Source organism: Sorex araneus, chromosome X, assembly GCF_027595985.1.
Source record: "Sorex araneus isolate mSorAra2 chromosome X, mSorAra2.pri, whole genome shotgun sequence".
NCBI classification, from domain to species: Eukaryota; Metazoa; Chordata; class Mammalia; order Eulipotyphla; family Soricidae; genus Sorex; species Sorex araneus.
Window position 1 is genome coordinate 78568101 of NC_073313.1, and position 71918 is coordinate 78640018.

The 71918-nt window shown below is 43.7% G+C and overlaps 3 protein-coding genes across 3 annotated transcripts; all 3 read right to left on the minus strand.

Moving 5' to 3' along the window:
- Window positions 1-4397: 4397 nt before the first annotated feature.
- On the minus strand, window positions 4398-37696 carry HTATSF1 (HIV-1 Tat specific factor 1). Its single transcript, XM_004606656.2, has 10 exons — window positions 37415-37696; window positions 37009-37246; window positions 34239-34419; window positions 32258-32305; window positions 31779-31933; window positions 27665-27828; window positions 23758-23857; window positions 10380-10469; window positions 7953-8090; window positions 4398-7017 (listed from the first exon to the last, which is right to left on the minus strand). The coding sequence occupies exons 2-10, from the start codon at window positions 37189-37191 to the stop codon at window positions 5911-5913; spliced, it is 2166 nt and encodes a 721-aa protein (XP_004606713.2). The 5' UTR covers window positions 37192-37246; window positions 37415-37696; the 3' UTR covers window positions 4398-5910.
- A 4758-nt stretch (window positions 37697-42454) lies between these two features.
- On the minus strand, window positions 42455-42739 carry LOC101546965 (40S ribosomal protein S20-like). The gene has a single exon (XM_012932280.1). The coding sequence runs from the start codon at window positions 42737-42739 to the stop codon at window positions 42455-42457; it is 285 nt and encodes a 94-aa protein (XP_012787734.1).
- An 8539-nt stretch (window positions 42740-51278) lies between these two features.
- BRS3 (bombesin receptor subtype 3) lies at window positions 51279-55769 on the minus strand. The gene is made up of 3 exons (XM_004606548.2): window positions 55333-55769; window positions 53364-53715; window positions 51279-51692 (listed from the first exon to the last, which is right to left on the minus strand). Exons 1-3 carry the CDS (start codon window positions 55767-55769, stop codon window positions 51279-51281), a joined length of 1203 nt encoding a protein of 400 aa, XP_004606605.2.
- Window positions 55770-71918: the final 16149 nt, after the last annotated feature.

Genomic DNA, 71918 nt, shown 5'->3' on the forward strand with positions numbered 1-71918 from the left:
CTGACCTAGGTTCGATTCCTCTGTCCCTCTCTGAGAGCCCGGCAAGCTACCGACAGTATCTCGCCCGCACGGCAGAGTCTGGCAAGCTACCTACCCGTGGCGTATTCTATATGCCAAAAACAGTAACAAAAGTCTCACTTGGTGCCCACTCGAGCAAATCGATGAACAAAGGGATAACAGTGACAGTGACAGAGATGGCTGACCCAAACCTTCTTGCTGGCTGACCCAAATCTCTACTCTCCTGCAGTATTACTGGCATCTGCATTAGAATCTTCATCATTTGTTCATTTTCTTTTCTTTCTTCTTATTTTTTGAATAATTTGGGTTTTTAATGTATTTTTTAAATTGAGTCACCGTGAGAAACACAGTAACAAAGCTGCTCATGATCAGGTTTCAGTCATACAATGTTCCAAAACCCATCCCTCCACCAGTGTCCATTTCCCATCACCAATGACTCCAGTTTCCCTCAGCCACCCTCCCCCAGCCTGCCTCTATGGCTCTCTGGAAAGGACTTTCATTCTCTGACTCTCCACCCCCTCATTCGTTCATTTTCATCAAAGATGAAGACACTGGGCCAGAGAGATAATACAGGGGTTAAGGTGCTTGCCTTGCACATGACTGACTTTGGTTTGATCCCTGGCACAGTCTATGGTCCCTTGAGCACAGAGCCAGGAGTAAGTCCTGAGGACAGCCTGGCGTGGCCCTCAAAATAAAACTGTCACTATCACTGTCACTGTCATCCTGTTGCTCATCAATTTGCTCGAGCGGTCACCAGTAACGTCTCCATTGTGAGACTTGTTGTTACTATTTTTGGCATATCGAATACACCAGAGGTAGCTTGCCAGGCTCTGCCGAGCGGGCGAGACACTCTCGGTAGCTTGCCGGGCTCTCCGAGAGGAGTGGAGGACTCGAACCCGGGTCGGCTGAATGGAAGGCAAACACCCTACCGCTGTGCTATCACTCCAGCCCCCAAAATGAAAAAAGAAGAAAAAAAGAAATTACTTGAAAAGGGACAGGAGTGCCAATTTGGTGCTTTTGAGTGATGATGGTAGAACCACAAAGTATCAGTATGGGGGTGTGGACATAGTGAAATGGATTCAGATTCTACGCAGAATATTTGGATTTAGAGCCATTAGGTTTAGATGTTGCCGGTGGAGGAGAGAGAAATCAAAGGTGACTGCTAGAATTCTGGTTTGGACATTTGAGCTGTGGAGAGAGGAAGACTGGGGAAGAGTAGGCTTGTTAAGTTAGATGCTCCAGTCTCCAGAAAAAGGAGTGCGTATATGTATCCAGAGAAAAAAGTCATTCAAAAACTATTCAGCTCTGGGTAAGAGTGATAGTGCAATGGGCAGGGTGCTTGCTTTGCAAGTGGCTAACTCGGGTTCAATCCCAGTCATCTTCTATGCTTCCGTGAGTCTGCCAGGAGTCATCTCTGAGCCCTGAGAATTACTCGGTGTGGCCCCAAAACCAAAATTAAAAAAAAAACAACCTCCAAAACGATCCAGTTTCTATTATAGGTCAGGTGCTGTACTAGGCTCTAGACATGGGACTGTTGAAACAATTTCAGATCTGGGTGCCGGGGGTGTGTGTGTGCCCTATCTTAAGAGATATTATAGTGTCCTTTTGAGGTGGTCCTTTTCTAATGATAGCTAGTTCAGCCCCACTGCCCTAACTCATATTATTGGATACCCATTAAAGTGATCTCTGCTTGCTGAATCTAATCATTATTAAATAGACACTATAGTGAGTGTAAATACATCCAAGCATCTTTTTTGTTTGGGGGGCGACACCCAGCTCTGCTTAGGCTTTTTTTCTGGCTCTGGGCTCAGGACAGGGGACCATATGTGGTGCTGGGGTTTGAACCATGGTCAGCCACGTGTGAGTGCTTTACCCACTGTATTATCTCTCCAGCCGCCTAAGAGCATACTGGATAACATGAAATTTGTTGTTTGTGGTGCCAGGGATCAAACCATGGGACTCACACATGTAAGGCAGGTGTTAATCAGCGAATTACATTCCCAGCCCTAAATCATGGAGTTTTTTCTCTCCCCCTATAATAAGTGGAGAACTTGGGCCATTTGCAACTTTGATTTATGATTTTTATTTTTTGAACCAGGAACTGTTGTTGGGAAGGTTGGGCCACAAATGGCAGTGCTTAGGGCTTCCTCCTAGCTCTGTGCTCAGGGAATGAACTCGGGTCAGCAGCACAAAACGCCAAGTGCCGTAACCTATATACTGTCTCTTTGGCCTCCAGGTACTGTTTTTATTCCCATTTTGTAATAAAGGCAATGAAATGCACAGAGACATCAAGTAACTTAGCTAAGGTCACACAGTTGTTGCACAGTGAGCAACGGAATTGGTTTTAAAGCTTTTCTGTTTATGGGGCCTGAATGATAGCACAGCAGGTAAGGCTCTTGCCTTGCATGCAGTCATCCCGTATGGTCCCCTGGGCCTGCCAAAGTCTGCCCCTGAGTGCAGAGCCAGGAGTTACCTCTGCGCACCACTAAGTGTGCCTGTTCCGCCCCCCCAAAAAAAATTCCCACAAAAATTTGTTATGAAAACAAAACTGATTTTTATTTTTTTTTGCTTTTTGGGTCACACCCAGTGATGCACAGGGGTTACTCCTGGCTTTGCCCTCAGGAATCACCCCCTGGCAGTGCTCAAGGGACCATATGGGATGCTGGGAATTGAACCCGGGTTGGCCGCGTGCAAAGCAAACGCCCTACCCACTGTGCTATTGCTCAAGTCTCGAAAACAAAACTGATTTTTTTTTTTTTGTTTTTTGGATCATACCCGGCGATGCACAGGGGTTACTCCAGGGGACCATATGGGATGCTGGGAATTGAACCTGGGACAAAAATGATTTTTAAAGAACACTTTTAGTATTTGTCCCTATGTCATTAATATTTCACTTAGAGATATGAATAAAGTCAGGCATGTGATTAGGTGTGTTGAAGCAGGACCTGGACAAAGTGAGTAAAATAATTTGCAGGGGGCCATTCCTAGTGGTGTTCAGGTTCTCTCTGCTCCGTGCCTGGGGGAAACTGGTACCGTTACCTGGACTCCAGCCTTGGCCACCTGCGGGGGAACCGCATGGTACTGGTACTGGAACTTCAGCGTTGGCCTCCTGCATGGAGTCTGCCCTCTCAGCTTCTGCCTTCTCTTCCCAGCCTGTGGAGCTGGCGGAAGGGGCCTGGTTTGTGCTCCGGAAACATTGGTGCAGAAGCAAGAAGGGCTCCAGAGCCTTGGGGGAATAGTAACCTGCTGTGCAACCCCCATCATCACAACAGTGCAGGTGTGGGTGAAAATAAATGCTTTGATTTTGCCTCACGACAAATTGTTTTCAGGACTAATGAAGTCTCATTACTTGACTAATGGGGGCTTGTTTGCTTTGGTGCCTCTTTCATTTGGGCCACACCTAATGGTGCTCAGTGATCACTCCTGGCAGGCTCTGGGAACCATCTGTGATGCCAGGAACTGAACCCGAGCCAGCCACATGCAAGGCACACATCCTACCTGAGGAACTACTGCTCCAGCCCACCTTTGTGCATCTGGACTCATAATTTGTATTTTGCAGTAATTACTCTTGGGTGCGTGCTCAGGGCTTACTCCTGTTTCAGTGTTCACTCAAGGAAACCCATGTAATACAGAGGATTGAACCTGAGTCAGCCCTGTACAAGGCATGCAACACCTTCCTCGAGGTGCTATCTCTCTGGCCCTACATTTGTTAATCAATGACAAACCTCAAGTTAGTTGTCATTTTAGAACAGTTTGTTACTTTTGCTTCCAGGGTACTTCTTGACAAGAGATAAGCACTGGGTAAGAACTAAACTAAGTTTAAATGAGAACAATCACTGCGAATAACCTAAGTCAGAGATTCCTCCCAACTTATCTGGCATATGACCTTTTCTTTTTATATGATAAAATGACTCAGTCTAAAAATTACAACACTCTACCTACTGTACTCTCTCTCTGGCCCCCTTTGACCAAACAGAAAACAGCCCAAATTGCTCCCGAGAATACCACTGCCCCTCTGAATTGTTCCAGCAGCCCCCAGGGAGCACAATCCCCCACTCGGAGCAACATCGATCCCTGAGCTGACTTATGTTGTAATTCTGCATTCCAACCTTTGTGTAGGGAAGACACAGCATTTTTCACTTAGAAAACCAAATTCTCCAATAAATACTGTTCAAATGCTTCTAGTTTGTCTTCAAAGGGAATACTATTTTGCTTTACATTTTTTTCTATATTTTCTTTATGTCCTTTAACACTGATAATTGGTAAAAGTCTGAAGATTTAAAATATTTCAGATGTCAATTAAAAAATTCTCAGAAAACTAGTTTAAAGAATAAGAACTCACCCCTAAAACAGTATAATGATTACAATTACAGACGGTATAATGAAAAACAATCAATGGTTTATTTTATCACTTTTACATTATGAGAATAACTTCATTACACAAAGTTCAACTCGTTAATACATCAACACTGAATTTAGAAAGAAAAACCAATACAGACCCCAGATTTTACTGGAACTACAGAACCAAACACAGTACTAGACATATTTCTAGAACAGAAACTGAAAAAACAAATTTGAAAACATTTTTGGGCCACACCCAGCCAGCAGTACTCAGGGGTCACTCCTTGATGGTGCTTAGTGGGTACTGAATGCGGGTTGGTTGCATGTAAGGTAAGCACCCTACCTGCTTTACTTTTTATCTCTCTGGCCCCCAAACTGAAAACTTTTAAGTCTGCGTGAAAAAAGGAATTCTGAAACTCCAGGGTGTTCACAAGTTGTGTATACGCAAAGTTGAGTACTATATGCAAACATTTTTCTGGGGCATGGTGCTTTTACTTAAGAAATCCCCAAATTCACAGTATGATCTGAATCACCTCCGTATTTTAATGGAGGCTGTGGATGTCTGGAAGTTCACTTCTGCACATAAAGGGTCAATTTCCTTGTTTTAAAAATTTTTAGTTTTTTTTTCTTTTGTACATATATATAAATATATATATATTTTGGAGGGAGCAGCTGGGGGATGCTCTGGGGTTACTCCTGGCTCTTCACTAAGGAATCACTCCTGGTGGTGCTCAGGAAACCATCTGGGATGTCAGGGATCGAATCTGGATCAGCTGTGTGCACGGCAAGCACCCAGTCTTCTCTACTATTGCTCTGGCCCCTCGAGAATCATTTTTTTCCATGAAAAAGAGGTAGAAAAAAATCCCTGCAAGGATCCTACAAAGAAAGATTCTGAAGTGATATTTATTTCTTAATTAAAAATTATTTTTCGTTTTGGGGCCACGTCTGGCAATGCTCAGGGCTTCTGGCTCTGTGCTTAGAGGACCATAGGTGGTGCCAGGGATTTAAACAGGGTCAGAAGTGAGCAGGGAAAATGCCTTACCTCCTGAACTGTCTTTCTGTCCCGTATTTAATTTTACTAAGATGTTGTGATTTAGAAAGGGACGTGAGAGTTATAATAATCTGGAAGCAAAGAGACTCCTGGGGGATTTTTTTAAGTGCTTAGAAATAACAAACATTAGTATGAATAGAGCAACAAGAGCAATTTAAAATGCAATTTAACTCAAGGCCAATGTTTGGTTTCTGCATATTCACAACTTGTTTTAATTTCTGACTATCACAGATGTCAATCAAAGCTTTAAAAATATTACTCTGCATGCACTTAGCAACTCTGACAAAGAACAAGTATCCAGTTTATCTGCATTGTTATAACTATGAAGTTGAACTCAACAGCCACGGAACGTTATGTTTAAAATCATTAAGTACAGGTAATGAAGAAAACATCAACACACTAATCTCATGGCATCCTACCACTATGCACATGTTCGTGTGACACTACTGGTGATTACCCTGACACGTGGGCAAAGTGGAGAGAACAGCACATTTAAAGGGTTACATATTGTGGCCTTCAGTGGCATCGTTGTCATCTTCTTCATTGAAACTGAGGACAAAGCTGCTGCCTGAGGAGAGGGGTCCCTCTTCCTGAACGCTCTTCTTACTACCCCGACACATGGTCCCCCATTCGCCAGAATCTTCCAACAACTTAACAATGGAATTCTGGTCATCCAACGACTTGTCATCTCTGAACAACCCATCTTTTTCTTCTGGTGCGTTCTCTTCCTTTTTGTCTGATTCTTCCAACAGCTTCTCACTTGCATCTTCTTCCTCCTGCTCATCTGTATTTTCTTTGTCTTCCTTTTCATCCAACAATTTCTTGTAGATCTCTTCCTGTTCCTCCTCTTCCTTTTCTTCTGACTCGTCGTCAGACTCCCTCGCAGAGCCTTCTTTGTTTAAGGCTTTTCTAGAGTTGACATCACCTAATTCAGGTCTTTCTCCTCCCCCTTTCTGGAGAACGGTTTCCTGAAACTCGCGGTCGAACTCATCCTCATCAAACTCTTTTCTGACACTATTCTCTTCAGATTGTTTGTCAGTGCCATCTGGGAACTGCTTTCCAAAGCCCTTTCCCGAGTCTTCTCCAGACTCCTTGTTGGGGCCACCTTCTTTGGATCTCTGTTGAAGATTTTTCTCTACATGATCATGCTTAAGTCTCTTCTTGGGTTCTCTTTCAGGGCCATTTTTCTTAGCCTCTTTTTTAGTGTTATCCTCGTCGAACACATTTTTGGCACTGCCTTCTCCAGATTCTCCTTCCAGGTAGCCTTCTCGCTTCCTCTTGAGGCAGCTATCGTCAGCTTTGCTTTGGGGGCCACCTTCCTTAGCATCTTTCCCGGAGGTACCTTCTTCTAATTTGCCCCCATCTTCTGCTGTCTCGAACTTCTTTTCATCAATGGGTTCCTCAAATGCCATTTCTGGTGTACCTTCTGGAACATTCACTTTAGACATGGTAGAGCACTCGGAAATGTGCCGTGCTCTGGAAGGACCGGCGTTCTCTGGAACACTGATGGAATTTGTACGCTGAAGACCTTTGTTGGCCTCAGAAGAATTAAGGAAAGCCTCCCATCCTTTCAGCCTTTCCTCCCGTTCTCTGGAGGTCTCTTCCACCTGTGTGTGAATGGACACTGTCATTAAAATCATTTTTGGGAAAAGTGGACAATAATATCCCAACAAAAGCATCCTGAGATTTTCTTAGGAATCTCTTTTTGGTGGTACTGGCACCAAACTCAGGGCCTTACGTGTGTAAGACAGGTGCTCTGCCTAAGTCATATCCCTGGCCCAAGGTATCTCTTTTTCTGGGCTTTTGGGTCACATTCAGGTGGTCAGAGCTTATTCCTGTATCTGCACTCGGTGATCAATCCTGGTGGGGTTTGGGGGAACCATATAGGTGTTGGGAATCAAAGTCAGGTGAGCCATATGCAAGTCAAGCACCCTACCCACTGGACTATCACTCTGGCCCCAAGATATCTCTTCTTATGGGACCAAAGCAATCCCTTATCTTCATTTTTCAAAACACTGATGTATTAGCACACGTTAAAACTACATGTATTGCATCAGCTAACCATAAATGAGATAACCTAAATGGAGGCCAAATACATTACCACAGAAAGTTTTTGTTAATTATAAAGTTCGAATTTGAGCGCTTGACTTTGCTACATAGCATGGAAGAGCACTGGATCAGTCAATATGTTTTTTCTAACTATTTTGAGCAAACCTAGAACTTTCAGAAGTATAAATGGAAAGACTGAAACATTTGCTTTCTATCCTCTGAATGTATAGAGTAATACAAAAATGTTGCTAAACTAGAAATATTTAAAGCACACCCAATGCTTATCTGAAGGGTTCCAGGATAGGTATTTGTTCATAAAAGAACAACCTGACAATTCCTATCTATCTGATAATGTTTTTGGGCCACATCCAGCCATGCTCAGGGCTGACTCCTAGTGGGTTTGGGAGACTATCTGGGGTACTGGGGATAGAACCCAGGCAAGCGGCATGCAAGGCAAAGGCCCTACTACTACATTCTCTCTCCAGCCCCTTACCTGGTAATCTGTAGTTCCATCCCATGCTTCGGCAGTGATCTGACGGCCACCAAACCACCTTCCATTAAGGGTCTGAATACAGTAATCAGCTTCCTCTGGTTCTCGAAAGGACACAGAGGCCACACCATCGGGGTGTCTCTACCAAGGCACAGAAGAAACGGGTAAATAGCAACTCTCTATCATGAAGGATCGTGCAGATGGAATCAGATCACATGAGTTTAGAGAACCCAATCAATAAATGGTGTCTTTTTGGATCTGTTGTTTTCAGAAGCGAAAAAATGTGAAGGGGTATACACATTCTTTTTTCCCTTTTTGGGGGGCCATACCTGACAGTGTTCAGGGTTTACACCTGGCTCTGCATTTAGGGATCACTCCTGGCATACTTGGGGGACCATACTGGGGTGCTGGGGATCAAACTTGCGCTGGCTGTGTGTGAGTCAAATACCCATGGTACTACTGCTCCTGTCACACAGAATCCTTTTTGGGCTACACCCAGAGATATTCAGAGGCTACTCCGGCTCTGCACTCAGTAATTACCCCTGGTGGTGCTTGGGGGACCATTATGGGGTGCCAGAGACTGAACCAGCTTTGGCTGCATGCTAGGCAAATGCCCTACCCGCTGTACTTTCTCTCTAGCCCCCACACAGAATTCTTTTTTTTTTGGCTTTTTGGGTCATACCGGGCGATGCACAGGGGTACTCCTGGCTCTGCACTCAGGAATTACTCCTGGCAGTGCTCGGGGGACCATATGGGATGCCGAAAATTGAACCTGGGTCAGCTCGTGCAAGGCAAATGCCCTACCTGCTGTACTATTGCTCCCAGCACCCCCCACAGAATTCTTTGTCAGTCTTCACATATGCAGAAGTGGGGGGCCAGGCAGACAGTACAGAGTGTAGGGCGCTTGCCTTGCACTAAGCTGATTTGAGTCTGATCCCTGGCACCATATGGTCCCCTGAGCCTAGCAGGAGTGATTCCTGAGCACAGAGCTAGGAGCAACCAGTGAACACAGCTGCAGGTGGCTCCAAATCGTCTCTCCAAAAATATGGAGGAAGAATTCACAAAGAGGAGAAAAAATGGGCAAACAGAGAGCCATAAAGTCTCAGACATTTTTCCTGTACTATTCTCCACCTGACCACTTCCTCTTTTAGAGTTCTCATATTTATCTGGACTAGCACCTCTTTTCAGGAACAGCAACAAAAACCTCCCTGCAAATCTTCCTTATTTTATTTTAGTCTTAATGGTGTTATAGTTTTTAAAACTGTGATAAACACGCAATTTGCCATGTTCTGTTCATCTGACACTGTAGTCATTGATGTATTTCGGGGGACTTGGGAGAACAGCTTCACCCAGTGGTGCTCAGGGGCTCTCAGGAGTGAGGCCTGGCTGTGCACGCTAGGGAGGCACTGGGTGGTACTGGGACCCACACCAGGGGCAGCCCAAGTGGCTGCATGCAAGGCCTTCCCACCTGTACTACCTCTCCAGTCCAATGTTAAAGCTTCTAGCCATCAAAAACAAGGTACCTCGTGGATCCTCAAGTATGTGACTGCATTGCAATCACAGCAGAAGTAGAATTCTGTTCGTATTAATTACTGTCTCCTCGACGCCGCCCCAGCCCTTTACTTGCTATTTCCCCTCTAAAGACCAAGTGCCTCTTGAGAGGGATCCCAGGGACCAGGGATTCCAAGGACTGTTCATTTTGCACCTTTTTTGGATTCTGGGCCCCCCCTGGCAGGCTCAGGGGCCATGTCCTGTGCTGGGGATCAAACCTAGGTCAGTGGCATGCAAGGCCCAGGGCCCTACCTGCTGAACAATGGCTCCAGTCCTCTCCTTCCTTTTTAATGCTGAGGGCCATCTTAGTGTGTGGACGGACCTGACCCTGTTTTCTATCGTCCTGTAAAGGACATCCAGATACCTGGGATGTGACCGTTTGGCTGCTGGGGTCTCAGCCGCCCCTGCATCAGGACACGGTCTCCTTGGCCAGCAACGTGCCCCTCAGCGTGCACAACCCAGTCGTGGCCACGGCCCCCACATGTGCCATTTACTGTGCTCCAAGCAAAGGAACCTACAGTGAGTAGCACTGAAATCTATCTTCCTTAAACAAAGCACGCCCCCAATTACACCCGAGGCTACTAGGGGGTCACCTAGATCGTTCGCTAAACCCCACATGGGGCAGGTGTGGAGAGGCATTGCATATCACCTACTTGGAGAAATACAGCTCTAGCATAATGATGGACAGTTAAGGAAATCTATGTCTAGTACCGCCTGAACTTGGAATTTACATTCATGTATTTAAGGCAAATAGAGGACTAACATTAGCAAACGGAACTGTGGTACAAACACAGCCATCTAATATTTGGGGACAGATCAATCACTGGCTCTAACTTCTTCAAGAGACAGAGAAATAACTGATCTCAGTCTGGAACTTACATCGAAGAGCAGGAGCTTCCGAATTTGACCAAACTTAGAACACTCTACACGAAGGTCTTCTCTGATCTCATTCAGTACCAACGGGTCATCCTGTAAAAATACACAGTATTAGGCCAGGTTTGCCCCGCTTCTGAATCCTGAGGCTCAAATGTCAGTCCTGTTACTCGGACAAATCCACAAATCCACCCTCCCCTAAACAAAGTTTCACTTAAGTTACTTAAGATTTCTTGGCAGCCTAGAAAGCATTTCTTTCAAAAGAAGTCAGACACAAGTGAAGTCACTTTGCCACAGCTCTGCTACGGCTATAGGCCCGCCCTGCTTCCAGAGGGAGGGAATGGAGTAATACATTACAGTCCAGGAGACAAGCGACCGTATGGTGCCAATGGAGAGGGAAGGGAACTGGGAACGGAAATTCCAAATAACAGTAGGTGGAAGGAGAGGAGGAATCCCGTAAGTGGGAGACTACTAATGAGAGAGAAACAGAGACAGAGAGACAGGGGGAGACAGAGAGATGAAGAGAGAGAGAGAATCTCCCTTGTGTTTAAATCTCCTTTGTGGTTATCAGATTTTGAGAAATGTAATGGAGACAGAGAGCGCTCCCTTTCACTGAGTAAAGTGTTTCTAAAATTTTCCTTTGTGCTTGCAAGATCCCATTTGAACCCACAGGGTAAACCTCCTTGGGAAAGCGGCTGTTTTTGTCTCCTCGCACTCTGAAATAGACCCATACAAATAAAGTATTATTAAGCATACAATAAGACACACTCTTAGCAGCTGTGTTCTTGCAACTGCAGGTCTATTCCAAACACTCAAGCAGTTTAACCGAGGCTTCCACTTAACACCCAAGGGAGTTCAGATTGCCTGCGGGGAATTAACAAATATTCTCCACGTCCGAGGTCTGGCTCAATAAAAAGTTACATGATCAACTGAATTTCAAGTACCCACAAATATTTGTGAGACCTTAACTCCAAATTTCTACTGAAGTCGATTTCTACTTTGTAGGGCATATTTAAATTCATTGATCCCACGGGTTTTCCACTTTTCTTACAGATTAAAGAGAATCTACCAAAAATTACTTCTGGCTCACTCAAGGGCTGATGCATGTGCTTCAATGCCTGGGGCTCAATCCCCCACACCGTCTGGTCCCAGCCACGGGGCACCCCAGCACTGAGCTGGAAGGAGCCTCCATGCTGGCTTTGGGCTGTGCTAGATGTGGCCCCCAAACCAAAACTAAACCACCCAAACACAAAATCCCATTTGGAGAAAATCACCGCAATCAAATTTAACGTCATAAAATAGGAAATCCTACAAATCTGAAGCTTAAAAGGTAGTGAGGCAGGATTCATGGTTTACTGAGTTTTGGGCACCTCCCAGAATACAAAATGGACTTTTACATTCTGGAAATGAAAGCTTTGTCGGCACTTGGTCACCTGCTCCTAATGCCTTTATGTTATCCAACAAAGCAAATCAGAATTATATTAAAAAAAAAAAACAACAAGCAAATGTTGTTTCAAAATACTTGAAACAAAAATTCTACATTGAAAGGTGATCCCTGGGCTGGATTGATAGCACAGCGGGTAGGGCGTTTGCCTTGGATGAGGCCGACCTGGGTTCGATTCCCAGCATCCAATATGGTCCCCCGAGTACCGAGAGGAGTAATTCCTGAGTGCAGAGCCAGGAGTAACCCCTGTGCATCGCTGGGTGTGACCCAAAAAGCAAAAAAAAAAAAAAAGAAAGAAAGAAAGAAAGGTAATCCCACGGAGGAGAGCATTCCTCTATTTCTGCATCTAAGCCTTTGTGGTTTCCTTATAAAGATAGCATATCTTAGCCTGAGTCTCCCCAGATCTCTATTATTATTATTATTGTTGTTGTTGTTATTATTATGCTACCTGTGGCGTAGTCAATATGCCGAAAACAGTACAACAAGTCTCATAATGGAGATCTTACTGGTGCCCGCTCGAGCAAATCGATGAGCAATGGGATGACAGTGATTTTTAATGTGGAAGTACTGCTATTTATTCAGCCACTGATGAAGCTGACTGAAGCGGGCATTTTAATCTGTGGTTGCCTGGAAACCTAATGGAGCTTCACAGTTCAATAGCACCTTGAAGCTTAAAGATGACACTTTCCTCCTCGATGAAAATCCTGAAACTATGTTAAAACACGGATATTTGTTCTAAGGACAAAACTTCTCAAGGAACAGGCTTGACACTCAATCAGACGGATGCAGTGAAACCTGCGGTCCATGTCCAAAGCGTCTGTCCAGGGTTCGGCTTTCTCCTAACGCTCGAAAGCACATTTTGGATTTCTTTCTGATCTAAATTAACACTGCCCCAGACAGTGGCCACAAAGCAGATATAGCTGTTAGGCACCTTCGATGTACCGAGTTCACATGGACTTACGTTGGAGGTGTGAATGACACACTAAATTGAAGATGTAGTAGTGAAGGGGAAAATAAAAGCTGATTATGACTCTGTTTGGGGTGGGGGTGTCACTCCCTGCGGTACTCAAGAGCTACTCCTGGCAACGCTCTACAGAACACATGGTACCAAGGATCAACCTTGGGCCCCTCCTGTATGACTCAGACTGTTGAACTATTCCTCTGGCCCCATCATTAATATTTTTATGTTACACGTTGAAAGGATAAGTTTGTATTTATTGGACTAAATAAAATTCATAATTAATTTTCCATTTCATGCTATATTGTTTTTGTGGTTCCTAGAAAAACTTCAGACATCTGGGAAAATTGAAGACACATTTGGCTCACATTCTATTTCGACTGGACAGCACTAGAATGTGCAGTGAGAAATCTACAGCTGGGGGGCTACAGTGACCATACAGTGGGTAGGGCACTTGCCTTGCATGCAGCCCACCCTGGTCTGCTTGCTGGCACCACTCCTGAGGCCCCATTAAACCAAAGAACAACAAAAAGAGATCGACACTTACGTTTTTGTTGTTGTTATTGGTTTTTTGTTTTGAATTTGGGTCACATCTGAGGTGCTCAGGGGTTATTCCTGGCTCTGTGCTCAGGAGTGCCCCCTGGTGGTGCTCAGGGAATCAGACGCAAGCCAGAGATTAAACCAGGGTTCAGTCCAAATGGCGAAATACAAGGCAAGTGCCTTACCTCCAATACTATCTCTCTAGTCCTTGTACCTGGGTTTTAAAATTTTTGGTGGAGTTTTTTTTTTGGTCTTCAGGCTACACCGGGCTTATTTACTCCTGCTCAGGGATCACTACTGGCAGGGCTGGAAGGGCCCTATGAGGTGCCAGGGATAGAACCCAGGTCAGCTGTATGCCTGACAAGGAAACAATTCACAGTACTATTTCTCTAGCCCTGGTAAAATCATTTAAAAATTGAGATATTAGTTTACATGTCTGTGTATGTTTTAGGGGTACCATTTTTTGCCTTTTTAAAATCAAAGTTACCAGACCACAACAAGAACCACAGGACTGATACCCCTTCTCCACAGTCCTCTAGGTGGTGTTTCATTTTTTAATTAGGAATCTACATGCATGAAACACTGGCCCTGAAAAATATCCACTGGAGGGCCAGGAGACAGGACCCAGAGATAAAGTGCGGTACGCAGCAGGTATAAAGTTGCAAGGTCACAATCCCTAGCAGCACCCCACATGTACATGCAATATGGGTTAGGTCCCAGCACTGCAAGTGTGCAAGCACGCCACACAAGATGGTGCAAACTCTTGCTCTTGTAACAAAGACCACAGCTGGAGGGAATTTGTAGGAATCAAGGTAGAATAAATGTGGCTTTTGGAGGAAAATTATTTGTTAAGCTAGGAAACACTAAGTCTGCCCAGGAGAATCACGGCAGCACTGTCATCCCGCTGTTCATCAATATGCTTGAGCGAACACCAGTAATGTCTCCATTTGTCCCAGCGCTGAGATTTTAGCACCCTCTCCTTACTCATCTTTCCCAATGATTGGAGGCTCTTTCATGGGTCGAGGGAATGAGAGCTGTTATTGTTACTGTATTTGGCATATCGAATACGCCATGAGGAGCTTGCCAGGCTCTTCCGTGCAGGAGGGATACTCTAGGTAGCCTTGTGGGCTCTCCAATAGGGAACGAAAAAATGTATATCAGAGAATACAAGCAAGTATGTTAAAACCAAACACATGTGTGCCCAGGAGAATAGCTATACTCAAATTAGGTGCTTCTATTACCAAAGCAGAAGGCAGAGAACTAAAACCAAAACAAAAATAAAAACAAAAACAGATGTGATTACACCAAAAGACCTCTGCCTGTCAAATCTTCTGAAACTTGAAGTTTCCCTTTATATTAACTTTAAGCATTTAGGAGTATGAAAATAGATGAAGGAATTTCTTCTACAAAAACTAATATATTGGGCTCAAGTGGTAGTAGAGCAGGTAGGGTATTTGCCTTGCATGTGGCCGACCTGCATCCCATATGGTTCCCTAGCACTGCCAGGAGTAATTCCTGAGTGCAGAGCCAGGAGTAACCACTGAGCATTGCTGGGTGTGACCCAAAAAGCAAAAAAAAAAAACCCTTATAGATCACTACACAGAAGGATTAACTTGTAGTAACATCCTAGTAATCTCTCTTTTTGTTTTTGTTTTTGCTTCTTGGGTCACACCTGGTGATGCACAAGGGTTAGTTCTGGCTCATGCAGTCAGGAACTACTGCTGGTGGTGCTGGGGGATCATATGGGATACTGGGAATTGAACCTGGGTCAGCTGCGTGCAAGACAAACACCCTACCCGCTGTGCCCCCTAGTAATCTCTCTTAAAAGGACTCAATGTCTCCATGGTGAGATAAAACAACTTACACTAATTTTCTTCTTCTTCTTCTTTTTTTTTTTGCTTTTTGGGTCACACCTGGCAATGCACAGGGGTCATTCCTGGCTCATGCACTTAGGAATTACCCCTGGCGGTGCTCAGGGGACCATATGGGATGCTGGGATTCGAACCCGGGTCAGCCGCGTGCAAGGCAAACGCCCTACCGGCTGTGCTATCACTCCAGCCCCCACTAATTTTCTTCTAAGAAAATATTCTTTGATCATTCCACTAGCAATATATTGGTAACAAACAATATGAAATAAATTATTGTGGGCCTGCTACCGGGGCAGGTTGAGAGAAGGTGGGGGAAATTGTAGACAATGGTGGAGGGAAGATGAGAGATTGACACTGGATTACTGAACGCCTGTAACAAATCAGCATGAACAGCTTTGTAAACCAGTGTTTATTTAAAGTGTACGGGGAGAAATATTTTTACATATGTAGGCCTTACCCTTACCCTTACCCATGCAAACTCCAAAATATACTGCACAGAACATTTAAAAAAGTTTACTAGTGACAGGTAAGACATGATTATTACCATAATGAGATCTAAGTACAAAATAAAATTGAATGCAATATATTTTAGATTTCAGAGTTGAAAGCCTACTACTTATCTAAACGAGAACAGGCATTTGTTATACTGTATTAAATGCTTTTAATTTCTTTATTTACATAGGTGAAAGGGCTGGAGCGATAGCACAGCGGTTGGCTTTCGCCTTTCACACAGCCAACCCGTGTTCGATTCCTCCGCCCCTCTCAGATAGCCCGGCAAGCTACCGAGTATGGAGCCCGCACGGCAGAGCCTGGCAAGCTACCCGTGCATACTGTAAAAACAGTAACAATAAGTCTCTCAATGAGAGATGTTACTGGTGCCCGCTTGAACAAATCGATGAGCAACGGGATGACAGTGACAGTGACATAGGTGAAAATCATATAACAATCGCAAATTGGCTTTTACTGATTTATATTCTGAGCATTCTATTTGCCATTTCTTTAAGTTTCGTTGAAGCAAGCAATATAAACTAAATTTGATATGCAACCTAAGGGTTGGGTGTTGGGAGGGGCTTGCCTGGCATGCAGCTGGGAGGGAAACTGGGGACACTGGTGGAGGGAAGGTCACACTGCGGGTATTACAATACTAACTGCCTGACAGAGGGGGTGGGTGCGAACCCTCCCTGCCCCAAGGAACCTAACCCCAGCAGCCAAACACCTCCAGAACTCAACCACCACCATGCTCAAGGGCACTCCCTTCATGCTCGGAATGAGCCTTATGCATGACTGAATATATTCTTGGACCCTTCCTACTCAAGAGACCAGAGTCTCTTGCCCGCAAGCCTGGCTGTCTTTCCCGAGGCCCCTCAGAGGGGATGGGCTCCAGCTTCCCTCCCCACCCCGAGCAGAGCTCCCGGCGGCCGAAGACCACTGGAAACTAGCTACAGCCATGCTTGAGGCCCCTCTCCACACTTTCGGACAGGCCTCACGCATGAAGGTACCGGCAGAGGAACCCAGGTGTGTGTAATTTCATCAACGGTCAGCACCCAGAGACTTAAAAGCAAGCTCCCAGAATCGTGTAGCCGCTTTGCGACCACGCGATATCTTGTAGCCTACTTCTCCCTCTGGAAGAAACTGGCAAGCTTCTGAGAGTTTCCTGCCCACACTGGACAGCCTTGCAAGCTTCCCATGGTGCATTCATATGCTAAATCCAGTAACAAGCTGGATCTCATTCCCCTGACCCTGAAAGAGCCTCCAGTGCGACATCGTTGAGAGGGCCGCGCCGAGAGAGAGACTTCTAAGATCTCAGGGAAAGGACAAATGGAGAGGTTACTGAGCCCGCTTGAGAAATCAATGATTAACGGGGATTTCGTGATTCCTACCCATTCTCCATAAGTACCACACTACATTTGATGGGGCTCAGATAGTAGGCAACAAATCATAGCACTGCACTATAGCAAGGTCGTCCCGTTGTTCATCGATTTGCTCGAGCGGGCACCAGTAACATCTCCATTGTGAGACTTGCTGTTACTGTTTTTGGCATATAGAATACGCCACGGGTAGCTTGCCGGGCTCTGCTGTGTGGGCGGGATACTCTCAGTAGCTTGCTGGGCTCTCCGAGAGGGATGGAGGAATCAAACCTGGGTCAGCCGTGTGCAAGGCAAACGTCCTACCCACTATGGTATTGCTCCAGTCCAGGCAACAAATCATAGAGGGAAATATGTATATGCATATACACATATTCTCATATATATATATATCACATCACTCAATCTTTAACAACATGTTAGTGATATCCTAAAGAATGCCTTAATGGCCCCTGCCAAAATAGAACAATCTTCACACTGTTTCCTATATGAATACTTTTTTGTAAGCATTTCCAGCGGTTCTTCATAACAGACAATACAAAATGTATTCTTTTGGTTATGCTTTAGTACAGAGATCGGGGCTTGAGATGGAAACATTCCAAATTTGGTGGTGGGATTGGTGTTTGAATATTAAATGTAATCAAATATTGTGATCTACCTTATAAAATAAATTTTTTTTAAAAAAAAAGAATACTAACTGCCTGAAACAACTATAATATGAACAAATTTATAAATCATGGAGTTTAATAAAATACACTAATAGAAGGGTCTGTAGCGACAGTACAACAGATGGGGCACTTGACTTGCAAGCAGTTAACTCAGGTCTGATCCCTGTCACCCCACATGGTCCCCCAAGCCTTCCAGGAGTCATGTCTGAGCACTGAGTCAAGAGTAAGCCGTGAGCAACACCAGGTGTTGCCCCAAACAAACAAAAGGCAAAATGGGAAAAAAAAAACCCAAAGCTAATAGGTCAGCTAATGAAAAAAAAAAAAACAACAACTAAAAATAGTTATTGATAAGGGTGATAACGTGATGAATTGTTGGGAGATTTTATTTGTCCCTGGAAGACTAGATATCATGACTCATCTATAAACTCCTTTCCAAACCCCACCTGGCATGAACAAACATTAACTTCTAAAAGCAATTAAACGGCAAGTGTCCATGTGCATTATTCAAACACAGTTCTTTATCTATCTCTGCAAGCTGAAAGCAGCTAGTAGAGTTCAAGATTTAAACCTAAAGGATTCTAAAGCATAAGAGACATCAAACATTAGAAACAGGGGCTAGAGTGACAGTACAGCGGGTAGAGCGTTTGCCTTGCACGCAGCCATCCTGGGTTCGATTCCCAGCATCACATATGGCCACCTGAGCACTGCCAGGAGTAATTCCTGAGTGCAGAGCCAGGAGTAACAACCCCTGAGCATCACCAGTGTGAACCTCCCCCCAAAAAAGGAAAGAAAAAAACCATTCCTTTCCGAGGGCCACAAATCAAGCACAGACTCCGTGGCTGCACATCAGGGTTTCTTGGGGTGAAGCTCAACTGACCATTCTTAAGCCTTCTCCAGGGGGGCTGAAATACCACTAGGGCCGGAGCCAAGGCACAGCGGGTAGGGGCTCACCTGGAATGCAGCTGATCTGGGTTCAATCCCCAGCACCCCATATGGTGCCCTGAGCCCCGCCAGGAGTGATTTCTGAGCACAGAGCCAGGAGTTACCCCTGAGTATGGACAACGGGGGGCTAGTCCCTTCCCCCTAAATGCTCTTTGCTTCACAGATGATCTATTTTTCTCAAGGTATTCTAAAAAATTGGAAAGGGCTGGGGGAAAGTATGGTGAGCAGGGTGGGTAGGGCGTTTGCCTTGCACTGGGCTGACCCAGGTTTGATCCCCGGCATCCCATACAGTTCATTGAGCACTGACAGGAGTTAATTCCTGAGTAACCTTCAGTAACCCCTGAGCACTGCCTGGTGTGACCCTAAAAGCCAAAAAAAAAAAAAAGAAAACTATACACCAATATCCCTGATGCATATAAATGAAAAAGTTGATCAATAAAATCTTAGTGAGTCGAATTCAACATTATGTTAAAAAAGAAAGCATTATCATGGAGCTTGAGAGACCACACAGAGGGAGAGCTAGGTAGGCCGCTTGCTTTGCACATTGCTGACCAGGATCCAATCCCTGGCACCCCATAGGGTCCCCTGGGTGCCACCAGGATTGATCCATGAGTACAAACCAAGGAATAAGCCCTGAGGACTGCTGGATCTGGCAAAAAAACAAAAGAAAAAAAAAGTACATCACGACCAGCTAGGGTTTAGTCCAGCTAATGAGTCACAATATATGTAAGTCATATCTTGATGATTTAAGATCTGCCAATCAATCTATATGAAAACATGCACCACACTGACAAAAGATAAAGATTAATAGACATAGACAAAATTAGAAAAAAATTCAGCATCCATTTAAGACAACAACTCTAGATAAAAGGAACACGTCTCAGTGCAGCAAAGGCCATACACAATAAACTTACTGCTAACATCATCTTCAGTGGCAAAAACCTGAAACAGGTTCGGGAAAACCCTAACAGCAGGCTTAAGATAAGGCACTCTCACCATTATTCAACGTGGGATTGGGAAACCGATCCAGGACAACAGGATAAGGAAAGAACATAAAGGAGAATCTGTAAAAGAATCACTATTTGCCAATGGCATGCTAATATCTAGAGAAAACCCTAAAGATTCCACTAAAAATGAGAAACAACAGACTAATATGATGGAGTGGCTGGCTAAAAATTCTATATACAAAAAATTATTTTATTTGTGTATGTGAACAACAGAAGGAAAGAAATTCCATATACAATTTCATCCAAGACTCGAAAGCCCACTTTTTTTTTCTTTTTTGGTCACACCCAGCAATGCTCCAACCCAGGTTCTATCCCCAGCATTCTGCCAAGAGGGATCCCTGAGCCCTGGGCCAGGAGAAAGCTCCAAGCAGTGCCAAGTGTGACCCAAAAGCAAGTACACAAAACCAAATGAAAAATGAAATAAAATAAGCATTCCACTCATAGCATTCCACAAATGCAATATAAATCCTATCAAATTCCAAGGGCATCCTTTCAGGAAATCAAGTATTCTTAAAAATCATGTGAAGGGACCTGAAGCAATAGCACAGCGGGAATGTAGGGAGTTTGCCTTGCACACGACTGACTCAGGTTTGATTCCCAGCATCCCATATGGTCCTTCAAGCACCATTAAGAGTAATTCCTGAGTACATGAGCCAGGAGTAACCCCTGTGCATTGCCAGGTGTGACACAAAAAAAGAAAAAAAAAGAAGAGACTGAGGAATAGTTAACCAAATGCCATTAAAAAAATGTGGAACCTGGGGCTGGAGCAATAGCACAGCGGGAATGTAGGGAGTTTGCCTTGCACACGACTGACTCAGGTTTGATTCCCAGCATCCCATATGGTCCTTCAAGCACCATTAAGAGTAATTCCTGAGTACACGAGCCAGGAGTAACCCCTGTGCATCGCCGGTTGTGACCCAAAAACGAAAAAAAAAAAAGAAAGAAAAAAAATGTGGAACCACACACACACACACACACACACACATACACACACGCACACACACACACACATACACACACACGCACACACACACACACACAGAACTCAAATATCCAAAACAATTCTGAGCAATTCCAGATGGGAGGAGCATTATATCCCCAACTTTATACTATACTATAAAACCATGGTGATCAGGGACTCAAGGATGGTGAGTGGCAGAAGCACCTGCCTTGCGAGCACCAAGGCCACAAGCGGCTCCCTGATGCCACCCATCTGCTCCCAGCATCGGCCAGGAAGCTGGGACCCTAAGCACTGCAATGGAGCATGCAGCAGCCCCTTGCCTCCCCACAGTGAACATGGCACCTCAAAGCTCTGTGAGTGATGTCTCCTACCCTCACGAGCATGCATGCATGCACCTGCCCAGCAGCCCAGCCTTGTGAGCACTGCTGCTAGAGGCGTGAGCCGCAGCCACGGCAGCAACGAAAGGGAAAGCTCTAGGAGTCTCGACAGCGGGTGGCCCCAAGACCAGTGGACATTCCATCCAGTGGAAGAGAACTGATGCCTCAAGTCTCAGGATGGGAGGAAGGAGTGAACCAAGGCACAAGCAGGTAGGGCAGTGAGTCTCCACAAACGGTGCTGGGAAACCTGGCTGGCCACGAGGGACAGGAGGAGAACGGCCCACCGTCTCGCACGATGCACAGCAACTCAAAACCGGAAAGGTGCCGTGTTAGGCCCCGAACTGCAAACTGTAAGGAGGTACACCGAGGAGAAACACTGTATAATCCTGGCTTTGGTGGGACTTCAGGGATTAGACTCCAGTAGCCAGGAAAAGTGAGTCGCCACCTTAATGGGAAAATAGTCTCTGAACACAGAAGGGAGGCCTGAGAACAGAAGCAATGGGGCTGGGGAGATAGTAAAGTGGGTAAAAGCATTCCCTTGCACGTGTTTGACTTGGATCGATCCCAAGCATTCTACATGGTCCCCCAAGCCCCGCCGGAAGTGATCCCTGAGCACAGAGCATGAAGTAAGCCCTGAGTGGATCACTCAAAGTGCTGGAACACATGCTTTCCATGTAGGAAGCCAGGGCTTCAGCTAAGCACTGCTAAGCACAGACAGGTATGGCTCCAAAAGACACCTAGTGACTGGGACACTAAATTTGCACACCACACATCTGACAGAGAACTAATATCCACAATCTATAAAGTACCCAACAACGAAAACATCAAAAATGTAGAGAAAACAGATACCAGATGGCCAAGAGGCACAAGGAAAATACTAAGTGACCATTGAGAATGGACCACTAAGTGAATGACTTAGAAGGGACCACTAAGTGAATGATGCTTGGAGGGCTTGCTCGGGATGGGAGATGCACGCTGAAAATAGACTATAGACCAAACATGTTGGCCACTTACTAACTGCATTGCAAATCATAACACCCAAAAGGAGAGAGAGTAAAAGGGGATTTGTCTGCCACTGAGGCACGTGGGGGGGATGAGGTAGGGGTGGCAGAAGAGATACTGGGAACATTGGTGGTGGAAAATGTGTACTGATGGAGGGATGGGTACTCCATCATTGTATGACTGAAACGTAATCATGAATGTTTGTAAGTTTGTAACTGCACATTATGGTGATTCATTAAAAACATATGCTCACTGCTGTTAATTATCAGATAACTGCAAATGACAGGTACTTCTCTCTCTCTCTCCTCTCTCCCTCTTTCTCTCTCTTTCTCCCTCCTTCCACCCCCCACCCCACCTTTGGGTGCCATAGTTTGCCATACAGGTACTTAAAGGTTATCAAGCGTATACCTTTACCTACTTTCAGCACTCATCCTGAGTGATCATTTCAAACTAATATTGTCACAGTGTTCCCTTATCTACCCTAACTACCCTCCATTTCTACACACACAAACATCTAACCATGGGTCAGTCCTCCTGACCTTATGGCATTTTGAATACAGCCAATCTGAGCTTGATGGCCAGAACCACATAGGGAGCCCTGAGTATCACCAGGAGTGATCCCTGTTGTAAGCCCTTGAGCATCGCACGGGTGTGCCCAAACCATTCCTGACTGCCCCCTCCCCCTAAAATACAGATGTGAGGTATATGAAGAATGGAAAACTACTTAGCTACAAGAAAGATGAAATCTCCCCTACTACTACAACATGAATGAACTGGCAGGTGAGCTAAGCAAAGAGCAAAAGGGAAGGACAAACATCAGTGATCTCACCCGTTAAGTGGCAAATAAAGAAATGAATCAAGGAGACAGACAAAAATTGATTGCAGACAAACTGTAGACACATATCACAAAATATAGGCTATGGAGGTGGTACAGGTCAGAGATGAGAGAAGGAGCAATGAACTACAGTGGAGAGATAAGGTTAGTGGCTAACAGTATATGGGGAAACGCAAACACTTCTCGTCTTGTAACAGAATGCAATCTCAATGAAAAATGAAAAAGTCACCATTTGACTCATTTAAAAGCTACAAAAATTCACAGAAGAAACAAAATGGGTAAGACTGCATAAACCAATGCATAAATCACAGGCCCTCTGACAGAGACGAATATTCCTTCATTCCTTAAATCCCTTAAGTAGCTTTGCTTCCTCTGGTTGCTTTTATTTGCTGCTCTATAAAGTACTCAATTAGCAAGCAACTCTAGAGCTTTATAAAAACTAGGTCCTCAAAACCAATCACTACTATGGAGCAAGATATCAGAAGCCGCATCTTATTAAGCAGGGTTTTTTAATTAAGGAGCACACCTTTGGCACCAGAGAGCAAATTTTAGTTAGAAGTGTAAAACTGGTATGCTGCACTAAAATTGGCCCATGTTTGTTTACTAAAGTGCATTCAAAACTCCAAGAAGGCTCCCATAGAACTTTTAGTAGTTATATTCCAATGATCTGCCATAGAAATAGCATCCCTTTGAGGGGACAGAATGTCTATCAGTTCTCCCTGAGATATGGTTAAAAAAAAGGGTTAAACATGGAATGAGCTGAAACTACCATTTTTGCGTCCACTTACCAACCTTAACCAGGACATGAAAGTGTAAGGCATGACATAAGAGATGAGATAGGGCATGCTTTGGATGAAAGAGAGGAAGCATCATTTCAGAGAAAATATTGCTATCACTATTAGGACAATCACTCCTACCTCAAAATCCGTAGGATGAAACATATTTTTGATGATGACAACTCGCTCGTGGCGCATACGGGATGGCCCAGTTCTTCTCTCAGGTCTCCAATCCAACTGCCTAGTGCAATAAAGCAGTAACAAGAAATTGATTTTTATTTTCTACTTGCTGAAGAGAGCACAAAAGAAATAAGCAGGTGATAGATGGATCAAGCATCTGAAAGCACCCGGAATAGGAATATTTCTAGAATTGGCCCATTACAAATACTCCAATGAAACTTATAAAAAATTGCTAACTAACATTTCTGATTATTTAGGAAGTTCTAATTTGAGGGCAATTAAACCCTGGTATGTTTAAATGGTATTGGATATTTTCCATTTTATGATAGCACTGAAGCGCTGTCGTCCCATTGTTCAATTTGCTCGAATGGGCACCAGTAACATCTCCATTGTGAGACTTATTGTTACTGTTTTTGGCATATCAAATATGCCACGGATAGCTTGCCAGGCTCTGCCATGCGGGTGGGATACTCTTGGTAGCTTGCTGGGCTCTCCGAGAGGGACGGAGGAATCGAACCTGGGTCAGCTGCGTGCAAAGCAAATACCCTACCTGCTGTGCTATCGCTCCAGTCCAGTATTTTATGATCATAAGAAAAAAAAGTGTCAAATTGGTATATGTTGTGGGGTCACAGAGATAGTACAGCAGGTAAGGCTCTTGCCTTACACATGGCCACAACTTGGGTTTGATCCCCAGCACCCTGTACGGTCCCCCGAACATAGCCAGGACTGACCTCTGAGTGCAGAGCCAGGAGTAAGCTCACAGCACAGCTGGGTGTAGCCAAAATCCAAGCCCCCACCCTCAAACCACAATACCCCAACAAACTGGTACATGTAAAACTATACTGCTGCAATATTAAATTTTACTCATGTTGCTCATATAATTTGTGTTTTGGTTTTTGAGCCGTATCCAGCAGTGTTAAGGGATCACGCCAGGTGAGGCTTGGGGGAACCATATGGGCTGCTGGGGATCAAACCTGGGTCTGACTTACACACAGCAAGAGTCTGTGTCTGGGCCTGCCTTATGCACCCATAGTACCCTTGGCCATAAAATTTGTATCTGGGGGCTGGAACAATAGCACAGCGGGTAGGGCATTTGCCTTGCACGCGGCCGACCCGGGTTCCATTTCCAGCATCCCATATAGTCCCCTGAGCAAGGCCAGGAGTAATTCCTGAGTGCATGAGCCAGGAGTAACCCCTGTGCATTGCTGGGTCACTGTCACTGTCATCCCATTGCTCATCAATCTGCTCGAGCGGGCACCAGTAACGTCTCCATGTGAGATGTGTTGTTACTATTTCGGGCATATGGAATATGCCATGGGAAGCCTGCCAGGCTCTGCCGTGTGTGCGGGCAAGATACTCTCGGTAGCTTGCCGGGCTCTCTGAGAAGGGCGGAGGAATCAAACCCGGATCGGCTGGTGCAAGGCAAACGCCCTACCGCCCTACCTGTTGTGCTATCGCTCCAGCGCTGAGTGTGACCCAAAAAGCAAAAATATATATATATATATATATATATATATCTGTTTTACCTATTTTTGTAAAAACCATAGGACACCACAACCAAATACTTTTATGATCATTTTATCACTTAAGCATATGTAAAAGTGCCATTAGAAATCATGCCAGCAAAAATTCTTTGGGGGGGGGGCGGAGTTGAGTGATAGTACAGCAGGTAGTGCAATTTGCCTTGAATGCAGCTGACCCAGGTTCGATCTCCAGCACCCAATATGGTCCCCTAAGCCTGCCAGAAGTAAGCCCTGAACACCACTGGGTGTGCCCCTGCCCCACCACAAACTAAACGATAGAAGTTACCACAAAAGTATTTAAAAATTTCTTAAAATGAGTCTGTTTCAGAAAGAAAACCAAACACATAATAGAAACTTAATGACATGGGTACTTACAAATACATAGGAAATATGTTAAGTTTAATTTCTAATTTCTACTAACAAACCCATATATAAAAATCAAAATTCATAGTATAGTTTATTTCAATGCACATCAAAAATGAAATCAGGGTTGGTGTGATAACATGTAAGGCAGGATATATGTGGCACCCATATTGTCCCCCAATCATGCCAGGAGTATTTCTTGAACACAGAGCCAGGAGTGTTCCCTGAACACCATTGGATATGGCACCCCCAAAACCACACCAAACAAAAATGAACTCAAGGGGGGAGTAATAGATCAAAGGGCTGGACATGCAGGAATATGAAGTTCAATTCCCGGCACGGCATGGTCCAAGGAGCAGCCCTTGAATATTACTGGATACGATGCCAACACAAAACAAAACTGTCATTGTCATCCCGTTACACATTGATTTGCTCAAATGGGCACCAGTAATGTCTCCATTGTGAGACTTATTGTTACTGTTTTTGGCATATTGACTATGCCATGGGTAGCTTGCCAGGCTCTGCCTTGTGGGTAGGATACTCCCGGTAGCTTGCCGGGCTCTCCGAGAGGGGCTGAGGAATCGAACCCAGGTCGGCCGCCTGCAAGGCAAATGCCCTACCCACTGTACTATCGCTCCAGCCCAACAAAACAAAAACCAAAAAAAGGGAAACTCAGTTGTTTACAAAATGAAAAATACATTCTGGTAAACAAATCTAAAAGATCTAAGTCAGGTGGTTGGCCATTCCCTAACAGATGGCTCTGATCTTGCCTATATCCCATTATGTTACAAATGAACATCACAGAAAACATCACAACCAAATCATTCAGTTACTGCAGTTCACCAAAGACTCCTCATGTCATAGGAAATGCTTTTAAAAAGAATCTGTAGAGGTGCCGGAGTGTTAGTACAGTGGGTAAGGCACTTTCCTTGCACACAGCCAACCCAGGTTCAATCTCCGGTGCCCCATATTGTCCCCTGATCCTGGCCAGGAGCGATCCCTGAACCCAGAGTAAGAGTAAGTCCCGAGCTGCAGGGTATGACCACCCCCCAACAAACAAACAAAAGAATTTGTGGATACAGAACAGAGTTAACAATTTTGTGGGGAGATGGAGGCAAGGCACATTTTTCACAGGGTGACACTGCAGCGGAGGGTGTAGTGTTTGGTTGTTGTATGCATGGAACCCTATCCCTGACAATACTGCAAATCCTGGTATTTACAATTTTATTTTTATTTATTTATTTATTTTTTTTTTGCTTTTTGGGTCACATCTGGCAATGCACAGCGGTTATTCCTGGCTCTGCACTCAGGAATCACCCCTGGCGATGCTCAGAGGACCATATGGGATGCTGGGAATCGAACCCGGGTTGGCCGCGTGCAAGGCAAACTCCCTACCCGCTGTGCTATCACTCCAGTCCCCGGTATTTACAATTTTAAATTTCTAGAAATACGAATAAAAATAGAACAAAGTTACACAGTCTTCAGTTCTTTTTCCTGCTCAAAAGCACGAAGGCTCATCCCCTTTGGGACTTACAGAAGCTTTAGCCTGAATGACACTGTAGCAGCCTGAAAAGGCTGGACTCCCTCAGGAAATGAGAAATTTCAGCAGGAACAAAATGCCATGATAAGACTCAAGAAAGACAAACACAATACTCAATTCCTCTCCCTTTGACAGCCCTAGCAAAGGACTCTTAGGTGCATAGAAAACCCGAAGCTGGAGATGTTGGAAAAGAAAACTTTAAAACTAATATTGCCAAAGCAAGCACCTTGCATTTCAATTCTAAAATCATCTGCATACCAACTGGGGGGGTCATTAAAAAATAATTATTCTCCCTTCTCTCTCAAATTTCCTAAGACTGTGACTGCTTTAAAAAAAACTGTAGACATAGCTGATAGGGGGGGTGTCTAAGTCATTATTATCAAGACCACACTCTTGGGATGTTTACAGAAAATCTAAGAAAAGGGGGAGGGAAACCACAAACTTTTGCTGCAGAGACAGTTTCTTCTTATAGTCTTTGCATTTCTTCTTCTTCTTTGAGGCATCATATGTCCCCTTCAGTTGAAACTTAGCCACTTCCACATGTAACCGGTAGCCACGAATTTCATCTTCATCCAACAGTTTCAAAGCGAGTTCCACAGATTCCCTCTTTATAAGGGCAAACAAGGTAGAGTTAGGGATTTACACAATGAAACTTGAGGAATTCTTTTTTCCCAAAAGAATGATGACCGTACCCAAAGATGTAAATACTACTACCTAATCTGGGATCAAGAACTAGAGAATGTGTATCAAGAAATTTCTTTGCATGTGCAAACCAGAAATGCTAACGTTACTGTAACCACGTTAGGTAAACTACAATTGAAAAAAATGAAAAAAAAGGGGAAAAAGCTCTTGCATTCAGAACATGGATGCCCCCAACCATGGGAAGCCGGGCCCATAATTCAAGCTACCCAAGCCCTGATTTCTTCATGTATCAAAAGGGAAGCCATTGCCTTCACCATGGGTCCTTGATAAATGAAACATTTATCAAGGAAAGTGACTGGCCTATGGCCAGTGGCCAATAAATTAAATCACCATAAGAAATTGGATGCAGGGGCTGGAGAGATAGCACAGCGGGTAGGGCATCAGCCTTGCACGCGGCTGACCCGGGTTCAAATCCCAGCATCCCATATGGTCCCCTGAGCACAGCCAGGGGTAATTCCTGAGTGCAGAGCCAGGAGTAACCCCTGTGCATCGCTGGGTGTGACCCAAAAAGCAAAAAAAAAAAAGAAAGAAATTGGATGCAATAAGTGGATCAACATGGAGAGTATCATGCTAAGTGAAATGAGTCAAAAAGAGAGGGACAGGCATAAAAGGACTGCAGTCATTTGTGGAATATTAAGTAACATAATAGGAGACTAACACCTAAGGACAGTTAAATAAGGGTCAGGAGGACTGCCTCACGGCTTGATAGCTGATCTCACGCGCTGGGGGGAAAGGTAGCTGGGATGGAGAGAGGAACACTAAATAAATGATGGTTGGAGGGATCGCTCGGGATAGCAGATATATGATGAACGTAGACTATGGACCAACATGATGGCTGCTTGTTTCCTGTACTGCAAACCACAACACCCGAAGGGACAGAGAGAGTGAGAGGGACTGTGCCTGCCACAGAGGCAGGAGGTGGGAAGGGTTGGGGGTGGGGGGAGGGATACTGGGAACATTGTGGGTGGGGAAGGGGCGCTGGTGTAGGGGTGGGTACTGAACACTGTTTGACTAAAATGCAATCATGAAAGTCTCTAAGTCTGTAAATATATCTCACAATGATTCATTAAAATAAAAAATTTTTAAAAATTGGATGCAACGGGAGGGTCTCATGCTGCGTGAAGTCAGCCAGGAGAGGGCAGGCACAGAGTAATCTCTCTCATAAAGAGGCAGAGTTAGGGAGCAAAAAGTGGCCAAAGGCAATAGAACTGGTCTACGGAACTGAGCCGACAGCAGGGAGACAGGCGTTAGTAATTGGGTTGGGCCGAGGGCCCTGAGACAATGGTGGAGGGAGTGATCACTCATGGGGAGGGGAGGGCATTGAAGCGTTGTATGCAAGGAACCCTAAGGTGACGGGTATTGTCAATCATAGTGACGAAAATAAAAATTACTTCGTGGTGTTTGGACCACACATGACGATGCTCAGGGCTTACTCCTGGTTGGCTCAGGGGAATATATGGGATGCCAGGGATTGAACCCGTGTCAGACGCATGCAAGGCAAGCGCCCTACCTGCTGTACTACGGCTCTGGTCCAATTTGTTTAAAGTTTTGCCTCTTGGCATCTCACTTCCTTATCTGTAGAGTCAGGCAAGAGGACTCGTAAGATTTATAAGATGTAGGGGGCGGAGAGATAGTACAGTGTGTAAGGTGTCTGCCTGCCTTGTACGAGGCCGACTCAGGTTCAATTCCTGGCACCACATATGTTTCCCAGTCCCATCAGGAGTGATACCTGAGTGCAGAGTCAGGAGTAACTAACCCCTGAACACCACCAGGTGTGATCCAAAGAACAAACAAACAAAAAAATAAAACAAAGGTTTCTCAGCTACATTCCAGTTTTTAAATTCTGGAATACCTGAACAAATTTGACTTTAGGGAACTGGGAATGGCATATACAGCCTTTAATATTTTGTTCACCAACAAAAATGTAGGTGTTATCATATACTGAGGAACAAAAAGACAATTATCTGATGGCCTCAATATGAAACACTCATGTATTCTGCATGCTATAAAAGGGGCCAATGTCAGCACTATAGTCAAAGATACGTGGAACCAAGAACACATAAAGATAACTATATTCCATTACAGGCATTAAATACAGGTCTGGCACAATTAATCATATTCTTTTTTGGGGGGGTGGGGAGCCACACCCAGCAATGCTCAGGGGTTATTCCTGGCCCTGCACTCAGGAATTACTTCTGGTTGTGCTCGAGAGCATATCAGATGCTGGGGATCGAAGCCAGGTTGGCTGCATGCAAGGCAAACGCCCTCCCGGCTGTACTACCGCTCTGGCCCCAGTTAATCACATTCTATCTCATACTTTTTATGGGTGTTACACGTGAAGTTTCTTAAAACTTAAAAAATCATTTTCTGGGGCTGGAGTGACAGCACAGTGGACATTTGCCTTGGACATGGCCGACCCGGGTTCGATCTCCGACATCCCAAATGGTCCACCCGAGCAGCGCAGGGAGTAAATCCTGAGTGCAGAGGCAGGAGTAACCCCTAAGCATCGCCAGGTGTAACCCGAGAATAAATAAAATTAAATAAAACTTGGATTTTTTAAAAAAATCATTTCCTTTAAAATTGTTTGTCTGTGGGCCACACCTGGTTTGGCATGTAGTGCAGATTATAGAACCCGAGCATTCTGCTTGCAATGCATACCTTGGTCCAATTACTTGTCTGGCCCTCACTAAGAACTGTTTTTTGAGCCACACCTGCCTGTACTCTGGGCTCACTCCTGATGGGGCTTAGAGGTACCCTATGAGGTACTGGGGATCCAACCTGATTCAACGGCATGCAAAGCAGAGGTGTCTTACCCATTGTACTTTCTCTCTGCTCCCTCCAATTTTTTAAAAAAAATTCAATCACCTTCACACAGAATGTATTGCCAGACTTTTAGTAGTCTTTGTAGAACCTGTAAAACTTTAAATCTCGTTCCATTTAAACATTATTTAACTGTCTTTCACAGTCATACTCATATCCCACTGCCATTAAGCTCAAGACCAGGTCAAACACTCATCTCCCACCAACAGTCAGGTTACTCCCACCTGGTTGGCATTCCAGGGGAACACTAAATACTCTCCACATACCGCAGTGCTCAGGGTGCTCTAATTGATTTGACTTCGAAATGACAAAGACAAGGAGCTCACTGAGGTCTGCTGAACTCTGGTCCATTCACTTCAATGGGCAGATAAAATGGGGCTGTTTTCTTTCTATAGTTTCTATTTTTGGTGCTGGGGATCGAACCCCGGGACCTCCTATATAAACAGCACAAACTCTAAAGGTTGGAGAGTTAGTACCGTTGGATGGGGTGTTTGCCTTGCATGTAGTTATCCTGGGTTCGATCCCCGGCTTCCCATATGGTCCACCCATCCCGAACACTGCCAGGAGTAATTCCTGAACGCAGAGCCAGAACTAACCCTTGAGCATCGTGGTCCAAAAGCCAAAAAACAAAAAAAACCAAACAAAATAAATAAAATAATGATGCAGGAGCAGCACAGGATTTACTTCTGAGCTACATTCCTAGCTTTCTTGGTCCTTCTGAAAATGTGTTCAGAACTGATTACATTCCAACACCCCTTATGAGGCCCTTTCAGTTATGAAAGTATCTTCTTGTCTTTCTTCTCCAACAAAACAAGCACTTTAGCCATGCAGCTTGGACAATACTTTGGCTTGAGTAACCTGTTCCCTTAGACCAACCAAATACCTTAACACAACAGACACAGGTACCATCTCATGCTTCAGTTTTCTTTCTCTCGCTTTGAATAGTACACAGTCTTGTTTATCTAAATAGAATGACAGCCCTGGTTCCTGGGTTCCAAAGAGACATTCAGAATCTTACTGATCACAAAACTAACCTTCAAATAACAACAGAGTCCATCTCCTTTAAGATTTCCTTGGTTATCTTTGTAAAGCTTGACCTTAAATTCTTCTGTTTGAGGATCTCGCATAATAATGCCAAACTTGGACATGAGCTGTATAAATTCATCTACTGTAATGTCTGGAGGCAAACCTATAAGGCATTATAATCAAAATATAGGTAAGATTTCAAATAAACATGGAAATAGTTTTGGTCATATGTCACTGTTAATAAATGGCAAACTACTAAAAGTTACCTGAAGTAGACAAAAATGATGGCATGTGAAGTTACGTTTCTCTACTGTTTTAAATTAGTTTCATAATAAGCAACATATTTACTTGAATCAGGCAAAAAGGATGGAATGCAAAGTTGCAGTTCTTTAATCTTTATTAGTTTCATAAGAAACATTTTCACTAACATAAACTAAACAAAGTGACACAATAATTAAAAAGGCTATATTTTATAAGATACACCTACCAGACACATACACATTTGTATTTCTGTCTTCTTCAACATGAAACCATCCTAAAAGTTAAAATGAATCAATCAGTAAAGCACATGCTCTTGCACATTATGAAATCTTGACAATGTAGTGGTTTCTCAAAACTTCTAAAAATTACCCTCAGAATAAGGATTAAGACTGATTTAATTCATAATTGGCTCTCTTGACAGATAATTAGTTTCAGAGTCCTGTCTGAAAATTTGTTTTGGTCATTGATGATTCTTAGAATGTCTTTAAAACCTTGATCCTCCAACAACTTTTGACTCTGGGCTAAACTGCTTCTAAGTTCAATCTTTGGTGTGAGATACACCCAAGCCAATCCAAAACTCACTTGAGCTCAATTTAACTAAATTTGTATAAAACAAAACCAAACCCTTTCTAACAGTGCGTGGTTTTTGTTTTTTGTTTGTTTTAGGCACCCAGGGCCTCATGCATGCAAGGCAAGTACTCTATCACTGAAGCTACATACCAAGCCCCACGCAAAACTGTTTTTTTTATTCCCACCCCACCCCCGCAAAACTGTTTTATTTAATTTTTTATTAGTGAATCACTGTGAGGTACAGTTAGACTTAGAAACTTTCGTGCTTGTTTCAGTTATACAATGGTCGAGTGCCCATCCCTCCATCAGTGCCCATTTTCCACCACCATGGTCCCAGCATCCCTCCCCCCTCCCCCCGTCCCTCCCCCACCCCACCCCACCCCGCCTCTGTGGCAGGGCATTCCCTTTCCCATGCAAAACTTTTCATAATCCCCTAATAACAGATCTATCTGAACAAGGAAGAAACTGAGGCAGAGACCTGAAAGCACCTACCCAATGGCCAACAGAAAGTTAGTGCAAGAGCTAGTATATGGAGTCTCGGGCCGGGGCCGATACCGGCTCATGCTCCACCGAGATTCGACTTTGCTACTGAACGACCAAGATCCAGAGCCAGCTACATTACTTCTGGTCCCAGCAAGTGCTTGCAGCCATGTCTCCAGCCTGTGAACTACGCTTTTGCCCCACACCAGCTAAGGGGGTAAATATCCTTCTTCCTTGGTTTTTCTTCCCTCTGGGAAGAAGCGGGGTGGCATCCGCCATATTCTGGGACTTTTAAACAGGTATGAACTTGGTGGTGCAGGAAAAAAAATGTGTTTTGAATTTGAAACAGCGGGATGCTTGGGCAGTCTCGGGCCAGGGCCGATACCAGCTCACGCTCTGCCGAGATTTGACCCAGGTGGCCATGCCTTAGCACGGCTGTTCTGCTGCTGAACGACCAGGATCCAGAGCCTGCTACATTACTTCTGGTCCCAGCAAGTACTTGCAGCCTTGTCTCCAGACTGTGAACTAAGCTTTTGCTCCATGCTGCCCCAGGAAGGGAAATGATGCAATTTCCAACTTAAACCTCCCTGGACTTAATTACTAAAATACTGAAATCTTAAACCACGCGGCCGCTACTGCGGCAGCACGATTTAATATGTCTTCATTCTCATCAGTGGAAAACTAATTATCAAATGTTTCCTTGGCAATAGAAACATATTTTTGAGGGATAAACTCCAACAAGAATAGTGAGTTCTTTGTTGAAACTACAACAACAATAGTGAGTTTTGTGTTGAAATATGGAATGTAATCAAGGTAAAGAAAAAATGAAGTGAAATTTATCAGTTATGCAGGTGGGGGTGGGAGGTATACTTTTTTTTTGGTGGTGGAATATGGGCACTGGTGAAAGGACGGGTGTTTGAGCATTGTGTAACTGAGACATAAGCCTGATAACTTTGTAACTTTCCACATGGTGATTCAATAAAATAAAAAAGAGCTAGTATATGAAGCCAAATAAAAGTTTTTTTTTAAAAATCACAGTACCTCAAGAAAGATGGGAAGACTCATAATTCCTCCAATGTTAAGTCACCCAAAACAACTGCATATATACACACTATTTTGAATTTCATATTCATATTTTGCAAGTTAAATTCACTTGCCTGATTCAGCCTTTCTCTTCTCTCCCTTTTTTTTGGGGTCACTAGGTTCAGGTGTTTTCCTTTGCGGAGGTTCCTCTACTGTCCTAGCACTCACATCTTGCATGTTTGCAGCAGAACTTGAGGCACCATCATTAGAAAAGCCATAATTGGCCTGATATGTAGCAATGAAATCATCAGTAATCTAAATGAGAAATCCAACATTTGCACAAATTAAAAATGATTTCCTCCTCTAAATTACCACACAGTTGAGTTCAATGATAGCACATTCCGTTATACACCACAGAAGTACTTCTGCAAGTAATAACTGTTGTGATTCAAGCAAAATTCAAAACAGCCATGTTCTATGGAAAATTGTGCATAAAATGAATAGTATTTATTTGATTATATTATATTATTATTGGACTGGAGTGATAGCACAGCAAGTAGGGCATTTGCCTTGCATGTGGCCGACCCAGGTTCGATTCCTCCATCACTCTTGGAGAGCCCAGCAAGCTACTGAGAGTATCCCACCCGCACAGCAGAGCCTGGCAAGCTCCCTGTGGCATATTCGATATGCCAAAAACAGTAACACATCTCACAATGGAGACGTTACTGGTGCCCGCTCGAGCAAATCGATGAACAATGGGATGACAGTGCTACGTATTATTATTACTATTTGTTTTGTCACACCCAGTATGCTCAAGACTTACTTCTGGCATGGCTTAGGGGACCATATGGAGTTCTGGGGACTGAACCCAGGTCGGCCGTGTGTAAGGCAAGTAAGACTCTACCCACTGTACCATCTCTTGTGTCCACTTACACAATGACTTTAAAACTTCCAAGTAGAGCAGATAGGATGCTTACCTTGCATGCAGCCAACCCAAGTTCAAAACCCAGCACTGCACATGGTTCTGCAAGCCCACAAGGAGTGATGAGTATAGCCACTTTACCAGTGGTTTTATTAATAAATTCCTATGTGCCAATAGTCTACCTAGTCAAGGCTAATGATTCTGTCCAACCATATACAACTGATTAAATTTTTTTTTTGCTTTTTGAGTCATACCTAGCGATACTCAGGGGTTACTCCTGGCGGTGCTGGGGGAACCATATGGGATGCAGTGGATCGAACCCAGGTCTGCCGTGTGCAAGGCAAACGTCCTACCCAATGTACTATCGCTCTGGCTCCAATTGATTAAACTTTTACCAAATGCTTATACAACCAAATTTAACACCAGTTATTTTATACCCAACCTGAAATACCTAACAAGCTGAAATACTTATACTCAAATATAAGCTGAAATACTTATATTATACAAGAAATGTATAACATAACCACTCCCAGGAGTTATCTCTAAGCACAGAGCCAGAAGTAAGACGTGAATACTGCCAGGTGTGTCCCCAAAACCCAAAAAAAGTGTATGTATGCTAAACATTTAAGTCACGACAAGCAGAGAGCCCAGAGAACTCTGATAAAGTATATAAAGAAGTAGGCTAACAATTATAAAAGTAAATTGCTTGAGTTTAACCTTATTAGTAATTTAGTAGTTATTTTTTTTTCTCTTTTGGGGTCACACTCGGTGATGCACAGGGGTTACTCCTGGCTCATGCACTCAGGAATTACTCCTGGCAGTGCTTGGGGGACCATATGGGATGCTGGGAATCGAACCCAGGTAAGCCAAGCGCAAGGCAAATGCCCTACCCGCTGTGCTATCGCTCTGGCCCTTCTATTAGTGGTTAAATCACACTGCTTTCAGTATCAAAACAAACACAACTAAAATCTATGTTGCTGGCCTCTAGAGGGAAAAAAAGTACTATGAAAGTGTAGTTATTATCTTAATACCAGTCGATGTTAGTCACACATAAGAATGAGGAAAATTTTCCATGGAAAATTTGAAGAGACTCGGGCTTCCAAATGGGACAAACAATCGCATTATTAGACAAGAGTTAAAGTACTCAGAAGGCTGACAGAAAGTGTCTAGCAGGCACTACCTGCAGAAATAAACAGTAAACACAACCATTCGCAGGGGATACATTCCGAGAAAAGTGCTTAAAAAACCTTTTTTTTAAAGCGACAATTTATACACTGAAGAACCCTTTTTGTATTACTACCTTACAAGTCAACTTACTGAACTAGTGGTTATTCACCCAACTTTACCAAACTAAGTTTAACATCAGTAACTCTACTTAGAAGTTGCAATAACATACTTATTCATTTCTAAGTTCCAAAACTTCTGAAACACAAACTTTCTGAAAAAAACTGAACATTTCTATCCAGAGTTTGTGCACCGAAAGACATATTCCTGTGGTGATAGGGTCCAAATACACAGGTCTAGAGACAAAACTCATCGGGGAAGTGAAAAAAAAAAGTCACAAAGTTCAATCAGTACACATACAAGAGGGGCTAGTACTTTTTTTCAACCAAGGGGCTGCGTTTTTCTCAGCCTAGGGTAAGTGAGTGGCTACCTGCGATTACCACCTATGAAACTCGGGTACAAGTTTTTCCCTCTTCACAGTAAAAAAGAAAAAAAAAAGTCACAGGCATAATCACTAATCGTGACTTCCCCAGTGAAATTAGCAAGGCCCAGAATAAAATCCACTTAAGACATCTCCCTGAAAATTTCTGCTTCTTTCCAGATCGCTCCTGCCACACACACAGCACAAACCAAACGTTTTCCGAAACTCATCAAGTCGCTCGTTAACTGACCACAAGCCAAGAAAACTTAACAGGAGAGCCCACGAGGTGGCCCAGGCGGCTGGGCCCTGCAGGGGCGACCCTGCCTCTGTCCCTTACCTTGGGGAACCAGGCTTTCTTGTCCAGGTCCCATTCGTAAGGGGTGTCGGCCGGCTGCTGCCCGAAGGCATCGCTTTCTCCGGCGGGACCTTTCGTGGGGTCGTCCTCCTTGGAGTCCCCGTACAAGTCCTGCATTCGCAACTGTTCGTCAAACTCCTTCTGATCCAAGTTGTGGCCGCTCATGTTGTCCAGTTAACGGAGCAGGGCGCTCCCGGCGAGCGAGGAGGCCCAGATGACGCTGGCGGGAACAGAGAAAGAACTCCTGACTGTGCCCCCCGCGCGCCCCGAAACCCCCAGACCCCTCTCCCCCCGCCCCGGGAGCCCAGCAGTCCTCCGCCCCCCCCACCGGAAATCGCCGGGACACCCCAAGTTCACTCCTCCCACCTGGCTTCGCGTCGCCACCCACCTGGCTCTCGGGCCTGGGCTTCGGGGTCCGGCGCCGGCCTGAGGCGACGGGCGCGCGCACGCACGAATCCGAGACGACCGCGGCTCCCGCGCCAACGTCCGGAAATTACTTGAACGCCGAGGGCGGCTGAAACTGACGTAGGAGCCGCCAACGGCGTGGCTCGCGCCCGGCACGCCCACCGTGACGTCACTAGGGCCCGACGCTCGCAGCGGGCGCCGGGCTCGGGGGGCGGGACGTCCGGGGCACACAGAGGCCGCGAGTCTCCGCCTGCCTCCTCCGCGCCTCCCCCCGCCGCACCCCCTCCCCCGCCGCACCTGGCGAGGGACCGTTGAGCCCGGGCGAGGGTGGTGGGGACGCCTGTGGCACTTTCGGGACCGCGGACTTCGGAGATCCCGTGGCGAACCGGGCTTGGCCGGGCCGGGGCGGTGGCATCCAGTCGTGGGAAAGTTCCGGCATAGCGAGGCGGAGAGGGCAATCGGGCGCCGCCATCTTGGAGGAGTGGGCGGGGCGTGCGGGTCTGTCTAGGCCCCGCCTCCGCGTGGGAAACTTCGCTTGAACTTGTTCCATCTCCAGTGGCTCTGGCTTAAGGCCGGCGGTGGCTGCTCCTGGGAGCCCAAACTTCTCGCCCTGGCCCTGGTGGGTGAATAAATAGTCGAATAAAGGGATGCAAGAACCAAACTTTTCCAACAAGCCTCAGCCCTCTCCAGCGCTGGTTCTAAGTACTGGATACCGGCTCAGGATTGTTTTCAATGACATTTCCTTTGCATTAGGTTCTCGTTCTGATGCAGTGGTTTGAGGACTGAACTTGCATGCACTTAAATTTTTTTCTTTAGTTTTTGGGCCACACTTGGTGGTGCTCAGTGCTTACTCCTGGCTCTGAGCTCAAGGATCAGTCCTGGCACAAGCGGAGCACCATCTGCGGTGCCAGGGAATGGAACTAGATTGGCCACTTGCCAGGCAAGCTATACTACATTCCAGCCTTGGATCGGTCTGGTGCATCCACTTAAAAAAGGATAGTTTAGGTAATATTGGTGCATCCACTTAAAAAACTAGTTTAGGTAATATTGTTACAATATGCACCCTCAGACCGTTACAGTGCTGTCCTTTTCACTTCCAGTCCTTCAGCGCCTTTCTCCACTCCCACCCTTCTACCACTGTTCGGCAACATCAGCTTTTAAATCAAAGATCAAGGGTTTGTCCTCAGTCAAGATTGTCTGGTCTCTTGGGCCGGAGCAATAGTACAGCGTGGAGGGCATTCGCCTTTTACTTGTGTATGGCCTACACAAGTAATGGGGATCCCCATCCCCATCATCCCATATGGTCTCCCGATCACTGCCAGGAGTAATTCATGAGTGCAGAGCCAGGAGTAACATTGCCAGATGTCACCCAAAAAGCCAAAAAAGCAAAAAGATTATTCAGTCCCTAGTCTTCTTTCTCTGTATTCCATATATAACAAGAACATCTGATATTTGTCCCATGTTAGTTTTTCGGGGTGCCACACCCGGGAGTACTTAGGGCTTGCTCCTGGCTCTGCGCTCAAGAATTACTCCCATCAGTACTTGGGAACCACATGGAATGCTGGAGATTGAATCCGGATCCGTGTCACGCAAAGCAAATACATTACCTCCTGTACTATCTCTCTGGCCCCTGGTATGTCTTTCCTGTTTTTCTTTTGAAGCAAGAAACATTTTATTGAAACTTATTTAGATGAGAGGAGAGAGGGAGAAGTACATATTCCAGAGAGAATATAGGCTTCTTCAGTGTGGAAATAAGCAAGCAAAGAAACAGAGACAAGCAAGCATGATACATGTTATGGGAGAACATGAGCTTGGAGAGGAAGTCTTTCTCCTCCTGACTTTATTTTGCCCTCCAGATGCATTCAAGTGTTAGCAAACCGCAAAATTCCATCTTTTATTATATTCGTATAGTATTCCATTGTGTATCTAGATCACAGCTTTTTTATACCTTTGTTGGTTTTGATCGGTTGTCTTGTTTCCACATCCTGGTTATTGTGTTGAGCACTGCAATGAACATAGTGTCCATGTGTCTTTTCAAATTGCTGTTTTGGGGCTTGGGGGATAGATGCCAAGGAGTGTAATCAGTGGTTATATGGAAGCTGTATTTTTTTTATTAAGGCTCCATACTCTTTTTCTTTTTTAAATTGTATAAGGTGGTTCATAATATTTGATTACAGTTAATATTCAAACACCAATCCCACCACCCAGTTTGGGATGTTTCCATCCCAAGCAACAAACACTGTGCCGAAGCACAACTGAAATAATATATTTTGTATTGTCTGTTATGGAAAACTGTCTTACGATGTGTCACACGGCTGCAAATGTGGCCGCATAGTCCAGGAATACATTCACTTGTACATGAGGCTCGGCCTGAGTGTGTGGGGAACGGCCTTGAGTGTGGGGATGGTTGGGTTCTGGAGATTTTCTGCTGCTGGGGCTGGGTCCCTTGGGGTGGGGAGGGCTCTCACCTGCCCCCCTCTGGGGCTCTCCGAGTGAAACAGCCTGGTACGAAGTCCAGTGGCATGGCTGGGTTCCATACTCTTTTTCCATGAAGGCTGAACCAGATGGCTTTCCAACCAACAGTGAAAGGTGTTTGATTTGATTTGTTTGACTTTTTTGATTTGTTCTTAGGCCATATCCTTCTAAGTTTACTGCTGATTCTGTGCTCAGAGATTACTTCTGACAGTGCTTAGGTGGTGCTGGCAATTCAACCAGGATCAGCTCAGCAGGTGCAAGGCAAGTACATCAACCCCTGTACACAGTAGGAGGCTTTTTGTTTGGACTGTTTCTGGCTTTGTGCTCAGAAGTGACCTCTGGCAGTACTTGGGGAACCATAAGTGGTGCTGGGATTCTAACAAGGATCAAGGCTGCTGCAGTGGCATGCAAATGCCTTACGTATGGCTCCCACCCAAGAGGGTTGTTTCCTTTATTGCCACATCCCCACCAATGTTCATTTCTAGTCTTTGGGTTTGTGCCATTCTCACTAGTGTGAGATCATATCTCATTGTCGTCTTGATTTGCATTTCTCTGGTAATAAGTGATGAATAAAAAACTATTCATATACTTTCTGATCTCTGTCTTTTTCAGGAAATGTCTGATCATGTCCTCTCCCATGTTTTGTTTCCATTTTCTTTTTGGGGGGTCACATTCATTGTTCAGGGATTATTCTTGGCTTATTGCTCAGGGATCATAACTAGTGGTCTCAGGGGGCCATAGCGGGTGTTGGGTTGGTCATGTGCAAGGCAAGTGCTCTACCCACTGTACTATCTCTCTAGCCGCCTATAATTTTTGTTTTGCTTTACTTACTTCTGGTTCTGCATTTAGGGATCACTTCTCGTGGACTTGGGGACAATACTGGCGACGGGTATCCACCTGGGTTATCTACATTCAAGGCAAGCATTTAGCCACTGTACTATCACTCTTGACCCTCCCTCTCCCATTTTTTTAGGATTTTAATTTATTTTAAACACTATAGCTTACAATACCATTGACTGTATTATTTCTTGCACAACTCATTCCAGTACCACACCCTCAATCACTGTCCCAGTGTTCCCCCCACAATTATGTCCCCTCCCTGTGGTCTGCTTCCTACTGACGACCAGTTGTTTTTTTTTTTCTTTTTGGGTCACACCCGGCAATGCACAGGGGTCACTCCTGGCTCATGCACTCAGGAATTACTCCTGGCTGTGCTCGGGGGACCATATGGGATGCTGGGATTCGAACCCGGGTTGGCCACGTGCAAGGCAAGTGCCCTACCCGCTGTGCTATCACTCCAGCCCCTGACGACCAGTTTTAAGTTTTTGTTGTGTTTATTTACCTACTATGTTTCTTTATATCCCATGTGTGATAAAGATCATTCTATGTCTGTCGTTCTCTTTCTGACTAATTTCACTCAGCACGATACACTCCAGATCCATCCACACAGCAGCAAGTTGCACGATTTCATTTTTTTCCTTAAAGTCAAGTAGTGTTCTGTTATATATTTGTACCAAAGCTTCTTTATCCAGTCATCTATTCTTGGGGACTTGGGTCATTTCCAGTTTTTGGCTATTGTGAATAATGCTGCAGTGAAATAGGAGTGATAATGTCCAAATAGAATTTTGGCGTTCTCAGACTGGAGCAATAGTACAGCGGATAGGGCATTTGCCTTGCATGCGGCCAACCCAGGTTTGATTCCTCCATCCCTCTCAGAGATCCTGGCAAGCTATCTAGAGCATCCCACCGGCATGGCAGAGTAGGGCAAGCTCCCCGTGGCGTATTCGATATGACAAAAACAGTAACAATAAGTCTCACAATGGAGACGTTACTGGTGTCCGCTTGAGCAAATTGATGAATAACGGGACAACAGTGCTACAACACTGCTACAGTGTGGTAGATGCCAAGAAATGGAATTGGGGACTAGAGAGATAGTATAGCTGGTGGGGCACTCGTCTTGATGCTGCTAATCTGAGTTCGCTCCCTGGCACCCCATATCGTCCCCCAGGCACTACCAGGAATGTTCCCTGAGTTCAGATCCAGAAAGAAGCCCTGAGTACAACCAGGGGTGGGTGGCCCCCCAAAACAAACAAAATAAGAAGTGGAAACTTGGCTCATATGGAAACTCAATTCCTAGTGCTTTGGTTCATGTCCATATTGTCTTCCAAGAAGACTGGACCAGTCAACATTCCCATCAGCAGTGAATGAGGCTCCCCTTCCCTCACACATCCACACGAACACTGGTGGTTTCTCTGTTTTTTTCTTTTTTCTTGCTTTTTGGGTCACACACAGATGCTCGGGGGTTCCTCCTGGCTCTGCACTCAAAAATTACTTCTGGTGGTGCTTGGGTGATCATAGGGAATGTTGGGGATTGAACTCAGGTCAACTGCATGCAAAGCAAATGCTCTACCCACTGTACTATTGCTCTGGCCTGATTTCTCTCTTTTTCATCAGTGGGGATGGGTTTTATTAGAAAGGTGACTTATACATCCATCATGGTGACCTTCACCTTCACCTTCACACCCAGTTTGATGCTGCTGGACATGGTTTACTCCATGATCTCTGTTGGGCTTTGGAGGTCTATGAGGTACATGAGGATGCACAGCTGAAAGTGGTGCCAGATCTTGGAGCCTTTGCCACCCCTAGTCTTCCTGGTGGTGATCAGCAGTGTACATCCAGTGACCATCCACAATGGCCCGTTCATTTTCAGATTCTTGACCTTGGTGCACACCTTCTCCAGGGGCTTTACATTGCAGCTGGTGAGGGTGACCCGAATGTGATGGATAGCCACTTCAGGCTCTACCAGTGCCTCCCCAGACTCCTTGAAGGCCATGACTGAAGTGCAGCTTCATGATCAACACATCCCTTCACACAAGAGAATATTGGTGAGTCAGGAGCAGGACTGAGGTCCACTGAAGAGCTGGCCACTTGTCTTCTGCAAAAAGCTGGGGGCCCAAGCAAATATACAGCAGGTAGGGTATTTGCCTTGCATGTGGCTGCCTTGGGTTTGATTCCCAGCATCCCAGATGGTTCCCCCAAGTCCCACCAGAAATGATCCCTGAACACAGAGCCGGGAATAAGCTCTGAGGGCCACCAGGTGTGGCCCCCAAACCAAAATATTGCTGTTTGTATTCATTTTGATGTGTGCCAGTCTCACTGGTGAGAGGTGATATATCTTCATTGTTTTGATTTGTGTTTCCCTGAAGATTGTTAATGCAAAGCATTTTTCATATATGTCTGGCTGTCTGTAGGTCTTCTTTGAGAAAGAGTTTCTTCATCTTTTCCTGTTTTTTTGGTGGGGTGGGATTGGTTGTTTTCTCTTGTAAAATTCTCTGAGTGCTTCATCATTTTTTGGATAGATATTCTAATCAGGTGAATGGTGGACAAATCTTTTATCCCAGTTTTGAGGTATTTTTCTCAAAACTCTGGTCATTGTTTCTTTTGTGGGGCAGAAACTACTTAGTTCGATGAAGTTCCATCTGTTTATCTTTGCTTCCCTTTGCTTGGCCAGTGGCACTGAATCATTGAAGATGCCTCTAGATTCAATATCATGAAGTGCTGTTCAATGTTTTTCTCAGTATGATTTATGGATTTAGGTCTAATGTTGAGGTTTTTAATCCATTTTTATTTGAGCTTTGTGTATGGTGTTAGAAAAGGGTCTTGCATTCACTATTTTAACATGTGACTGACTAGTATTCGCAATACTTTGTGGAAGAGGCTATCCATTCTCCATTTCATATTTTTCCCACTTTACTGAAGATTAATTGTCCATATTCCTGCAGTTCTGTCTCTGAACTCTGAATTCTATTCCATTCTTCTAAAACTCTGTCCTTATTCCAGTTTTACAGTGCTTTGATAACTGCAGCTATGACATTGGGGAAAGAAAAGCATCCCATAATTTTTCCTAGGATTGCTTTGGCTAATTGGGATGGTTAATTGCTCTCTATATATTTTAATCGTGGGCTAGAGAAATTGTACAGGGGGGTGGAGCATTAGCCTTGCATACAGCCCACCTGGGCTTCATCCCTAGCGTATCACATGGTTCTCCAAGCACTGCCAGAAGTAACCCTTGAGCACCACTGGGTGTGCCCCCACCCAAAAAACCCCTCAACAACAAAGAATTTTAACTGTTTGATCTGTCTTAAAAAACACTGTGGCTTTTTTGGCGCATATGCTGCCTGAGCCCATGTGCTGCTTGTGTCCATGTGGCCGAGCACATGTGGTGCCCGAGCACATGTGTCGCCCTCATCTCCCCCCTTGAGATGTGTACTTTCATGCTTTTGTGTCCAGTGCTAGGATATTTGTAGAGCTTCCTCCACCCTTAGAGAAGCCCGCGTTCTCTCTTGAGTGTGTTATTCTTACTGTTCTCTCTCCCACTTATCCCTTCCTCCTTCCCTCAGAAACCTCTGAATAAAATCTATTTACTTCAAAAAAAAAAAACCATTGTGGCTTTTTTATAGAAACATCAATGAATCTGTATAATGAATTGGCGGGGGCTGGAGAGGGTGCCACACACCCAGCAGTGCCAGGGATTACTCTTGGCCTTGTGCTCAAGAATCACTCCTGTTGGGTTTCAGGGGACCCTATATGATACTGGGGATTGAACCCGACTCAGCCATATGCAACATAAGTACTCTACTTGCTATAGTGTGTGTGTATATATATATATATATATATATATATATATATATATATATATATATAGAGAGAGAGAGAGAGAGAGAGAGAGAGAGAGAGAGAGATTGTTTCATTTTGGACTGCACCCAGCTGTGCTTCAAGCTTATTCGTGGCTCTGTCCTTGTCCTCAAGGATCACTCATGGTACTGTTCAGGGGACCATATGGGGTGCCAAGAATCAAACCCAGGTCAGCTGCATGCAAGGCCAGCACCCTACCTGTTGTACAAATTGCTCCAGCCCCATTTTGATGATGTTAGTCCTTCCAATCCATAAACATGGGATGTGTTTCTATTTCCTTGTGTCTGCTTTTAGTATTAATTTATAGTTTTCTTTGTATAAGTCATCCAATTCTTTTGTTAAACTGATTCCTAGATAGTTGATTTTCTGAGGCACAGTTGTGAATGGGATTGCCCCTTTAATTTCTCTCTCTTTTTCATTATTTACTTATAAAAAAAGCCATGGATTTCTGTGTATTGATTGTGTAGCCTGGTCAGTTACTGTAGAAGTCTATTATTTCTAGGAACTTGTGAAGACTCTTTAGGGTTTTCTAAGCATAGTATTGTGTCCTCTGCAGATAATAAGAATTTGACTTCTTTTCCAATATGGATGACCTTAATATTTCTCTCTTGCCTAATTGCTACGACAAGGACTGCCAATAATATGTTGAATAGTAGTGGTGAGAGTGGGCAGCCCTACACCTGATTTTAGAGGGAAGGTTTTCAGTGTTTTTACAATGTTTGCTGTGTGTTTGTGGTAAATGCCTTTAACTGTGTTGAAGAAAGTTCCTTCTACCTCATTTTACAATAGTTTTTATCGTGAATGTATATTGGGTCTTGTCAAATACTTTCTCTGCACCTATTAATATGGTCATATAATTTTAACTTGTGTTAATGTAGTGTATTACCTTGATTGCCTTGCATTTATTAAGCCATCCTTGCATCTCCAGGGTAAATGTATGTTTATGGTGTGTAATCTTTTTGATGTGTTTTTGGATTTTGTTTGCTAAAATTTTGTTGCCTCTCCCCATTTTCTGATGGCATTATTGGTATTTTTATTGTTGATCTTTAAGAGTTCTTTATATGTTATGGATATCAGCATTTTTTCTGAAGTATGCTGTGCGAGTATTTTCTCTCATTCAGTAGGTATCTATTTTAGCCCAGATTTCTTTTTTATCTGGAGGAGAGACACACCCAACCATGCTCAGCGGTCACTCCTGGCTCTGCACTCAGGAAGCACTCCTGGTGGTGCTTGGGGGCCCATATGGGAATGCTAGGATTGAACCTGGGTTGGCCATGTGCAAGGCTGTGTGCAAGGCCCTACCTGCTGTGCAATCTTTCTGTTCCCCCAAATTTATTTTGGCATCCCAAACTACTTTAATTTGATGTTTTTAGTTTGTTTATTTTTGTTGTTTTTGCCAATGGAGTCAAATCACTGAAGACACTTCTGAGGTCCATCTCCTAGAGAGTCCTTCATATGTTTTCCTCAATGTATTTTATGGATTCAGGTCTAGTTTCGAAGTCTTTAATATACTTTGAGTGGATCCAGTTTTCTTTTTTTCTTTTTGGTTCACACCTGGTGATGCACAAGGGTTATTCCTGGTTCTTCACTTAGGAATTACTCCTGGCGGTGCTCAGGGGACCATATGGGATCCTGGGAATTGAACCCATGTGCAAGGCAAATGCTCTACCTGCTGTGCTATCTTTCCGGCCCTTCCAGTTTCATTTTTTACATGTGCCTACCCAGATTTCTCAGGAATATTTGTTGAAAAGACTTTCATTGCTCCACTTCATGCACCCAGATCTTTCATCATAGATTAGAGCTTCATAAATCTGAGAGTTTATCTCTAGGCTCTCAGTTCTACTCTTTGGACTGAGAGTCTTATTTTTATTCTTATTCCAGTTTTGATTACTATAGTTTTATAGTATAATTTAAAGTCAGGACATGCAATACTTCCCCTTTTTCCTTTCAGAGTAGCTCTGGCCACTAGGAGACTGGAAAGATAAACAGAGGGGTGACAAACCTTGTGAGTGAGCAGTTCAACCCCCACTACTACATATGGTCTGTTCAAGGTCATCAGGAGTGATTCCTGAGCACAAAGCTGGGAGTAAACCCTGAGCACTTCTGGGTGTGGCCCAACCACCCCTCCTGCAAAAAAAATAGCTTTTACTATTTGGAGAATTTTATGATTCCATATAACTTTTTGTAGAGAACGTATTGGAGTTTTGAAGAATGTCATAGGAATTTTGGTGGGAGTTGTATGAAATCTGTGTAATGCTTTGGGTAGGATTTTGACACTGTTAATTTTTCTAATCCATGAACATAGCAATATTTTTCTATTTTCTGGCATAAATCTTTAACTTTTTTTGTTTTGATACCACACCTGGTGGTGCTCATGTCTTAACTCCTGACTCTGTGCTCAGGAATCACCCCTGGAAATGCTCATGGAACCATATGGGCTGCTGGGATTAAACCATGGTTGGACCCCATGCAAGGCAAGTGCCTTAACCCCTGTACTGTATCTTAGGCCCCACATTCTTTTATCCATAAGTATTTAAGATTTCTGTACACTTTAAATAGGGTTCTGTTTTATTTTACTTTTAACTCAGATTCTATGATTAACAATATGATTAATGATGCTTTCTCATGCACATAATTCCAACACCACACCATATCTAGTGTATTCATTTTCCCCAAGTACCCTAATACCTCTCTCTATCATCTCTCCTCCAGCTCATTTTTGTGAAGCAGTTCTCCCATCTGCTACCTTGCTGTGATAGATACCTTCTGTATCTATTCCTTTCCTTCTGACCAACTTCATTCAGCATAACACCTAGTCCCATCTATATTGCTGCAAATTGCATGATTTTTTTTTGCTTTTTTTGGTCACACCCAGTGATGCACAGGGGTTACTCCAGGCTTTGCACTCAGGAATTACTTCTGGCAGTGCTCGGGGGACCATATGGGATGCTGGGAATCGAACCTGGGTTGGCTGCATGCAAGGCAAACACCCTGCCCACTGTACTATCACTCCAGCCACAGATTTTATTCTCTCTTAGAGCTGCATAGCATTCCACTGTGTATATACTATTTTGAATTAATGTTTCTCTGTTTTGTGGATAGATGCCAAGAAGTGTTATCACTATCCAAAGAGTTCTATTCATTTTTTAAGAAAACTCTATTTTTTAGGAAAACTCTGTATTTCTTTCCACAGAAGTTGAACCAGACAATATTCCAACTAGCAGTGGTTAAATGCTTCTTTTTTCACTGGGGTTGTCTTTTATTTCTCTCTCTTCTTTATTCTTTGCATATAGAAAACCAACCAATTTTTTCTGTGTTGATTTTATAGCCTGTTACTTTTCTGAATTGTTTGTTTCTAAGAGGTTTTATTAGTAGAGTCCTGAGGGTTTTCTGTGTACATTATATTATTGGAACTTGAACCCATTTTTATAATATGGGTAACAATTTTGGGAGGCTTTGATTTGGGCGGCTTTTGAGCCCCACATTGCACCAGTGATGCTTAGTGATTACCCCTTGCTTTGTGCTCAACTGCATGCAAGGCAAGCACCTTAACCCCTGTTCTATTCTTTCTGGCCCAAAGGTACCACAGGTTTTATTTGGCTCATTTAAGCATTGCAAAGTATTTCTTCCTGGGTCCAAAAATATCCAAGAACAGTGGGCAGTTGTCTTCAGCAATGGAACATTGGCTCCCATTTCACTCCTGGGTCAATTCACAGGAATGGTAATACTGTGCTAAGCAGTCTGGTTGCATCCACAGCCACAGTTCCCTCTAGGTAGGTGGTCAAAAAGGTCTATATATGACATCAGTGACATCAGCATTCAGACAGGGGACCTTTTTATTCATTTGTTTCTTGGGCCACATCCAGCTGTGCTCAGGGCTTACTCGTGCTCTGAGCTCAGAGATCCCTCCTGGCAGAGCTAGGGGACCATATGGTGTCCCCCCAGGTGGCTACAAGCAAGGAAAGCGCTCTACCCGCTGTACTATCTCTCCGGCCCCAGGGGACCCCTTGGCAGTACATTTCAGAGAGCCATAACAGCAAGAAATGTTTGCGAAGACAAGAAGCATTCTGAAAAGAAGTCTTGCTGCCAGCTCAGAAGGAAGGCCAGGCCCCATCTGGAGATGCCTCAAAAGCAGGCATGTTGCCCTGATAAGATTAAGAAAAATGGAAAGGACATCCCCACCCCCAGAGAGCTCAAAGTCCTTCTCCAAGACAATTCCCTGGCAACTACCCTTAGCCGAAGGCAGTATGTGTGTTTGTGTGTGTGTGTGTGGGGGGAAGCAACAGCTATATATTTCTTTAGGATGTGAAATTTCCTTTTTTAGGGACTTTCTTTTTCTCCCATGTCTTCTACCTCTGCCACAGTCTCCCCTTCCCCCCCCCCCGCCTCCTTTTTTTGTTTTTGGACTACACCTGGCTGTGCTCAGGGCTTACTCCTGGCTCTGTTCTCAGGGATCACCCCTGATGGGCTCGGGGGATCCTGTGAGATACTGGGGAGCAAATACAGGTCTGCCATGTGAAGGAGCAATTCTGGTACCACAACTGGCCATCTGAAAGCAACTGTGTATTAGGGCCTACTTGTAAGGCTAGTTCTGACAAGGATGATGTATCTTTGCTTCAAAAAAAATTCAAATCAAAACCATGACTTTTAACCCCATTTCTTTATAAAAAACACAATTTCACTGGTCTATAGACCTGAGGTTACCAGGGCAGGCCTTGGGGGATGAAGGGATAGGGGTGGGTGGTGAGGAATTAGGAGGTTGAAGTGGGGAGGGGGCAGCACGGGGATGACCCTGAGACAGTGATGGAGGGTGGGGGGTTGGAAGATTATATGCATGAAATCCAGTCATTAATAGTACTATAACTTGTGGTGCCTAAATTGAACAAAATATAAAATTAAGAAAATAAAGATTGTAAACCTGCTTCTATTGAAAAAATAAAAACCACTTTGGTAATTATTTTATATCAGATGCCTAAGTTACCTAGGGATTACTGAGGATGAAAAAAATGAATTGTTGTTGTTATTCTACTTTTTACTAGTAGCTAATGGGTTTTCTCGGGTTTGTGTTCTGGTCCTTTGAGGAAGCTATTTTTGCAGTGAACGTTAAGCTGAGTAAAATAAAGGTAAAACTTTTGCTGAGAAACAGTAAACCAACTGTGTTGTAGTTGTGACTTGAAATTGATTTCATTTTTTGCAATTAAAATGACTTTTCAGTTTTATGTTGTCCGAGCATTAGTTTTAGAATATTAAGTCACAAAAAGCCAATAAATTATTTATTTCATATTTATTAGTACCCCCCCAATAACAGCATCCAAGTTAGTACAGTAATGGCACTCCCACTTTATGTAACCCCATTTTACAGATTGTAAAGTCATGTTAATATATATCTCCTTTTTTAGCGACACCATTAGCAAAAGTTCACAATTACAGAAGCCATTGAAAGAAAGTTCAAAAGTACCCAAACACACCCCACACCCCACAAAGCAAGTGTTTGAAAAGACAGTTAGTTATTTACAGTGCCAGACATTGGCTCTAGTTTGTCCCAAGAACACATTTTCTGAAACCACAAGTCTGACACAGCTATCGGCAATAGTTGTACGAAATTACACTTTTAACAAGCTTGTAGCATTAGGAATAGGAGCAGTGGATGGAAATGTAGTACTTCACTTCTGACTTCCAAGGGCAGAGACTAATAAGGTCAGATTCTTACAGGCTGATCTACAACAGCAGCAGGCTCAGGTGGAGGGAGTGATTTTGCGTGGTACTTCTGCATTCTCAAGAAAGATGGCACTGCTTACCAGAAAGATGAATTTCCTTCAGGGAAGAATTTTAAAGCCTGGCAGGCTCGCAGATTTTTCACCCGGGGTCCTTCTGTCAGACCCTCAAGTACCACGATAAATGTGGCCCCTCATCCTGCCAGTGAATTAGGCCAACGTTTCACAGTACGTGTGAAAGATAACCTTGCCCAATTAATTGGTGGCAGTTTAAGGAGAGTGACATGCAGTCGGTAAGTGTGACCCAGTAAGGCACACAACCTGCCCCAGATCCTAACTCAGAACTAAAGACTTGCTGCCCCAGAAACATTCATTGCAGGGTCACAAGGGTTGTTCTTGGAGTGGAACTCACACAAATAGGAAAGGGCTATAATTGTTCTAGGAAGGTCCCTTTTTCTTAGGAGTTTATTTGTTTAAGAAAGCTATAAAGGAGAGGTTTTCTCTTAGGCAGCCACGTTTCTTATGCAAAGTATAATCTCTAGATTTACACCGCATAACACACATACACACACATACCCACAGAGTTTTATGCAAATCACAGAGGTTTCACTGATGTTGATGTGATGGAAACAAATCAGGTTGTTAAGTGTCATCTTATTTATGTCACCATCTCTCCTAGTGAGCCCCTCTTAGGACCCACTGAGAGCTGAGTGTGTCTTTCTACACCTAGCAGGGGGCTTTATTTTATTCAGGACCCCCAGAACAGTAATGTTTGTATGCTGATCAAAAAACATTCTCAGTTTGTCTTTTACTTCTAAGGCTCCTTCCCTCCAAAGACTTCAATACAATTCGCAAACAAAAAATCCTAACACCAGTCACCTCCTACTTACTCACTGCTCAGTGTTGTAGACACACGCACACACACACACTCTGGGAGGAAAAATATCATTCTTAATGGAAAAACTAAACTTTGTCCTCTTCCGTCTTCACACTGCACCCAGAGAACACGGTCACACTAATCTCAGACATCTGGATGTTCCCAGCCTCTGGACTCCCTCCCACCACAGAAAGATTATTAGAAGCGGTGTCATTAGTAGGAGGGTCGTGCACCTTGACCTTGCAACAGAACAGCTGAGCTTTAAAATGCTCCTGGAAGGTTTTGCTCAGCCAATAAAGAGCAAAGGGGTTTACACAAGAATTGCTGAAAGCCAGAACCCGGGAGAAAATGGTGATCGTGAGATTGATCGCAGCGGGATCACCATAGGCTGTGTCGCTGAATGAAGTGTAGAGATACAGGACATGATTGGGCAACCAGCAGAACGCGAACAGAGCCACGAGCACAAGCACCGTTTTGGCAATTCTCTTCCGGGATTCGATCTGCAGAGGGAAAGAAAAAACGAAAACCCCAGACCCCCCACCAAATCATTTAGTACTCAGTGCTTTGAAAAAGCCTTTCTCAGGATTCACATAGAAATTTACAGTGAAGAGTCCCTTTGAATGTCTGTGAACTAATTGGTTTTTGCAGGAGGCTGGCTTTTGCAGAGGACTGAATACAGCAAGTTTGATTGGCATGGTAACCCAAGATTCGAGTGTCATTGGCTCGCATTCAGTGGCTCCCACCCCTGGTTTTGAGATCCTCTAGAATGCCTCCAATTAACTCAAGGAGTGCGGTGTGGAATGCCTGCAAATTTAATTTAATTGAAACATAGATGCTACACAAAACTGCTTTCACTGTTATTAGCAGAAGCTGCCTAAGTTAGAATATTTTTAGGGGGTAGGGGTGCTAAGAAGATTGTCAGAAAAAAATGTAAATTGAAGCATAGTGCTGTCTACACGCCTGTTGCTTTTCAAAGATTCCTGCCTGAAACTTTTTATAATATACACACAGCATTACTTCGGTTAAAAAAAAGAAAGTTGTCAATTTGGAGCAAAAGTGTTGTTAATTGGTGGGCATTCTAACCACATCATCAGAGGCATAAAGGTCAATGTACTTTATGTAAAAATAATCCTAGCTGCACCTATAAATAAGAAAATAGGTTATGTGAAGACATTACCTAAGGTCATAGAACAAAGCAAGTTTTCACAGTGCCATGGAATGTGCAGTTCTAGCCTCATAAACACCACTACTGAAGCATTTCTATTGAAGCACCAGCTCCAAAATAAAAGGCCCCAAGCTTTCCACAGATTGATAAGGAGGTAAATGGAATAATTTCTTCCTACCCAAGAAAGGAAGGAATCCTGTTTTATTTTTTAATAATAAATCCCTTTTTGAAGTTTTTTTTGGTCTTGCAATCACACCTGGATCAATCCTGCAGGGGCTGGGGGACCATTTAGGGTGACCTGATCAAATTCAGATCAGTCACGTGCAAGGCAGATTCCTTGCCTGCTCTATTATCTCACCAGCCTCCTGTTGATTTTCTAAAATAAAATGGAATCATGTTTTAGCACCATGCTCTTTTATTCTCTTCAAATTTACTAGAGGAGTACACACCTGCCTTTTTCAGTGATCTTAATCAAGTCTCTGTGAGTCACTGTGTTCTCTTGCTACCAGTACTTGATCCCCTGAGACCTCAGTTTGCTCATCTTTGTGGAAGTGGTTTGCACTGAATAATGTTATGGCTTCCTGCCAGTTCTATCATCCTTTGTATTTCTATCACTCTCTTACACTTCCTAAAACAAAAGGTGCTCCACTTTATAGGATCTGCCTGGGCTGATTTTCCTCTCCATTCCACACTTTTGACTGCTCCCGAACTTTCCCAGTTCCTTCTAAATTTATCATTTATTGAATGCTGACAGTGCATCAGGAACTCTGTTAAGCATTTCAGTCATAGCCTTCAGGTTAGAATACGGGCTCAGAGAAGCTGAGTAACTTGTTCAAAATCACTCAGCAAGTAGGTGAGAGAGGTGGGATTAAATCCTGGGTCTGACAGACTCCACAGCCCATGAGCAGAAATGAAAAGATCATACTGCTGGTGCAATTATTCATCAGAGGGGTGAAAGTAGGATTTTTACTTGGAAATTCATGTAGGACTCCCTATCAATACATACCTGCTTTCGGGCATGTCCTTGTTCCTCCGTAGGGATGTTCAGGGTGCTCTTGTAAAGGGTCTTAGCAATCAGCGAGTAATAGACAGAGATAATAGAGAGTGGAATGATGTAGAAAATTAGGAAGCCCAGCAGAGAGTGGGTCTTCTGCAGCTGCCTCTCAGAAGCCGGGAAAGTGGTACAGGCCTCATATGTTGTGTTTGTGGCGGGATCAAGGAAAGTATGGACATCTGAAAAGATAGCCTCAGGCAAAGCAATTATCATCGATGAGATCCAGACAGAAGCAGCTTTAACACAGGTCTTCAGGAGTGCATTGGAGGGCTGTCGATTCAGAGGCTTTACAACTGCCTTGTATCTAGAAACATATAATCATAGGCAGAGGTCAAAACAAATACCCAGGTGACAGAATCATAGGTTTGGCAGAGACTGGGGTGCTCTTCCACTTCCTATCTACCTGCCTATAAGCAAGTACACATTTGGTACCAAGTGGACAGGAACTAATTGGTGCCAGTGAAGATTTCCAAGACAAAGAGAAAAAGATATCTGAGCAGTTTTTATTGATGCCTAATCACTTTTTCCCTTCTTCACTAATAGGAGCTAGGTTTGCAATTTTCAAGGCTTAGGTACCAATCCTGTTTAGGACACAGCCATATTTTCAGCATGATTTTGAGTGTGATTGAGAGTGATTCACTATATGTGTATTACCTTAAGTGCTGGAAAAGCCTGCCTCCCCCCCGCCCCCCTGTAAAATGACTACAGTTAAACCTGATTTTCCTTCCTTTAGAGTGAGCCATCACCATTATTTTTCTACACAAGAACTGCATGAGTTAATGCTGTAAGAAGGAGAGGGTTAATTTCTGCCCTGTAAGTGTTCATTTGTTGCACAAGTCGATCTATAGGTAAATTTAGGGTAAGTCAAGGGTGAAATCAGAAGTCCTGTACCAGCTCCAAGACGCTTTCTTATTCCGACAAATCCACCTTACTATCTAAAGCCTGTAAGTGAATCTGCCCTCAAAGAGAATATGAAATCAGCTAAAGCAAAAAGCCATAAAAGACACATGGAAAGCTTTTCCTTCTCCCGGATTCCAGAATCTGAAGAAGCTATTCCGTCTGGTCCTGCCAGGCACTGATTACTTAGGAGCTGTTTGGGGCTTTCTAAAGCATCACTTTTAACATTTGGAACCTCAATCTCCCCCATGCCCCAATAATTTCACATTTATCATTCTACACTGGCAACATAAAAACAAAGTAAACAGGAAAAAATCCTAATAGAGCTTGAACTCCCTGGCTACCGGAGGTTTTCACACCCTGTCCAGAGTGTGCTAAAAGTCAAGGAGGATTCATCTATTTCGCTAGAAGTAAGAATGTCAGTGAGTGCTGAGAACAAAAACTAACACAGTTAAGTGATGATGACATTACACCAAGTTTCCGGGAGCTGAATACCTCACCATTTATCCATTTATCTGCCTCTGAATAATTTGATGAATTTCAAATAAGTTTATTGCATATTTCTCTTTTTACATTTCTTCCAGTAACGGCATATATATGGTCAGTTTCACATCTATTCCAATGTTTTAATGTTGACAATATTGCACCACTAGGCTGCACTAACGTATAAAGCATGGATTGTTTGGCTTTTACACCTGAAACAATTTGCCTTCCTTAATAACGGAGGAGGGAAAGCCGCCGCTCCGTTCCGGTTTCGTTCAAGCAAACAATCACACTTCAAAGGGAATAAATTATTCCTAAAGCATACAATCTTAACGTCTCCTCTAATACTAACAGCAGATTTCACATTCTTTCAACAACTTTAATTGAAAATGCCCCCAAAGCCCCGGTTTTTCCATCTCCCATCCCGGTTATAGAGTGTAAGCAAAGCAGAATTAATAGCCAGAAAAATGCTAGTCAGTGAATCCGTTCTTTCTGCCTAAGTCCACATCCCTGCAAATTCAAACTGAGCAAAGAGACCCACCTGTCAGCGCTGAGAATCGTTAAGGTGAACACCGACACACCAACAGAAGTGATCCGGATGTAAGAGAGTGCCTTGCAGCCAGTTTTCCCGAACATCCATCCTTCGGAAAGGTAGTGGGTTACGTCCACAGGTACACAAGTGAGCAGAAGTAAAAGATCTCCAAAAGCCAGGCTAGTGATGAAAATATTTGGCACTGTTTGCATGGCTTTGGACTTGAAAAAGACTTTGATGAGAATAACATTTCCGAGGATGCCCACTGAAATCAGCAGAGCATAAGTGGAATAGATAGCACATAATGCTTCTATTCCTGGGAAGTTGTCTCCGGCCCGTCTCTTACTTGTATTCTCATCCGGAATCAAAGTGCCTGATGAGGATTCAGTGTCACCTGTGATTGGAATAAAAGTCGGATTTGGTGACAGAGTCTCTCTGTGAGACATTGCTTCTGAAGACAGTGCCTGTTCTGCTTCTTCTGCTCAGTTAGAATGTAGTTGGTTGTCACGTCTACAGACAACGTCTAGCAATGAGATGTAGAAGAGCAGAATGGCAACAAATCCAAGACGCTCAGCTACTCTCTTTAGTGGTTTCGTATCTCCCAGCATGCTTGGCTAAATGCTTACCGATCTGGCACTGAAAAGTGGGAGGTGGAGGAGGGCTTTTCCTCCCCCCTTTTTTATTGGCTTTTCCATCACAGAGGGGGGTCTGGAAATGCACTGCAGTGACTTATCCTTTCCTCTTGGGGTGTCCTAAGACTAGCCAGCTATTATTACTAATAGTTATTGTTTATTAAAATATCTCTGCTCCCCTGTCTCACCACAGAGTCCAATAAAGATTTGATCACATTTTTTCCCCTTGTGATCGGATGGTCCAATGCACCCTCTTTCACATGAGAAGTGAGTGTGTTCACCAAAGCACAAATTTGAATCTATGTCTCTAGATTTTATATCAGAGAGGAGCTGAAGCAATAAGTCATTCATACTCTGACAGGCTTGATTTCAGTCCCCAGGAGAGATCATTCCAGTGACCTGGGCTCCTCACCTCGCTCCAATGCACATTAATTCCATCTTCCATGCACATACCCAGGATTGTGTTGCACAACATCGAGAAAGGCACTAGGAGATGAGAACTCCAGGAAAATCAACAATTGCTTTGTGTCTAAAGCAATTTTACTCGCTGGATTTTTTTTTTAATTTTAGGCAGTGCTTAGGGGCTACTCCTAGCTCTGTGTTCAGAGTTCACCCCAAATGGTGTTTAGGGAACCATGCAGTGTCATGCATGATATGCAGGGCTCTTGCATGCAAAATATTCCCCTTGTCTCTGCATTGTCTTCCTGGTCTCTGAATTGTCTATTTTAATGTCACATATATATTTAAAAGATTGCATAGGGATTTTTCTCTTTATAAATATGTTCCCATGTATCTGTGGCATTTTCAAACAAAATAATATAGAATGATGCTCTGGAGGTCTTGACACATAGGGCATGAAAGAGTTAAAAATAATTGTTTGCAAATGAGGGCATGCCACAGATTACTCCAGAGATAATAGACATGTAAATGATGGAAAGCAACAAATTAAGGCAATTACCTTAGTATCGGCAAGAAAAGCCCATAGTCACAGAAAAATCTTAGTGTGTGATTTATATGTGTGCTTGTGGGGTGTGGGGTTGTTGATGAGAAGAAGACCAGCAGTTTGAAAGTATTTTATAGTAAAACCTGCTAAGGAATATCCTCTGATATGCTTCTATTCAAAGGATGTTCTCTAAACCAGGAGAATATATATGTATATATGCATATATATACACTTATATACTTCATATAGTATATTAGGTGTTGTTCATTTAAAATATTCATATTAGAATTAGCTAGGAAGTAAAATGAGCAAACAGCAAATTATCTGACTTGCCCATCCAACAGGAGGTGCCAAAACAATCCTCTCTATATAGATGCAACAGGTGCATTAAATTCACTCAAGAACACAGATTGGATGGGTTAAATTAGTATTAGGTTAATTTGAGCCCCCTAAATTACATCTTTCCTCCATTCTTCATGAAGTTATCTCCATAGCTTGAATTACTCAGATAAATGCCTATCTTTTGAAGAGAAGGGGAATGAAGAATACTTGGGTAAATCCCAGTGCCTCCGCTTTTAAGAATGTACATTTCAAGTCATTTCAAGCACTGGACTGGCTCTTTAAGATCATCGCTACAGAAAATGGCTCTATATGGTTCATAGCTTGTTCGTACAAAACTAATGATAAAATCTCTCTGGGATTCTTGCGTATCATTTAGTAAAGAGCAAACAGCATCTGCCAATTCACACTTCAGCTGATGGCCACACAGCGGTGTTTAGTAAGGAACAAACCCTCGCGTGTGATTCCCCAAATTATCCGTATGCTCAAGATCTTAAGCAGCTTCTTATCTCCTGCTGACACCAACGTGTTTTTTTCCTCCCTTTTCTTGTGGTCTGGAAAAAGAAGTAATGTTGTGGGGTGGAGGTGGGGGTCCTGAGGTGGGGTCTGTGTTTTGCTGCTGGAGAAAGTGTTCTCGGGTCTCTGAAATTTCAGAAGCCCTCCATGCCAGAGATGCAAGTGACTAGAGATGGGGAAAAGCAATCCCTTAGTGCTTTAGAGGCAGAAATGAGGTTGAGAGGGGAAGAGTATTTCCTGCAAAATCACACTTGTTAGCATAGCTGAGGTTCTGAAGGGGTAAAATCAGTGACAAGAACGGCAAACCATCAGTTCCCAATAGTAAACTGCAGTTGCTCACCTGGCATTGTGGACTTCTGCACATTTTACTAACCAAAGAATAAGAGATTTTAAGGCTATCAAGCAATTTGTGACATAATTTCAATGCAGCTGTTCTTATATCTACTTCTACCTTATAAATCACTCACAACCATAACTGTGTCTAGTCAGTGGTTGGAGCTAAAGCTGCAGGGCATTTAGCATGTATGAAATGAGAATGTTATTTTTTGTTTTTAGTGCAAAATTGGTCAATTCCAAAACTGGTCATTCAAGGGTTTCAAAATCAGTTCCCTCATGAAGCTCTGTTTTATTTTGGACCACATCTGGCGGCGTGCAGGGCTTATTCCTGGCTCTGCACAGACTCAGGGATCACTCCTGGTGGGGCTTAGGAACCATACCTGGTGCAGAAGATTGAACCTAGGTATTTGCGTGTAAGGCAAGTACCTTGTCCACTATAGTATCCCTCTGGCTATTCAGGAATCTTTGTTGTTGTTGTTTGCTTATTTTTGATCCACGCCAGCAATGCTCAGGGGTTAAACTTGGATCTGTATTCCATAATCCCTCCTAGCAGCATAGCGGTGCACAGGGGACCATATGGGATGCCAGGGGATAGGGGTTGGGGTGCAATTGAACTGTGTGCAAAACAAGTGCTCTACCCACTGTATTATAATTCTGGCCATTGTTTTGTTTTGTTTGAGTTTGTGGGTTTTTTTGCCATACCCACTAGTGCTCAAGGCTTATTCCTGGCACTGTACTGCTTAGGGATTACTCCTGGTGGGGTAGGCGACTTATGTGTAGTGTCGGGTTTGGGTTGGCTGCATGCAATGCAAGTGCCCTACCCACTGTACTAGAGCGCTGCCCCCCTAATGAAGCTTTTTAATCCATAGAAAGTCAAATGGACATTGCACAAATAAGTGACCAATTTTCTTGAAGTTGGAGCTCTTGGTTCAGTCCAATTCAATTGTGTTGCCCAGAACTTTTTTTTCCTCCAAAGATATGGGGACCTAAGGGTGCTGAATGGCCCTTTTCTGTTTCTAAGGTAGTGGGGAGAGGAATTAAAAAAACACTGCTAAAGAAAGGCTGAAATTTTTGCTACAAGCTTCTCAGTCATTCGTTTACCAGGACAGTTAAATGGTTTCTCACATTAAGTCTTGCATCAGCATCACCAGGCAGGCATATCAAAACCACAGCACAATATGCCACCTGCACACTGTCTAATATGGTTGAGCGCTCAGCATCTGCCTTTGTACAAGTTCTCAAGTGATGCTGATGGTGCCCATCAGGGACCACACTCCAAATTCTTCTGCAGGATAAGGACAATCTAGCTCAAAGGACTGGAGATAGGCTTTGCATATGGGAAGCCAGGATTTGATCTCCTGTACCATATTATTTTTCCAAGCATTTCACTGGGAGTTGCTGAAACACTCTGCCAGGAGTAGTCACTGCCAAATGTGATCCCCAAACAAATGCAATGATAACCAATAATCCAGGTTTTAAAATTTTTGAATATTTTAACTTTTTAAGTATTATTTTTTCATTGTTGAGTAGTATTCTATTATAAACGTGATCCCATTTTATTTACGTGGGTTGCTAATTGATGTTTAGGTTGCTGCTGGTTTGGGATTATGCCATGTGCATGTGCATCTAAATCTTACAGCAAACGTGTTTGTTTTAAATTTATTTTTATTTAAAATTTTTTGGAATCACCCTGAGATAAGCACTTAAAAAGCTGTTCATGATTAGTTTTCAGTCATACAGGAGACACATGTTTTTTTCACCATTGGAGGGGACAAGTTTTTCATTTTTTTATTTTTTAAGACAAATTTTCACTATGATGTTTTATTTATTTATTTATTTATCTTAAAAAAATTTTATTAGTGAATCGCCGTGGGGTACAGTTACAGACTTACAAACTTTCAGTCATACAACGATCGAGTACCCATCCCTACACCAGTGCCCATTTTCCACCACCAATGGTCCCAGCATCCCTCCCACCACCCGCACCCCGCCCCCTCCAGCCCACCCCACCTCTGTGGCAGGGCATTCCCTTTTGCTCCCTCTCTCCTTTTGGGTGTTGTGGTTTGCAATAAAGGCATTAAGTGTCCATTATGTTAGGTCTATAGTCTACTTTCAGCCCGCATCTCCCATCCCGAGGGCGCCCTCCTCGCACCCTTTACTTGGTGGTCTCTTCTCTATCTAAGCTGCCTTTTCCCCAAACATTTTTGGAGGGATACTTAGGACTAGAATTGGGGAACCATCTGGCAAATGTACAGTTTTCATTAAATACGAAGAATCTTTATGGTTTTCATCAAATAAGAGGAATCTTTATGGGAACTGGCCCTAGAAACAGAAGATATGCCCCACAGAAAGGAGATAACGTTTAGGAGCATATAGTGAGAGCTTTCTAGGGAAAAAAGAGACAAAGACCTGAAATAGAAGTAGAAGTGCACTGGATGATAAAGTCATGTACCTCAATATTCAGAAAGCCAAAACATTATCTAATATCAAGCAACCCAAACCTCTTATAATTGAAGAACATTATATCGACCATTGCAAAAACGTTATTTTTATGTGGGTGGATAAGTATAGTGATCCAGGCATCGATAAAGTCACTGAAATTTGGACAATAGCCCAAATGGTTGTCCAATTTTAGGAAGCCATTAAGCTGAATCATAACAAGAATTTACTTTAACAGACATATTCCACTTAAAAGATTCAACTGGAATGTCTACTCTCTGTAAAGCCTATTACTGCTGTTTGTATTTATTAGATCTGGCTTCTGCAGAGGTCATTTTAGGTAATAGTCTACTCTTGGAATACGAAATTGTACGAAGAAGGTTTGGAGATTAGACATCAAGAGTATATGAAACTCTAAAATAACAGGAATCATTGTTGTATAGAATTAAATCACTGTATCACTGTATTACTGCCATCCCATTGCTCAACGATTTGCTCGAGTGGGCACCACTAACATCTTCATTGTGAGACTTATTACTGTTTTTGGCATATCGAATACGCCACGGGTAGCTTGCCAGGCTCTGTCGTGCGGGCAGGATACTCTCAGTAGCATGCTGTACTCTCCAAGAGGGATGAAGGAATCGAACACGGGCTGGCCGCGTGGAAGGCAATTGCCCTATCTGCTGTGCTATCGATCCAGCCCATAGAATTAAATACCTGCAGGAATTAAATTGTGTCCTCTTAAAATTGATCTAGCTCAGCTAATTAATAACAAAAATCCACCCATGGGATCAGGGAGATAGTTTAGTGGGGAATTCATTTGTCTTGCATGCAGCTGACCCAGGGTCAATCCCTATAACCCCGTATTGTCCCCCCAAGCACTGCCAAAAGTGATCCCTGAGCACAAAAATGATCCTTAAGCCTTTAACACAGTTGGATGAGGCCTCAATTACTTCTTCTCCCCGCTTCCCCATCCATCTTGTTTCTTGGAACAAGATATTTTTGTAATAAGACATTACAGAAAAGAAATTTCTTGGTAAAGGAATTTGGAGGCTGAGAAATCTGGTCATTCACTTTTCTCAAGTATACAAATAGAACTTGGGTTTGAGTTATTGGCAGAAAGTTTACCCATATCAGGGCTGGAGAGTTAGTAACACTGCACACTCCCCCCGTTGTGTGCGGCCTGGCTGAGTGCAAAGCCAGGAGTAACCCCGTTACTCCTCGAGCAAATCATTGATTTGCTCGAGCAGGCACTAGTAACCATGTCTCCATCGTGAGACTTGTTACTGTTTTTGGCATATTGAATATGACACAAGTAGCTTGCCAGGCTCTGCCGTGCGGGTGGGATACTCTCGGTAGCTTGCCGGTTCTCCGAGAGGGACAGAGGAATCGAACCCAGGTCGGGAGAGGTAGTACAACGGGTAATGCGCCTTGCACGTAGCCACACTGATTTCAATCCCCACCACCCAATATGGTCCCCAAGCACTGCTAGGAGTGATTTTTCAGTGGAGAGCCAGGAGTAAGTCCTGAGCATCGCTGGACATGAACTAAACACGCGTGTGCGCTCTCACACACGCATACATTTATCCACTTCATCTTTGTCCTGTAGAAAAGTTTATCCAAGTACCCAAGGTGATTTAAACATAAGACCTGTAGAAATTTTTTTTTGAACTCAATATCAGGAAAATGTATTATTATTTTTGGTTTGGTGCTCAGGAGCTATTCAAAGCACAGTGCTCAGTAGTTACTAACTTTTTGTTTAATGGGGAGCCACACATTACTGTTTTCAGTGGCCACCATTGACAGTGCTCAGGTGATCACATGTGGTGCCAGAATTTGAACTATTGTTGCATGCAAGGCAAGTGCCTTCATCACTGTACTAACATCTCTTCAGCCCACTGTTCAATTTTTTTTTGTGAGACGTAATTCATACCATTTTGTGATTACTTAATGAAGTACACGAAACCATTTCATGATCTACAATTTACAATGAGGAACTGTCCTCCCCAAACGGTATCCCTTGAAAACAGGAAATTGCATACACACCAATGAGTAAATGCATTGTTTTGTTTTGTCTTGTTTGGATTGGGGGAAGGGTTGGGCCACACTTGGCCATGCTCAGGACTTAGTCCTAGCTCTGTGTTTAGAGATCACTCCTGGAGTTGCTCGAGATACTATATGTAGTGCTGGGAACCCAGTGGAGGTCCACCACTTAGTACATGCATTATAATCCCCTACTTTCCTTCCCTGTATGATGAGAATGACTTGAGAGATCTGGACTTTTGGCATATTAGCACCAAACTTGCATGAGTTCAGACTGGTTTCCTAATCTGAATAAGAACCAACCATTGACAAATGTTCCAGATGGGGTGAAATTGCAAACCTTTTGTAGTAAAAGGCACCGGATAAACTGTAAGCTTCTTTAAATTAAATTTCCAGTAAAAGGGGGCTGGAGCAATAGCACAGCAGATAGGGCGTTTGCCTTGCACGCGGCCAACCCAGGTTCGATTCCCAGCATCCCATATGGCCCCCCGAGCACTTCCAGGAGTAATTACTGAGTGCAGAGCCAGGAGTAGCCCCTGTACATCATTGGGTGTGACCCAAAAACCAAAAAATTTTCCAGAAAAGATGCAACTATAATGATGGAAAGCACATCAGTGGTGCGTGGATCCGAAGGTAGGATCAAGAACAATTCCTAAGAAGCACAAGGGAGGGACCTCTTTGGGCTGAGCACAGGCTTTTCATACAGAGGGCCCTGGGTTAGAAGCCCAGAACCACATGGTTCTCTGAGCACTGAGCTGGCAGCAGCCTCAAAGCACCATCAGATATGGCACAAAAAGCAAAATCAAGACACACACACACACAAGAGCATAAACATCACCCCCAACAGACAAGAAACACAAGAGTGATGTGTTAGATGGTGATGGAAATGTTCCAAAATCATGTGACATGCTGAGGATTACATGATTTCATCAATTTAATAAACTGAGCACCTTAACTAGGTGGAGTTGATGATCTGTAAATCAGACAATCAGAAATCAAGAAGCAGGAAAATGTGGGACAAAAGTAAACCCTGGACTAGACACATTAAGGTCTACAGATGAGTGAATCCATATTTAGTATCAGGACTGTGGAGGAGGAGGCACAGGTAGTCTCTGCCCTATTCTGGGAACAAGTCTGCCCTTCTGTGCTCTGCCTTTTGGGGCCAGAGCGATAGCACAATAGGTAGTACACTGGCTTTGCATATGGCCAGCCAGGGTTTGATTCCTGGCACACCATATGGTCCCCCAAGAGTGATCCCACTTCTGGGTGTGGCCCCAAAGAAAATAAAACAAAAGACAAGGGCCTGTTGGTCTAAGGGAGATTCAGACATGAGTATAACCCAGCGCTGCCCACAAAGATCCCCATGATGTTGCAAGCAAGGGAGACATTAAATGGTTTTTTGTTCCCAAGGTGTGAAACAATGGAACATACCTCATCAGAGAACTGTTAGAAAGGAAGAATTCAGTTTTTCAAAGGGGTGTCTGGGATATATCATTAGGTAGAAATGAGAGGAGGAAGGGGAGAGGTTATCCAGAAGAGTGACAACCAAGTGGGATAGAGTGATGATAGTACAGTGGGCAGGGCATTTACTTTGCACATGGTCAACTCTGGTTTGATCACTGACACCCCATGTGGTCTCCCAAGCACTTCAGGAGTACAGATCTTGGAGTCAGGCCTGAATATCATTGGGTATGGCCCATCCAATCAAAAGAAAGAAAAAGAATGATAGCCAAGATACAGGGGTAGAAGGGGTGAGAATGCATGTACTTCCATAGATAGTGCCAAGTAATTTCAGATTTTTGAGCAGAAAAATGATCAGTTAAATTTCTTCCTCCACAGTGACACTCAATACTATTTTCAGATATTTTGGTTGAAGTTTAGGGGTCCGGTAGTCAAGCATACTTTTATTTGGGTTGGGCAGTTTAACAAATTAAAGTGAGTGTCTGGGGGCTGGAGAGATAATATAGCGTTATGGAGATTGCTTTGCATGCAGTGACCCTAATTCAATCCCTAGCACTGCAAATGATTTCCTTAATTTAATAAACTGATCACTTAACTAGGTGGAGTTGATGATCTCTAAATCAGACAATCACAAATCAAAAAGCAGTAAAATATGCCCTGAGAGCCACCAGGAGTCATCCCTGAGTATAGAGCCAGTAGTACTCAGCTGGGTATGACCAGATAAGAAGCAAACAAAAAAGTGGCTTAGCCAGTCATCTGTTCTAGGGCACTTGGGTTGTTTCCAGATTTTGGCTATTGTGAACAGTGCTGCAATGAAAATATAGGTACAGATGACATTTCTACTGTGCTTTTTTGCATCCTCGGGATATATTCCCAGAAGTGGTATTGTGGGGTCATATGGAAGCTTAATTTCTTGTTTTTGAGGGACTGTCCATATTGTTTTCCAGAAAGGCTGGACCAGTAGGCATTCCCACCTACAGTGAAAGAGCGTCCCTTTTCCCCACATCCATGCCAGCACTGATTGCTTTTTGTTCTTTTGAATGTGTGCCAGTCTCTATGGTGTGAGATGATACCTCATTTGTTACATCTACAAAATGGAATACTATGCAGCTGTTAGGAGAGATGAAGTAATGAAATTTGCTTATAAATGGATAGACATGGAGAGTATCATACTAAGTCAAATGAGTCAGAAAGAGAGGGATAGACATAGATGGACTGCACTCATTTGTGGAGCATAGAATAACATCACATGAGGCTGACACCCAAGGACAGTAGATACAAGGGCCAGGAGGATTGCCCCATAGCTGGAAGCCTGCTTCATGAGGGGAGGGAAGAAGGCAGATGGAATAGAGAAGGAATCACTAAGAAAATGATGGCTGGAATAATCAGTCAGGATGGGAAGATGTGTGCTGACAGTAGATAACAGACCAAACATGATGACCTCTCAATGTCTGTGTTTCAAGCAAAAGTAGAGAGAGAGTGTGGGGAATATTGTCTGCCATGGAGGCATGGGGAAGATGGGAAAGGGGGTGTATACCAGGGATATTGGTGGTGGGGAATGTGCACTGGTGGAGGGATGGGTGTTTGATCATTGTGAGATTGTAACCCAAACATGAAAGCTTGTAACTATCTCATAGTTATTCAATAATTTTTTTAAAAAAAGTGGCTTAGCAAGGGTCTTTAACAAACATACAAGGAACACTTTGATCCTGAAGAACCATATGTAAGTGTTCCTGCGCTATAGCACACAGACTGTGGCACTGGAAGCATGCCTGAATAGCACCTTGACCAGCGCATACTGCCATCTTATCTTTGAATATACTGTCTTCAAGTTTTACTTGTTTTAAGAACTGGTCCTGGACCAGAGACTCAAGGGTTTTGGCCACTTGCCTTGTATTTGCCTTACCCTGGTTTGAATCCCTGGCACCGCATATGGTCATGCAAGCACCACCAGGGATCACTCCTGAACACAGAGCCAAGAAGTCCTCTGAGCATCAGCAAGTATGGCCCCAAACACCCCCCCCCCCACACACATACACAGAATCACCATTATAGTAGGAAGAAGCTAAGATTTAGGAAACCATACACATTAATTAGTGAAAAAGCCAGAATTCAAACCCAGAACAGTCAGTCCATTACTAAGATATACTTCCTTTCTTTTTGTTTCTGTTTAGTTTGGGGGCCACAAGTGACCCTGCTCCGATGGCTCTGTGCTCAAGAGTGACTCCTGGTACTGCTCAGGGAGTATATGGGGTGCTAGAAATTGAACCCAGGTCAGCGGCATGCAAGCCCTTATTACCCTTCTGCAGCTGCTATTTGCTTTCCTCTCCCCATTTACAAAACCAGACAGGAAGAAGAATCTGGAAGCAAGAATGAATCAGGCAAAAAGATATTGCTGTTAAAAACTGAGTCTGCATTGGGTCCTCTGAACACCTTTGTCAGGAATGATCCCTGCAGTAGAGCCAGAACTAGACCCAAAGCACAGGTATGACCCCCAAACCAAAATTAAAACAGGGGTTGAGTCTGTGTGGAACACCACCCGCCTTCTCTCTCTGTTTCTTGAGCCATAACCTGTCACATCCAGTTGCTCCTTCCAGCTCGATGATGGGTGACAGGTGGGAGGGGGTGCTCTTTGGGGGTCATATGGGCTGGGGATTGAACTAGCTCTCCTGCATATGAATACTATTTTTTATTTGTTTGGGGGCCACACCGGCGATACTCTGGAATTAGTCCTGGCTCTGCACTCAGGAAATACTCCTGGCAGGAATAGGGGGCATCATATGGGATGCACAGGATGGAACCCAGGTCAGCCCTGTGCAAAACAGGGCTAACCACTGTACTACCTCTATAGTCCCCACAAGTCATGTTTTAATGCATTTATTCAATGTATCTCTAGCCCCTTTTAGGAACTAGGGTCTTTGACAAACATACAAGGAACACTTTGGTCCGGCTAAGCCACTTTTTTGTTTGCTTCTTATCTGGTCATACCCAGCTGAGCTCAGGGCTTACTACTGGCTCTACACCGAGGGCTGACTCCTGGTGGTTCTCAGGCCATATAAAAGGAGTACTCCTTTTAGGGCTAGGTCCATGGAACACAGTACAGGTACAGGTCTAAAAGAGAAAAGAGCTGCTAGCTGTGCCGTAGGGAAGTACAGGGGCTTAGGCATTTGCCTTGCAAAAGGCTCACCCAGGTTTGACCCCTGGCACTGTATAGGGCTCACCATGCCCCCACTGGCAGTGATCAGTGAGCTTACAGCTAGGAGTCAGTCCTGAGCACTGCCTGGTGTGGTCCCCAAAGAAAATAAAAAATAAAGAAATGAAAGATCTCTGTGCCAGGGGCCAGTCTTTCTGATTAGTCACCTGGATAAATCTGCAACTGTAATTTCTCAGACACATTCTTTAAAATTCCCTTCCCCTCCTAGGGAGCATGCCCAAAGCACTTGAACTATGAAGCCATTTGGGGGTGTCTAAAACACATTTCTAAAAGAAATGACCTGAATAATAGAACTTCCCTAGGGCCAGAGAGATAGTGCACTTGTCTGGCTAAGTAGCTACTTCAGCTGACTTTGGTCCAAACTTTGGCACTGCATACTGTTCCCCTCCCCAAGAACCGCCAGGGGTCACACCTGTGTGCAGAGACAAGAAAAATCCCCCGAGTGTGGCTCAAACCTCAATCCCAGGAAAATGAGTATGGAGAGAAGCTCGACTAATGGCTGTGAGTAGCAAAGAGAATTTGAAGCTCTGGCGATGCATGAGCACACACACACACACACACACACACACACATACATAAACAACAAGTGTATTGTGGAGTTCTGACAAGCAAAAGTACTGGTGTGGCATTTTGAGTTGGCAATTATGCTTCAATTCACATTTTCTTTCTCCTTGCTTCTGCAATGCATTTATCTCAGGGTTCATGCCATCCACTTTCCTTCCTGCAGACTGCTGTGGAAATTGCTCTGGGCAGCACCTATGGATGTCAAAGCTGAGGAACACCCCTCTACAACTCCAGGGGCAGTGCACTGATTTGGCACCTTGGCGCTGCAGGGGCAATAAGAGAGCATAGACACTGCTGGGTGTTGACCGCACAGCCAACCTTTGGCTGATGCAAAGTTCACTTCCCCCAGGGGGGAGCTTCTCTGGCAACTTGATAAACAAGCAAAGTTTTTGTTCCTCCTCCCTAGTAAGGATTCATGTAAACCTGGTAGCCCCTTCACAGAACTGGACAGCTCTTTTCCTTGAAATCGTGTAAAGCTAGACTTTCTCCCTTTGTTTCTCTCTTTTTCTTTCTTCCTTCCTTTCTTCCTTCCTTCCTTTCTTCCTTCCTTCCTTCCTTCCTTCCTTCCTTCCTTCCTTCCTTCCTTCCTTCCTTCCTTCCTTCCTTCCTTCCTTCCTTCCTTCCTTCCTTCCTTCCTTCCTTCCTTTCTTTCTTTCTTTCTTTCTTCTTTCTTTCTTTCTTTCTTTCTTTCTTTCTTTCTCTTCCTCTTTCTCTTCTTCTTCTTTCTTTCTTTCTTTCTTTCTTTCTTTCTTTCTTTCTTTCTTTCTTTCTTTCTTTCTTTCTTTCTTTCTTTCTTTCTTTCTTTCCTTCTTTCTTTTCTTTCTTTCTTTCTTTCTTTCTTTCTTTCTTTCTTTCTTTCTTTCTTTCTTTCTTTCTTTCTTTTCTTTCTTTCTTTCTTTCTTTCTTTCTTTCTTTCCTTCTTTCTTTCTTTCTTTCTTTCTTTCTTTCTTTCTTTCTTTCTTTCTTTCTTTCTTTCTCTCTTTTTCTCTTTATCTTTCTTTTTCTCTCCTTTCTCTCTCCTTTCTGTCTTTCTCTTCCTCTTTCTTTCTTTCTTTCTTTCTTTCTTTCTTTCTTTCTTTCTTTCTTTCTTTCTTTCTTTCTTTCTTTCTTTCTCTCTCTCTCTTTTTCTCTTTCTCTCTTTCTCTCTCCTTCCTTCCTTTCTTTCTTTTTCTCTCTCTTTCTCTTTCTTTCTTTCTTTCTTTCTTTCTTTCTTTCTTTCTTTCTTTCTTTCTTTCTTTCTGTCTTTCTTTCTTTCTTTCTGTCTGTCTTTCTCTCCCTCTCTTTCTCTCTTTCTTTCTTTCTTTCTTTCTTTCTTTCTTTCTTTCTTTCTTTCTTTTCTTTCTTTCTTTCTTTCTTTCTTTCTGTCTGTCTTTCTCTCCCTCTCTTTCTCTCTTTCTTTCTTTCTTTCTTTCTTTCTTTCTTTCTTTCTTTCTTTCTTTCTTTCTTTCTTTCTTTCTTTCTTTCTTTCTTCTTTTAAATACTAGGTTTCTCTGTGGCTTTTTTTTATCTCAGCCATACTGCTTTCTCTCTTTTAAGGGTAGGATTCGGATCAACCTGGCAATACTCAGGGCTTATTACTCCTGCTTCTATGCTCAGGGATCAGTCCTGGCTGTGCCTGGACTTCAACTAGGGTACCAGAGATAAAACCCGGGTTGGCCGTGTTGCAAGGAAGCACCCACCCGCTCAATGAACTCTCTGGCGCATAGGCAGAAAGGTTTTTGTTCTAGGAAGTTCTGTTCAGATTGGTTCCACGGTCTTACATACCCATCTGAGTCTCACAGCTCTTGAGCTACTGAGAGGTCTGTGATAGTAACGAAGGTGGGGACGAACATGCCCAGATGAACTGGAGGTTGCTTAACAGAGGCAGGATGATAAAAGACAAAGCAAGATGACCCTCCTGCCCAATTTCCCTGTCTTTCAGAATATGTAACAAAAAGGCCTTACTAAATTAAAAGGCCTTACTAAATTTTGTACCGGGTAATGAAACAAACCATTTCATGGATCTCTCTCATACACATGTTTGAGCACACATCAATATGCAAAGTGACTAACATAATATCAGAGGTCATTTCTTGGAACATTTAGCAAATATTATAGGGTTACAACTATCATGTGTGTGGAAAGTGATGTGCTGTGAGCATGGAAGTTATTCACCAAGGTCCCACTCTCGAGTCCTTCTCTGGGAACTCTGTCTCCTTCCTTCCCATTGTGAGCTGCTGGGTTAATAATAGTAACTGTGTTTGAGCATATACAGGGTAAGCAAAGAATGTTCTTTGTTTTCTGGGTTGTTTTTAACTACACCTGGTGGTGTTCAGGGATTATTACTGGCTCTACACTCAGGAATAAATCCTAGTGGTACTTGGGGGGACTATATGTGGTGATGGGAATCATGCTAGGTCAGCTGTGTGACCCTGTACTATCTCTATGACGACAAGGGAGTAACGTTTGATACTTTATATGCTATTTATCATGGACAGCAATGTTGTTCTGATGTGTAGATGGGTTGGGCAACACTTGGGGGTAGTACTCAGGGTTCTCCTGGGGTCTCTGATTAGAAACACCTGTAGTGGTCCTCAGGGGACCATATGCCAAGCCGGAGAAGAAACCAGAGTCAGTCATATACGAGACAAGTATCCCTGTACTATCTCTGCAGCAACTCCCTTGGTTTTAATTTTTTTATTTAATTTATTGGAGGGAGGAATTTGGTGTTACTCGAGTGATATTCCTGGTTCTGTGCTCAGGAGTGATTCCCTAGCAGTGTTCACGGGGCTATATGCAGTGCCAGAGATTCAAACCAGATTTGCAGCCAATGCAGTCTCATTCAAAGCAAGTGCCATACCTCCTGTACTATCTATCAAGCTCCTCTCTAGCTTTGTAAAATGAATGTGCCAGGAGTTATCTTAGAATCTTTGGCAGAGACTCAGTGGAGTATAAGGTTGATTAGAACTTTTGGGACCATGAAAGAAAATGTCAACAATGAAGGACTCAAGTTGATCTGAAACTTTGTCCAAGAAGGATACACTTGTCCTCCTTGGCTCCACTCTGTTCTCTGAAACTCTACCTTGTTGCTTCTCCAGTATCCTCCTCCCTTTGATGGACTAAGATGGGTCTGCTTGCAGTGGTGTATTTCCAGTGGCCAGAGGCTGGAGACACAATGGACTTTTCTAATCCCTGAGAGTCCCATCTTATATGTCCAGTAGAAGCACTTGTTGATTCATTATCAGGTGGATGGGTTAAGCATCAAGTTTCATTGTTTGAAGAGTATGAAGACAGCTGAAAGCAAAAATGGAAGAGATTTCTGGTCCCCAGAAGGCAAGTAGCAGTGAACCCAATGGGGCTGCCCCATGAGTTCCAGAACCACAGGCCTGGGCCTTCACTGCCATACCCCTGTGGCTTCTGCACACTTCTATTTTGGATAGACTGAGACTGAATAATTACTAAGGTGGTCAGAGCAATAGTACAGCAGGCTAGGTGCTTGTTTTGCACATGGCCAGTTTCATCACCGTCCCTAGGATTCCACATGGTCTCTTGAGTACAGAGCCAGGAGTAAACCCTGAACACCGCTGGGTGTGACTCAAAAACAACAACAACAACAATAACAAAAATAAAACTACACCTGAATTATTATCTGAGTACCACTACAGAGGCCAGAAACCAGAAAACCCATCAACTTAATTTTTTATTGTGACGCTGTGATTTACCAAGTTGTTTATAATGCAGTTGTTTCAGATACTCAATGTTCCAACACCAATCCCACCACCAGTTTCATTTCCCCTCCATCAATGTCCCCAGTTTCCACTCACAACCCAAGCCTACCCCCTTGCAGCCACAAACAAATGTGCTTCATAATATTTTTTTTTAATTTTATTGAGTCACCATGTGGAGGGTTACATAGTTCTCAGGATTATGTCAGTTATACAATTCTCAAACACCCTTCCCTTCACCAGTGCCCATCTTCCATCACCAACCCCCCCAGTATACCTGCCGCCCCCTCCCACCCTCCCAGTCCCCACCCTTGTACATGATAAGTTTCACTTTGTTTATGCCTTATCTCGATTACATTCCATGTTTCAGCACACAACTCACTACCGTTGTTGGGGTTTCCCCC

Coding starts and splice junctions, on each gene's coding strand:
- LOC101546965 (XM_012932280.1), bottom strand. CDS start 42,739: ATGGCCTTCAAGGAGTCTGGGGAGGCACTGGTAGAGCCTGAAGTGGCT.
- HTATSF1 (XM_004606656.2), bottom strand. CDS start 37,191: ATGAGCGGCCACAACTTGGATCAGAAGGAGTTTGACGAACAGTTGCGA. Junction 34,420..37,008: donor AGAAAGCCTGGTTCCCCAAG/GTAAGGGACAGA, acceptor TTTCTCATTTAG/ATTACTGATGATTTCATTGC. Junction 10,470..23,757: donor TTCATCCTACGGATTTTGAG/GTAGGAGTGATT, acceptor GTATTTTTACAG/GATGACCCGTTGGTACTGAA.
- BRS3 (XM_004606548.2), bottom strand. CDS start 55,769: ATGTCTCACAGAGAGACTCTGTCACCAAATCCGACTTTTATTCCAATC. Junction 53,716..55,332: donor ACGATTCTCAGCGCTGACAG/GTGGGTCTCTTT, acceptor ATATGTTTCTAG/ATACAAGGCAGTTGTAAAGC. Junction 51,693..53,363: donor AAGGACATGCCCGAAAGCAG/GTATGTATTGAT, acceptor TTCCCTCTGCAG/ATCGAATCCCGGAAGAGAAT.